The sequence below is a fragment of the Neofelis nebulosa genome, chromosome 17 (assembly GCF_028018385.1).
Source record: "Neofelis nebulosa isolate mNeoNeb1 chromosome 17, mNeoNeb1.pri, whole genome shotgun sequence".
Classification (NCBI taxonomy): domain Eukaryota; kingdom Metazoa; phylum Chordata; class Mammalia; order Carnivora; family Felidae; genus Neofelis; species Neofelis nebulosa.
In genome coordinates this window covers 12,731,425-12,803,122 of record NC_080798.1, presented here as the reverse complement: position 1 = coordinate 12,803,122, position 71,698 = coordinate 12,731,425, and the positions used below count along the sequence as shown (strand labels likewise).

Below are 71,698 nucleotides of genomic sequence, written 5' to 3'. Positions count from 1 at the left end.
TGGGTCATGTTTGGATTGACCATGTTACTTTTCAAAACTGGGACATGTAGAGTATCTACTATTTCGATGCATGAGGAAAATAAGGAAAACAAAATATAGGAATCTGCATTTAAGGAGCTTACAATCTTGGGATGAGCACTGGGTGTTGTATGGAAACCAATCTGACAATAAATTATATTTAATAAAAAAAAAAGGAGCTTACAGTCTAATTGCAAGATAAGTAAAAAACTTGTGAAAAGCTAATTAACAGTATTAGGCAGAAAAAATATTACAGCCACATGCTCTTTAAGGATTAAAGAGGGTCACAATATTCAAAGATATAATGTCAGAGAATGACCTAGATTGTAAGGAGGTCATGAAGTAGCAATGGAATGACATTAGCACTTAAATCTAAGTCACAATCTTCCTGACTCACCAATCAGATGTGGACTCCAGAGTCCATTCAAAGATTAGCGTTTCCTTACCTGGTTGTAGATAATGTAATTGGGGCATTCTCTGTCTCCTACTTGTGTGTTACCCATAGATACTGCATTTTTCCTCTTATCTCATGTTTGATCTGGGTTTTTTAGTTGTGTTGTTGTTACATTTTGCATTTGTTTGTTGAGGATGTGTTAAGCAATTCAGAATAAAAGAAACCAGGGGTCCTTAAAAAAAAAAAAAGATTAAAGAGGGTCAGATTACCATAGGGTAGGACAGTCAGGGAAGACTTTGTCCTTTAGTGGTGAGATCAGACTTTGCCTGGTCCTTGAAATGGTGGTATTTGGATAGAAGTTTATATACAATTCCAGGTGAAGGAAACTGGGAGGGGAAAAAAAGGCGGGGGGAGGAAGGTAATGGTAAAGAGATAGGGATTAGGATATTTTATTTGAGGAACAGTAAGCAAATTACGGTTTGATAAGGTTGGAGGGCATATATGGTTACCAGGGGATTATTCTGTATGCATTATGTCTTTATATGTATTTAGCTCTGTTTGTTTTGTAGTTTTCTCATCTATTTGTTATGTATTTAACTCTGGAGTAGAAGAATGCCCTGCAGTTGCAAGTGGGTGTCATTTGATGGACAACAGGGGAAATCTGTGCCCCTGGGATCAGGAAATATATGCTAAAGACTTTCTGAAACCCTGAAGCTCTTCCCATAAATAGAGGTTTGCTTGTAAAATGGGAAATCTACCCATAATAAATGAACATAATAAAAGCCAGTTTAGGCCTGTTCTTGAGTTTGGACCTACAAAGAGAACATCTTTGTTGAACAAGGTTTATGTGTACAAATACATTTTTTGTCATATTAGAATACTGTGTAATTGGCAGGAATTCTGTTTTCTGCAAGGAAATTAATACTCCTTAAATAAATGTTTAAACATTTTTTTAAAAAGAAATATACTAGGTAATATGGAGAATGGTAAAAGGTGGGATCAGAAAAGTGACGGGGGCAGATCATGAAGGAGATTATAAGCTATACAGGCCATGCTTAAGAGTTTGTCGTTTGGCTTTCATTGTGTGAAAGCCTTTTTTTGAATAGTTACTTCATTCTGTTAACTGTTGTACAGCTGGGCTGTGGGAACTGAGTATTTTGTACTGATATCGCGATCCTGACTTCCGTCAAACTCAGCCATCTCTGATTTCCCATCCTGCGGGCCCATTTTTGTCATCCATTATCTACAATGCTTTCTGGAAGCTGATGTCAAAGTTCAAATACTGGAATCTGCATTTACCCTACCAATTTAAAGTGTAAAGAAATTTAAGAAAATAAACACAGGCTTACAAAATCATCGAATGTACTAGAGAAAAGAGATCTAGACAGGACTTTCAGGAAGTAAAAGATGGCCAAACTGGAAATTGTATTTCTGCAGTCGATTGCTGTCACAGACAGGAGGGGGGGATGTCATGAGGGTACCACCGGAACTGTCATGTTCAAGATCCAACACCATAGCTAAATCTGGGCATTAGAAACCTTTGCCACTGACACCTCATCGGACTTTTAACATTTTAGTAGCTAATAATTGGGGATATAACCTTCTGTAAATAAGATCATTATCTCCACAACCTTGCCTGACAGAGCAATCAGCAGGAAAATAGCATCTGTCTCACTTCTATCTTCCAAACATCAGCCAAGTGTTAAGAGAACTTAAATTTTATTTGGATTTAAAGAAAAATTTAAGAGAATTTTTAAAACCTAGTCCACTCCCACTAACCTAGCCAAAAAGGAACTGGGAGTTTATATTTTTTAGCATTACAGCTTCCTCAGTTCAGGAAGGCACACTGAGAACACAGTGGATTGATCCTGAGGGTCAATTTACCACATCCATCAACATAATCGAGAAAAGATTAATCTAGAAACCAAAGCATGAACATTACAAAGTCTGTTAATATAATTCACCGTATCAATTCTGAAAGTAAAAATTCAGATGTTACTCTCTCTAGAGTCTTTTTTTAAATTCCAGTATAGTTAAACGTACAATGGTATATTAGTTTCATGTGTACAATATAGTGATTCAATAAATCCATACAACTCAGTGCTCATTATGGTAAGTGTACTCTTAATCTCTCTCATTTATTTCACCCAGCCCCCCACTCCCCTCCCCTCTGGCAACCATCAGTTTGTTTTCTATAGCTGAGTGTGTTTTTTGGTTTGCTTTTTTTCTTTGTGTTGTTTCTTAAATTTCCCAGGCGAGTGAGATCATATGGTATCCGTCTTTCTCTGACTGACTTATTTCACTTGACATCCATCCACGTCATTGGAAATGGCAAGGTTCCACGGTTTTTACGGCTAAGTAATATTTCAATGTATATAGATACCACCTCTTCTTTATCCATTTATCTATCCATGGAAACTTGGGTTGCTTCTGTAATTTGGCTATTGTAAGTAATTAATAAACATAGTGGTGTATATGTCTTGTTGAAATGGTGTTTTAATATTCCTTTTTAAATGTTTATTCATTTCTGAGAGAGAGAAAGAGAGAGAGAGAGAGAGAGTGAGCAGGGGAGGCCAGGGAGTGAGGGAGACACAGAACTCAAAGCAGGCTCCAGGCTTTGCGTTGTCAGCACAGAGCCCAACGCGGGGCTCAAACTCACGAACTGAGAGAACATGACCTGAACCGAAGTTGGACGCTTCACCGACTGAGCCACCCAGGTGCCGCAATATCTTTGGATAAATACCCAGTAGTGGAATACTGGATTGTATGACATTTCTATTTTTAATTTTTTGAGGAATCTCCATACTGGTTTCCACAGTGGTTGCACCAGTTTGCATTCCCACCAACATTGTACGAAAGTTCCTTTTTCTCTACATCCTCACCCGCACTTGTTTCTTGTATTTTTTATTTTAGCTATTCTGAGAGGTGTGAGGTGATATCTCCTTGTGGTTTTGATTTGCATTCTCTGATGATTAGTGATGTTGAGCATCTTTTCATGTTTCTTTTGACCATCTGTATGTCTGCTTTGGAGAAATGTCTGTTCATGTCTTCTGCCCACATTTTAATTGGATTATTTGTTCTTTTGGTATTGAGTTGTATAAGTTCTTTTTTTCCTTTCACCGATTTTTAAAAATTTTTAAATTTATTTATTTAAATTCAAGTTAGTTAACATACAGTGTAGTATTTTTTTAATGTTTATTTATTATTGAGAGAGAGCGAGAGAGCACAAACAGGGGAGGGGCAGAGAAGGGGGAGACACAGAATCTGAAGCAGGCTCCAGGCTCTGAGCTGTTAGCACAGAGCCCGACGTGGGGCTCGAACTCACAACCTGTGAGATCATGACCTGAGCCAAAGTTGGACATTAACCGACTGAGCCACCCAGGCACCCCAACATACAGTGTAGTATTGATTTCAGGAGTAGAGCCCAGTGATTCGTCACTTACATATAACACCCAGTGCTCATCCCAACAAGTACCCTCCTTAATGCCCATCACCCATTTAGCTCATCCCCCCCCCCACCTCCTCTCTAGCCACCCTGTTTGTTTTCTGTATTTAAGCATCTCATGGTTTTCCTCCATCTCTGTTTTTATCTTATTTTTCCTTCTCTTCCCCATGTTCATCTGCTGTGTTTTTTAAAATCCATGTGAGTGAAATCATATGATATTTGGCTTTCTCTAACTTATTTCGCTTAGCCTAATACCCTCCAGTTCATCCACATTGTTGCAAATGGCAAGATTTCATTCTTTTTGATCACCAAGTAGTATACCATTGTTATTGTATAATTATATTATATTTATTATATATATATATAACATAGATATTATTGTATAACATGTTATTGTATAATTATATTATATATTATATAAATGTGTGTGTATATATGATATATTATAACATGTTATTGTATAATTATATATTATATAATTATATACTATATATGTGTATGTGTGTATATATATATATGTATATACACAATTTGAAGCCTCTTATTTGGTAGGGAGGCCTACCACTCATGCATCCTGTGTTCTGACTCTTCAGAGGGCTGCCCATTTCTGTCTAGCTTCATCCACAGCACTTACAGAACCAGCATAGCTTGAATACCTGAGGGCTGCTGAGAACAACAAAAAAAAAAACAGGTGGGGAACAGCTTGCTGCAGTCAGTATGCTTTGGTTTGATCAGGAGAAAGAGCATAACCTGAGGCTTCTCCCTTGGAAGGGAGGGAGAAAGGTGGAGCATGCACCCAGCTCCATGCCATCCAGAAGGCTGTCTGAGGGACAGGTATCTGTTTTACCTGACTAGGGCACAGATGGGGAGTCAGCATACTTGGGGTGCCTCCTGGCCATTGAGAACAAGGGAGAGAGGAAAGCTTGTTGCTATAGAATGAGACAACTTGCAGTCCCACAAACCTATACCAGAGGTAGTAAGAGATTACATACTTCTATAAAAGAAACCGGCAAACCTAACTGAGAAATTGTACACACAGGCCCAGAGAAGTTGCACCCCTCCTAAAAAAGGTCTCAGAGTCTTCCAGAATCTCTTACCAGGCTTATTGGTAAGGGTCTTCTCCTAAATGAAGCCAGTCCATAAAGACGGGAGAAAGTGGTTGTCTTTTGAAATGCATGGATCTTAACACAAAGTTATGATACATATAAAGAAATAAGCATGGCCTAAACACAGGAGCAAAATAACCCCCCAGAAGTTGGTCCTAAAGAAATGCAGTTATATGACTAACTTAAAAATAATTCAAAATAACCATCATAAAGATGCTTTACATGCTCAAGAAAATGATGCATGAACAAAATAGGAACATCAACAAAGAGACAGAAATTATTAAAAAAAGAATCAAAAAGAAATTTTAGGACAAAAGAATAACTGAGCTGAAAAATTGACTAGAAGGGTTCAACAGCTGACTTGATCAAGCAGAATAATCAATGAATTCAAAGATAGATCAATTAAAATTATACACTCAGAGAAATAAAAAGAAAAATGAAAAAAAAAAGTGAAGAAAGCCTAAGGACTTATGGAATGACATAAAGTGGACCAATATATACATTATGGGAGTCCCAGAGAAGAAAGGAAAGAGAAGGGGGCAGAAAGCTTATTTAAAGAAATAATGGCTAAAAACTTCCCAAGTTGGGGAAAAGAAATGGATATTAGAATCAAGAAGCTCTGTAGACTTCAACTAGGATGAATCCAAAGAAATCCACAGAGACACTTTATGGTTGAGTCTTGAACAACGTGGGAATTGGGGGCACTGACTCCATCTTTTCAACATGCAGTCAAAAGAAATTCCATGTATAACTTTTGACTTCCTTTAACCTTAATAGCCTACTGTTGACCAGAAGCATTACTGATAACATAAATAGTGACTAACATATATGTTGTATGTTATCTGTATTATATACTGTATTCTTACAATGAAGTAAACTAGAGAAAAGAAAATGTTATTAGGAAAATTATAAGGAAGAGAAAATACATGTACAGTACTGTACTGCATTTGTAAAAAAAAAAAATCTGTGTGTAAGTTGACCTGTACAGTTCAAGCCCATGTTGTTCAAGAGTCGACTATATAATCAAATTGTCAAAAGTCAAAGACAAAGAGTATTTTGAAAACAGCAAGAGACAAGCAGCTTGTCATGTATATGGGAAACCCCATAAGGCTCTCAGCAGATGCCTTGCAGGCCAGAAGGGAGTGGGATAATATATTCAAAATGCTGAAAGAAAAAAAAAATGCCAACCAAGAACTTCTATATCTGGCAAAACCATCCTTCACAAATGAAGGAGATGCAGAGACTTTCCCAGAAAAGCAAAAGCTGAGGGAGTTTATCACCACTAGACCTGCCTTACAAGGAATGCTGAAGAGAGTCCTTCAAGTTGAAATGAAAGGATGCTAAATAGTAACATAAAAGCATACGAGGGGTTCCTGGTTTGGCTCAGCTGGTGGAGCATGCAACTCTCGATCTCTACATCATGAGTTCAAGCCCCACGTTGGGCATAGATTACTTAAAAAAAAAAAAAAAAAAAAGCATATGAGGGGTGCCTGGCTGGCTCAGTTGGAAGAACTTGCAACTCTTGATTTCAGGGTCCTGAGTTCGAGCCCCACATTGGGTGTAGAGATTGCTTAATAAATAAAACTTTAAAAAAGCGTATGAAAGTATAAAGCTCACTGGTAAGTTCACAAATACAGCATACTATAAAACTGTGATGGTGGTGCAGAAATCACTGTATGGTTTAGAAGTTAAAAGAAGTGGGGCGCCTGGGTGGCGCAGTCGGTTGAGCGTCCGACTTCAGCCAGGTCACGATCTCGCGGTCCGTGAGTTCGAGCCCCGCGTCAGGCTCTGGCCTGATGGCTCCGAGCCTGGAGCCTGTTTCCGATTCTGTGTCTCCCTCTCTCTCTGCCCCTCCCCCGTTCATGCTCTGTCTCTCTCTGTCCCAAAAATAAATTAAAAACGTTGAAAAAAAAATTTAGAAGTTAAAAGAAGTATAAAAAAGCTGCAACTATTAAAATATATTAATGGATGCACAATATAAAAAGACACAATGTATGACATCAATAACAAGGTGAGGGGAGAAAGGTGAAAGTGTTGAGTATTTCTTTGCAAGTGAAATTAGGCAGTTGTTAGTTTAATACAGATAGCTATTTAAAACATTTTTTAAGTGTTTATTTATTTTGGGGAGACAGAGACAGCACAAGCGGGGGAGAGGCAGAGCGAGAGGGAGACACAGAATCTGAAGCAGGCTCCAGGCTCTGAGCTGTCAGCACAGAGCCCAACGCGGGGCTCAAACTCACAAACCGTGAGATCATGACCTGAGCCAAAGTCAGATGTTCAACCAACTGAGCCACCCAGGTGCCCCAGACAAAATAGATTTTAAGTCAACAAATGAAGGCCATAAAATATAAGGTGAAAAACACCTGAAAGCCTACTACCTTGTGATAATAATTATTATTTTTTAGCTATCTTTTAACACACATATGTAAATAACAGTGGTGTAGGTATGCCTTTTACACTTTTAACTGGAATTTCTTTTTACACCGGTTATCTATTAGCTTCTATTCTGTACATACCTTCACAAGTTCCCACAGTCCCCTTGTGTAGAACATGTTAAAAATCGGGTGTAGGGGCGCCTGGGTGGCGCAGTCGGTTAAGTGTCCGACTTCAGCCAGGTCACGATCTCGCGGTCCGTGAGTTCGAGCCCCGCGTCGGGCTCTGGGCTGATGGCTCGGAGCCTGGAGCCTGTTTCCGATTCTGTGTCTCCCTCTCTCTCTGCCCCTCCCCCGTTCATGCTCTGTCTCTCTGTCCCAAAAATAAATAATAAAAAAAAAAAAAAAAAAAAAAAGTTGAAAAAAAAAAAAATCGGGTGTAGGGGCGCCTGGGTGGCGCAGTCGGTTAAGCGTCCGACTTCAGCCAGGTCACGATCTCGCGGTCCGTGAGTTCGAGCCCCGCGTCAGGCTCTGGGCCGATGGCTCGGAGCCTGGAGCCTGTTTCCGATTCTGTGTCTCCCTCTCTCTCTGCCCCTCCCCCGTTCATGCTCTGTCTCTCTCTGTCCCAAAAATAAATAAAAAACGTTGAAAAAAAAAAATCGGGTGTACATATCCCCCTCCCAACACACACAGTTGCATTCAATTCCTATACCAAAAAAGTTTTAAGATTTCATCACGAATAAACAAATACTTACAACTAATGAGGAATACATCAAAATAACAGTATACAATTTTGTAATAGAATCCAGTTTAAGAAATACAATACATAAAATAATTGTGCTTTGTTTTCTTGTAAGAACAACTCAGCAAAATAAAATTCCAGTTTATTGTTGGAAAACACTGTTTCACACACACTTCAAACAGGACAAACAATAAATAAACAGCAACTTCATAGACAAAAAAGGGGGAAAAAGAAATTTTATCTTGGCCCTTTTTCATTAACATTTTTAAAGTTTATTTATTTTGAGAGAGAGAGAGAGAGAGAGAGAGAGAGAGAGAGAGAGAGAGAGACTACCAAGCAGGCGCAGGGAAGCATCTCACCAACTGTAAGATCATGACCTGAACCAAAATCAAGGGCGGGAGGCTTGACCCACTGAGCCTCTCCGGCGCTGGTAAGTTTTGATTCTTTTCTCCTCCCTTGTTGCAGATTCCCGCTGTGGTTCTGGGGGGCTGGCAGAGCAAGAGGTCATCTGGGGGTGGCGCTCCCCACGATGGGACTCTCCACTCAAAGATGACCCTCTTTACATTTTGAGACTGGACGTGGGGGATGAAGAGGTCCTGGTGGCATTTTTTGTCGTTGTTTATCAAGTTTAACTTTCCCTTTTTCACTGTCTAGTCATCGTCATCGATCTTCCGCTTCTTGGTGTCGACATCAGCAACCTCACCATCTTCCGCTGCCCGTGTGTCCGTAGCTGCCTCGGCCTCATCAACTTCCTCTCCATCCTCTTTCCTCACCTCGGCCCTCCACCTCCTTTCCCTCCTCCCCTTCTTTGTCTTCCTCATCTACCTCATTGTCGGCCTCCTGCTCCTGATTTTCCTCATTAGTGTTCCCATCAGCAGGTGCAGCTCTTCCCTTCTCCACCTCCTCCACAACTTCCTTCTTCTTCTGTAAGTCCTTGGTGGTGATATCGGAGCTGGGGTCCGTGGCCGTGCCTGAAATGATGGGGCATGCCAGTGGCCCCATGCAGCAGATTCAAAAGCAAGCGAGAGCTGGAGGACCATTATGGAGCAGGCGTGCGCCCGAGGTGGGAGAGCGGGTTACCCGAACAATGCAAAGATGGCTTTTCAGAGCAGCCCATGGGGCCATGAAATAGCTTTGAATCCCTTTAAAAACTACCTTTTCATCTTTCCTCCTCTCTGAACTTACCACATTCCTGAATTTTATTCACCATGCCCTTGTTTTCCATTATCTTCCACTTAAGCACAAAATATCATTGTTTTGCTTCCTTTTTAAAATTTTATGAATGAAACATCCTGCAGGTATATTTCTATGGCTCAATGCTCATGTTATGATAGATTCAGTAACTTTCACTGCTATGTACTATTCCGATGTAAAGGTACTCCAGACCTAATTGTTCACCCTACTTTTGATGGGTGTGTTTCATTTCTAGATTTGTTACTGCAATGTTAATGAGAGCAATGCTACTGTGTTTGATGACAGGGAAAGCATTTTAAGAATTTGTGGCTGTGATTAAGGCACTTAGGGGGAAGCAAAAGACGGACTTTTGAATTTTTTTTTTCAACATTTATTTATTTTTGGGACAGAGAGAGACAGAGCATGAACGGGGGAGGGGCAGAGAGAGAGGGAGACACAGAATCGGAAACAGGCTCCAGGCTCTGAGCCATCAGCCCAGAGCCTGACGCGGGGCTCGAACTCACGGACTGCGAGATCGTGACCTGGCTGAAGTCGGACGCCCAACCGACTGCGCCACCCAGGCGCCCCAAAGACGGACTTTTGGAAGAGAAACAACAACAACAAAAAAGGTCAAACAAACATTTTTCTCCCCAGGAACATTGAGGAGTTTCTTCTGAAATTGTGTTAGGAAAGGAATTTTATCTTCTTCCCTAACAGTATAACCATTAGCTCTTTATCTTTGTTTCTATCTACTATTTGATATCTGAAGGAAAAGTGTCAGAAATGTCAAAGAAATACAAATATTTGGGTTCAAAATTGCCAACTACAACAGAGGAATCAGGCACTGTTTAGGAAGTGGTTTTTGTATACTCAGGATATAACAAAATGTAATTACCACTTTTTGAAATAAGACAAGTAGTGTTCTGATGGACTAATTATGTAGTCTCAAACAGGTTCCTTGCCTTGCATGACCTATAAACTAGTACATCTGATTCCCTAATTCTGGGCTCTGTTCTAATCTACCTGCGTTCACAAGCAGGAAATTATTTCCTTAGTCTAGGGCTTTCAAAGTTATCTGGTTAAGTACCCTTAACATCACAGAAGAATGGAAACCTACAGCAGCCACTCTATGACCGGATATGACTTTGATTTCTTCTTGTTTTTAAAACATTATGCCAATTTGCATTCTTTCCCATAAAGCATCATTGATTCATTATAAAATACCTAAATTATTTGGCGGATAAATTGTAAATATTTTTCTGCATCTTAAATTTGATGCTCCAAGAAGATGTAATTGTACCACTCTTATAGATAATGAAACTGTGGAAATAATGAAACTCACTATCCTAACAGTTACAATTTTCCAGGTACATATAGTGATTGGCAGTCAGATCATCAAACTAACACATACTAAGCCACACAACACTGCACTGTTTTTCGATCCCAGCTGGACAGTGATCCACTTTCATAATCACCATAGTATGCAAACGAAAAGCCTATTAAAAAAACCTCACAAATACTAAATTGTCCTCGGTTACTGACATTAACACACAATGTCCCAGATCTCATCTCTCAGTCCTACAGGGACCTTTGCACATGGTCACAGTATCAATTCACGACCACGTATTGTTGCTTTTCTCTTGAAAAAATATATAATCTCTAACAGAAACCACCTTACACGTAAGGAAACAAGGATTCACACCAGCAGAAACTATCCCATGAATATAAACAACTCCACACGAGGTCCTAGTCACCGAATTGGACCCACAAACTCAGAGCCACACGTATCCATCTGTTCAACCCGCCAGACCCTACTCGAGTCCCTCGTAAACCAGGTAAGCCCGTGGCCTCGCTCAGGGTTATTCCCATGGACCTTACTTGCGATGTTGCCGCCCATTGAAGCCTAAGTCCCTGGTCATATCCCCCCACGCCCCTCTCCGCCGACGCTCCCCTTCCAATCTCTAACACTCTCAGAATGCATTCCTCAGCCTTCCTTGAAAACCATTTAATTCTCCCTCAGTCACATCGAAGATTATTGAGATGTGACGTTCGCCTAGCCGGGACCTACTCGCTGCAGCAAAAACTAGAAGTTCGGGTTGACTTTGGAAGAAGCGCCTTTGCCAGGCGTAGCCGAGTAGCACGCTGGGAGCATTCTAAGGGTCCTGGGTCCCAGCTTCTGAGGATTTGCCCGCCGTGGACTACATTTCCCAAAAGTCTCCGGGCACAGGTCTTCTTCCGGGCGGGGTGAGGCTGCCCGCGGAGAGCTCTTTGGATGGCCCGGTTCTCGCCCTCCGAGGACTTGCCGTCTCTTATTTCCCATAAGCCTGTGGGTCCGTTTCCGGTGTCCTGAAGGTTCTCGGGCTCCGCGCCGTGAGTTGCTCGCGTCGGGGGAAGTAGTCAGCGCCGGGTCAGAAGCCGCAGCCAGTGTGGGGGTGACTTCGGGAAGCGCCCGAGGTGAGGAGGCCCGGTTAGCGGACTGGGTGTGTCGCGTTCGGAGCCTCCAGCCTGTGTGTCCGCTAGCGGCTGAGCAGGATGGTGCGTGGCAGGGCCGGGGTGTGCCTCCGTGATGGTGTATGCGATTGGGAATGTGTGCCCGGGTGATGGGGTGCGTGGCCTTGTGGTTTTGCTTTGGCTGTGTGCTCTGGGGTCCCTCTAGACTTTCTTTGGGCCTGCCAAAGTTAAATGCCCGCAAGAAAAGGGGTCCTACCCTAAGCCCTAGAGGGAACGTTTCACGCCAAGAAGGCATAGGGCTAGTCTTGGGATGAGAATCGTACATCCGGAAGTGTCCTCGTGACATGCTTCTAGGAAGACGTGATGGGGGAGGCCCCAGAGGTAAGGTTCGTAGAAGGGGCGCGCGTCTCGGAGCTCCTTGGGAGCCAGCTACATGTTTCAGAGCAGCCAGACCTTCGTGCCCAGCAGTTGCTGTCAACTCAGGGACAGATTGCAACCTTCCTTCCTTTCAATTCCGTTGGGTTTTGTGTGGCTGAAGGTGAATACGGCTCTAGGCGGTGTTTCGGTTTTCCTTTTTTGTTTTTTTGTTTTAGTTAGGTCTGTGCTCCAAGAAATGCTGGTGTCTCACGAGTCTTTCGGTGTCCCCCTCCCTCACCCCCACCCCCACCCCCACTCCCACTGCTGCCGGGTTTCTAAGAAGGATCCTGAGGAGGAGGGAAGAATTGTTGCATATTTTGAAGTCAAGGATCAGGGTGAGTTTGTGTTTCTTTCTTATTCACACAGTTACTTTCGTTTTTAGATCATGAGAATATTTGCTTTCTTGGCCTGAAATATCACTAGTAGTGACTATCCTGGGTTTTCTTCCTGATGAATGACCTACCCTGCTCATGCATCCCTCTTCTTAGTCGCCCCTTATTGACCTTACTCTCGATTAATAGCCAGCTATTCAAGTTTGAACAAGTGACCAGATGCTCAAATGATCTAGTAGAGGAAATCTTAACCTGAGGTTTTGTCCCATTTATAATTGCCAGATGATCACAGATCTCTTGAATTTTTTTTTAATTTTTTTTTTAACGTTTATTTATTTTTGAGACAGAGACACAGCATGAATGGGGGAGGGGCAGGGAGAGAGGGAGACACAGAATCGGAAGCAGGCTCCAGGCTCGGAGCCATCAGCCCAGAGCCCGATGCGGGGCTCGAACTCGCGGACCGCGAGATCATGACCTGAGCTGAAGTCGGAGGCTTAACCGACTGAGCCACCCAGGCGCCCCGAGACCGAATTTTTATAAATATTTGTAAATTTCTTTTTTTAGTGGGCAAAAATGTCTATAATTTCATGAGATTGTCGAATGTACGTGACCCAAAAAAGGTCCAGCTCCATTGGTCCGGGATTAGGATTTAATAGCTGGGAAGGAGATTTTACAAGATTAGTGTCCAGTGATATGGAAACAGTTAAGTAAATTGCAGTTGTCTCCTGTAATGGAATAATGTGTACTTGATAAAAATTATGTTTATAAAGAATCAGAAGGAAAATGTAAGTAATAAAATATGAAGTAATAGTTATAAACAAAAGTCCGCAAGAATATTGTGAGTTCTATATGAATCCCATTCAGTAAGAGTTATGGGAGACATTATTCTCAAAAAAAATTTTTTTTTTTTTTAAAATTTTTTTTCAACGTTTTTTATTTATTTTTGGGACAGAGAGAGACAGAGCATGAACGGGGGAGGGGCAGAGCGAGAGGGAGACACAGAATCGGAAACAGGCTCCAGGCTCCGAGCCATCAGCCCAGAGCCTGACGCGGGGCTCGAACTCACAGACCGCGAGATCGTGACCTGGCTGAAGTCGGACGCTTAACCGACTGCGCCACCCAGGCGCCCCTCAAAAAATTTTTTTAATGTTTATTTTATTTTTGAGACACAGAGCACGAGTGGGGGAGGGGCAGAGAGAGAGGGAGACACTGATTCCGAAGCAGACTGCAGGCTCCGAGCTGACAGCTCAGAGCCCTACACGGGGCTCGAACCCACAAACTGCGAGATCAGGACCTGAGCTGAAGTCGGATGCTTAACCAACTGAGCCACCCAGGCGCCCCTGAAAGACATTTTTCAAGGATTGTCTCCAAAATGTTTTAATTGACCGCAGTGAACAGGTGGAGGGGTGTAGCCACACTTGTTGAGCATCTGTTCTGTACCAAATATTATTCTATTTATGTGCATATATTTCCTTCCTGAGACTTTGAAGGTGACTTAACGTAATTGGTGTGTTGGTTTCAGGGGAACCTTGATAGTGAAAGTGTCTCAGTGTAGGGGTCAGCTCCAGCTCCAGCACGTTCAACAGCTGGTCAGTGTACTTTGGTTCTGGCCCACTGATCTTCAGGGTTGGCTCTGTTTTTTGCATTTTTCTTAATGACTGAAATATGCCCCTTCCCTATCATTCAGTTTTTTACATTTGGAAATATCTTTATATTTCTGGTTATGGAATTAATGCAGGTTTGTTGCAAAAAAAATTCAACAATCCAGGGAACATAGAGAAGGAAGTTAGAATTACATCCTCTAGAGGTAATCATTCTTTAAAAAAATTTTTTTAACGTTTTATTTATTTTTGAGAGAGAGAGCGTAATCAAGGAAAGGACAGAGAGAGAGAGGGAGACACAGAATCCGAAGCAGGCTCCAGGCTCTGAGCTGTCAGCACAGAGCCCGATGCGGGGCTCAAACTAACAAACCGTAAGATCATGCCCTAGCCGATGTCGGACGCTTAACTGACTGAGCCACCCAGGCACCCCTAGAGTTAATCATTCTTAATATTTTGGTGCATTTCTGTTAAAAATTTTTTTTTCCTTGGAGCCTATGTGTCTGGTTTTGTTTCTGCTGAATAAGATAACAGTAATTGGTGATACAACTGAATTGAAGACTCTCTAGCTTTTATTTTGATGGAGAAATCCAACCCACGTGTGGGTTTTGTTTTACTCTTGAATGTGCAGGAAGAAGAGAGAAGTGTTAGTGATTTCTTCTTTATTTAAAAACCTGAAGTATTCACAACTTTTAGGAATGTAAACACCATTTAAAAGTTAATTACAAGAGCCTCAAAGACAGACTTTCAGAATTAGATTATTTTAAAGGTTATTTCCACAGAAAATAGTGATAATTTGCAGTGTCTTTGTTCTGTCTTATAAAAACCTATTTTACAAATAATATTTCCAAGGACAGATATTAATAACAGAAGGTAGAGGGGCGCCTGGGTGGCGCAGTCGGTTAAGCGTCCGACTTCAGCCAGGTCACGATCTCGCGGTCTGTGAGTTCGAGCCCCGCGTCAGGCTCTGGGCTGATGGCTCGGAGCCTGGAGCCTGTTTCCAATTCTGTGTCTCCCTCTCTCTCTGCCCCTCCCCCGTTCATGCTCTGTCTCTGTCTGTCCCAAAAATAAATAAAAAAAAAAAAAAAAAAAAACAAAAAAAAAACAGAAGGTAGAATAAGAAGGTTATAGTTATGGACATTTAATAAACCACCAATTTGCACAGAACAAGATCACACCTCTGGTTAATGTTCTCCTCTTGACATCTAATTGGGTTGTATTTTCTGAGCCAGCTTTATGATGTTGAGTCCTGTCTCTATCTGCAGCTTCTGGGAGTGGGGGATATCTCCTCTGTGTCTTTCTGAGAACCTGTTGTGCTTATGTTGTTATTTAGGAAGAATAGTGGGCTTAAGGCTGGACTGTGAAACTTTAGTTTACTTTGTAAGAAAACACACCTGAGAAGCATGGATTTTATTATGAAAATATGGAAAGGGTCATTAACTTTTCTTATTATAACAGAATAAGGGACAGTAATCTCCATTTTCAGTAATAATGGCTAAAACTTAGGTTAAGTAATTACCGTACACTAGTTTTTTTTGTTTGTTTGTTTCTTTTTTTAACATTTATTTATTTTTGAGATAGAGAGAGACAGCTCGAGTGGGGGAGGGACAAAGAAAGAAGGAGACACAGAATCCGAAGCAGGCTTCAGGCTCTGAGCTGTCAGCACAGAGCCCGAAGTGGGGCTCAAACTCATGGACTGTGAGATCATGACCTCAGCTGAAGTCGGACGCTGTATTTATTACCTGAGCCACCTAGGCACCCCACTATTTTTTTTTTTTTTTTGTAATTTAAGAAATCTCTACACTCCGCATGGGGCTCAGACTCACGGCCCTGAAATCAAGAGCCTTATGCTCCTCCGAACGAGCCAGCCAGATTCCCCTATCGTACACCAGTATTATATGTGGATTTTCTTACTTAATCTTCAGTGCAGCCCTCTGTAGCAGACAGTGTTCCTATCCTTCTCTTATTCTTTTATTGACGAGGAAATAGAAGTGTTGAGAAATTGGTCACTGTCGAGCCCAGATTCACATCCTGAAAGTCGACACCAGAGCCTTTATCTTAATTTCAGATAGACTTCCCACATTGTGTATCCTTTACAAAACTGCCTGTATCACCAAGAAATTGATTATGTGTGTCTTTCTTCAATTAATATGGTCTAATACCACCAAACTAATGAGGGCACAGCAGGCCACAGTTGAGCAAACCTTTTGCTTACTGTTAGGTAGTTTCTAATTCTTGGTTATCTCATAAATGATTTTTGGTTGAATATTCTTGTGTATACATCTGTACTTCTCTAGCTATTTAAGGACATGTTTCCATAAGGGAATTTTGGGTTAAAATTTGTCCCAAATCTAAGACCCTGAGATAGGACTTGGGTAGTGATACAGTAACTGAAAGACATGGTTGTTGCCTTTAAGACAAGGAAGACTAAATTTACATCGGAATGAAGTTAAGGCTGCCAGCAACAAAGGCCAAGAAACAACTCAGGTAACCTGTCTTGGAAACTCATAGGAAGGTAATTACAGGCAATACTGTTGGGTCACGACTGGTTTTGCAGAGGCAAATAGAATTTGTCCTGCGTGTTGGATACCCTGTAGTTTGTATCCTACGAATGTTAGTTGCTAAGTGAGACCAGTAGGATCAGTTCAGCAATTATCAGGAAAGTATCCTGTCTAAAAAGACAAGTTTAGATATAAAATCAACCCATGTGTCAGAAGACATGAAGAGAAGCAGGATTGAGATCTCATCAATATATCCATGACATTTCTTGGGGGAATTTCAGCCACTTTTTTTCTAGGCAAAACGGGAGTGTATGTAGAAATTATATGGTTAGTATAATGCATGGCCATGGCTACAACAGTTATGCAGAATACTTAAACAAAAAGAACATTATGACCACAATAAAAAGAAAACCCTTATTGTATATAGATGTATAACTTTCTAAACACTTTTTTTTCCTAAACACTTTTTTCATCTGTGGACATGTGATTGTCAGTCTTTTCTATATTGTTATACACATACAATTTATAAATATAATCATACTATACATCCTGCAAGCTGTATTTTCTATTGACAGTATATTTTGATTATTTTCCCCGACTTAGCCTAGTTTCTCGTATTCTGTTGCGTGTATGTTCTGAACGCGTTAAGAGGTCAGCTTTTTGGGCTCAGGCAGTTGTACATCCTGTCCACCCTTGTGTCTTGACCAACCTTCTTGAGCCCCGAGCCCATGAAAGATGTTCTCACTTGGACTGTGTTCCTCTTTCTCAGCTCGGAGAGGCAGAAGGGTGGGAGGGAGATCTGGTCTGGGAAGGACCGGTGGTCCAGCCTGAGTCTCATATCAGCATCCCCAGTATCAGGCACTGCCAGAAACCTTCCTACTGAAGGGCCTTCGGGTTTGAGGGGAGAGTTTAGATTTCAAAGATGGTGTGGGAGTGTGGGGGGTAGGAGGAGGAATGGCAGAGGTAGAAGTTTATATTAGCTTAAGTCAGGATGGGATCACTTCACATCTGGTCTAAAGCTTTTTTTTCCCCTCCCCAGCTCTGACTTTTCTGGATTCTGTGCTTCACCAATAGAGGAACCCCATGGATTATTAATTAGTTCTTGCAATTCTAGAACCATGACTGATGTAAGTTGGTTATTTCTCTCTCCTTGAAATACTGTGATTTTTAGGTCCTATGAATCTTTTCCTTAATTATCTGAATGCTTTCTGCATAACAGAACCCCGCTCCTGAACCTGCCTCTCAGTTCCCCCTATTCCAGTAAAGGATAGGGCCAAGTAGCCCAGTGTCCTTCATGTGTGCCTTTCCATTCAGTGTTGTCATGGTCATTGAACACATTCAACATCTGTGTGCTCGGTCTTCTATCAAGAGCAGCGAAAGGATGCAATCTTTTGAGGGAAATACTTGAGCTTCTGTCAAAGAATAACTTGAAGAAATGTAGTTAACAGCACACTTTTACTTATATGCAAGGAAAACCAGCAGTAGACTGCTATCATCTATTAAAACACCAACGATTTATTTACAAGGGAAGGAAAAACGGGAGAATGAAGACTGTAGACATTTTGAAAACAAGTTATTCCTTTTTCAGGTTAAGGTGCTGATTGGCTGGCATCTAGGAAAGAAGCCAGTCAGGATACAATGCCCTTAGACAGCTGGATGGTCACCCAAGAGAACAATTTCAGTTGCTTGTGCCTTCTCTGGAAGAGCTTTGGTGTTTACCTAGGACATATCCATGGTAGGCTGTCTTGGGTGGTGCCCTTCGTTATCACTTCTGTCTTTGGTCCACTAGGGCTGTGCCATTTCCCTTATCAGAATTCCTTATTCCCATCTCAGGGCTGTGGTGTGATGAGTCAGTGATGAGGGTCCCATTTGGTCATACAGGCAAACTTGGAACTTCTTCATGGACCTGAGTCTCCCAGAGAGATAAGATTCTTGGGCTCAGCCTCAGTCTCTGTGAGGCTTTGCAAGGCTTTTTGGATGCAGGGGCTTGTGAGTGGGTCTTTCCAGGGAAAGTGTGGTTCCCCAATCAATGAACACCAGTGTCAGAGTCCATTTGGTTATTGACCAGGATGCACAGATCTTGGTGACACCTGTGTCATATACGATGTGCTCTATTGGCAGTCTCCTGCTTGGGAATGAGGAGGGTGTCAGGTGAGGTGTGGTTGATGGTAACAAGGAAGAAGGTGACAGATTTCTAAATACTGGATGATAGTAGATTTCTAGAATTGAGAAAGTCTTTAGAAGTTTTGTTCAACCTAAATGTATAAATATAATGGAGATATTAATTTCATATACCTATATGATGAACTGAATGCAGCTAATAAAAACATGTATTTGTAAGATGTGTAAGAAAAAAATGCTTACATTGTAATCTAATGGAATGGTTTACTTGAGGCTTAATGATAATCTGTAATTTAATGGAAGTCATTTTTCTGAAATAGAGATTTTATAGTGCATTTGGGAAAAAAATTTTCTTATTTGTGTTTTCTGTTCCTTAAAGCCTGAAAGGGAAAAGATGGTGTAGCAGTTTACGTTTATAAAGAATTTACGAGACAGGCACATAGCAGGTTGTATGTATGTTTACATACTCATAAACAACCTCCCCCCCAACACCACTTTTATTTAATAGAAGAGAAACTGGGATTATTTTATATATTACCAGACAAGTCTAGATAGCTTAGTTACCGATCTCACAACATCCAAGAAATTTTTCCTGCTGTAACAGGATTCTTCTAGAATGTGTAACACTCTGCTTTAGTTGTACTAATTTCTTTACTTTTCTCTACCTATATGTATCACAGGCCTCCAGCCTACTTGATTGTTACATTTTCCTCTTCTTGCGGTTTATCCTTCGTAATCCTTTTTCCCCCTCTTAGAAATATTTTCTTAAGTTCTTAAATTTCTTTAATTTCCCAAGTAATGTATGGGTTTTTGGTTTTAGGGCTTGGTGACTTTCAGGGATGTGGCCATCGACTTCTCTCAGGAGGAGTGGGAGTGCCTGGACCCTGCTCAGAGGGACTTGTACGTGGATGTGATGTTGGAGAACTATAGTAACTTGGTCTCATTGGGTAAGGTCATCTGCCTGAAATACTTGAGAATCTTCTCTGCAGCATTGGCTTTCCCTGTGGGAATTATAGGGCTGTCTTTGAAGAAACCCGGTCAATTTCTTCTCCCTGTTCTCAAAGGGACAACTTAATATTTGTTGGACTAGAAATGGGTTCAGCAAGCTCCTTGATCGTCCCATACCTTCACACCTTCCTCTGGCTTTTCCTGTAGTGGCCTCTCTTCTTTACAAGGAGCGGGATTTGCATTATGGGGCATTCAGTTCGTAACCATTGTTTCATACTGTGTTTAACTTGAACGTGTCTAACGATTATCTGTGTGCTTGCTCCTCAGAATGTGATTGTTAATGTTTGAGGAACCATAGGAAGACCAGAACAGAGTTAGTGAAGGAGAGGATACCAAGAAGTTAGTGAAGGAGATAGGCAGGGCCCAGACGGCAGGCGGTTTTGTTGGTTTGGGGGAGGAATGTGGATTGTTTTCTGAGTGATCAGAAGCCTTTATTTGGTTTACTGGGGTTTTAGCTTTTTTTTTTTTTTTTTAAGTTCATTTATTTTTTTTTGAAAGAGAGTATGTGAGCAAGCGGGGGAAGGGCAAAGAGAGGGAGGGGAGAGGGAGAATCTCAAGTAGGGGTTTGAGACGTGCGGCTTGATCTCACTGAAGGGAAATCAAGAGTTGGATGCTCAACCAACTGAGCTACCCAGGTGCCCCGGGGTTAGGTTTTTTATTGTTGAATATTACACACATACCTAACATCAGCTGCTTCTACCAGCTTGTCTTTTTTTTTTTTTCCCCCCAAATTAATATTTAAATTCTAGTTAGTTAACGTATAGTGTCATAGTGGTTTCAGGAATAGAATTTAGTGATTCAGCCCTTACATACATAAGTGAATGAATGAATGCATGAAGTATTCAAAAAAGAAATACAGTTGCCAGGTCCTATCCCAGACATGCAGAACAGGGTCTACGTTTACACAAGATCCCCGGGTGATTTTTGTCCACATCAAAGAAGCACTGCTCTTTGTTAGTTTTTGACCCGCATGCAGAGAGTGCAGCTAGAAACAGGGTCCTGATGTACTCCGACTTTCAAAAGAGCCCCTTCACGTTATGCGGTGGAGGATTGAATAAACAATTCATTTCACACTAAGCGAACACATTCCTTTCAACACTTTGGAAGCTGAAAGTTGCGATCTGTGAACCTTGTATTTTACAAAGTTAAACTCTACACCGAATTCAATCCTAAAGATGTCTCCTGAAACTTCTTTTCCTGTTAGCAAAATAACAATAGTAACTCTGACAACATTAACACTTAACACTGTGCTAACCATACGCCAGACTGTGTTGTTTTCTCTTTTTTAAGTTTATTTATTTTGAGAGAGAGAGAGCACATGTGCATGTGAGAGCTCGGGAGGGACAGATAGAGAGGGAGAGAATCCCGAGGAGGCTCCATGCTGTCAGTGCAGAGCCTGACGTGGGGCTCGATCCCCACAAACTGTTGAGATCATGACCTGAGCCAAAATCAAGAGTCAGCTGCTCGACCGACTGAGCCACCCAGGCGCCCCAAACCAGGCTGTGTTCTAAGCAGAGCAAGTACATTAGCTTAATTAACTTTCACAACTTCCCCATGAGGCAAGTATTGTTTTTATCCCCTTTTAATGGATGAGAATACAGAGACACATATAGTGTAAGTGACTTCCCGGGGTCACACAGCTGGTGGGAGAAGGTTGCAGCAATTGAGCCTGCAAGGAAGTCTGGCTCATGAGCCTGTATTCTTGACCCTCGAATATGCATTTAAAAAATATCCTTTGTGGTGAAATGGGAAATATTCATTAAACTCTTCTGCTGTATACCCAAGTGTGGTACGCGCCTTGAGGAAAACCAGTTGTGCAGGTGTTTGAATTGTGAGTTAAACTGGCTGTTCTTTTCATGGGACACCACTTTGTTTTTGAAAGAATGCCTAACAGATGAACTATTATACTATTATTGAGACTTAGGTAGTTAGAAAAATGTTCTCACAAGGGAGCCCGCCACTTCAAAGACAAGTAACGGTATTTTTTGCCAGTGATAGAATTCAGACTTTGAAGTAAAACTTAGAATTGTGTGAAACTTACATCTACCATTTTGAGCTTTTACAACTTCCCAATACATAAACATTTTTCTGATGAGATAGAAGGTAATATTAACACATGATTTTGTAAATATTATGTAATGAGATATGTGAACATTTCGAAGATCTGCATAACTCCACGAGCCACCATTTTTCACATGACCAGTGCACAATATTACAAAATTATGCCCGGATAAAAGATCATTCAAAGTGCAGTGGATTTTAAGGTAACTTCATATGAAAAGTTCATGGGTATATTTGCATATTTCACCTTGCAACTAACCTTTATGAAACTATCCCTTCTCAAGTTTTACTGTAGCATCAAATAGTAACATACCCACAGTATCAATAACAGTTGCATATATGTGGGAGGCTAGATTTCCTTCGTATACTTCAGTCACAATAGCATATTGCCATAGAGTGAATGCAGAAGCAGATATGAGAATCCAGTTGACTTCTGTTAAGCCATATATTAAAGAGAGTCACAAAAAATTAAGATAATACTTATTTTTTTGTTTTAGAAAATACAACTTTTATAAATTTATTGTATTGACAGAGAATGATTCGTTATTTTCAAGTGAATTAATATCTTTAATTTTTCCATTTTAATTTCTAATATGGTAAATATTGGAAAATCTAACTTGCACAACAAACAAAAGCTCTTTTGAGCCCTCAGTGATTTTTTTTAACATTTATTTATTTTTAAGTGTTTTTATTTTATTTTTTTTGAGGTGGGGGGAGCAAATGTGTGAGGCAGAGGGGGAGAGAGAGAGAGAGAGAGAGGGAGGGAGAAAATCCCATGCAGGCTCTGCACTGTCAGTACAGTGCCAGAAGTGGGGCTCATTCTCACCTGATGCAGAACTCAAACTCACGAACTGTGAGATCATGACCTGAGTGGAAGTCGGATGCTTAACCGACTGAGGCATTCAGGTGCCCCGGTTTTTTTTTTTTAACATTTAAAAAGTAGTTAAATCTCTTTTCATTTACTAATATTGTTAAGCCTTCCTTACCAAGTAATTGTAATATAAGCTCTTGCATGGCAGTTCAGAGTGGTTGAACTAAATTCGAGTTTACTGAACTATCTATTGATGCTAAGCTACACAAAAGTGCATTGCATTTAGTTTATATTTGGCCATCTCAAGGTAGTTGTAAGATTAGATTGGCCAGTTTAAATTATGTGACTTCCTTTTGGATGTACACACAGTTCTTACACCCAAATGTTCATGTATACAAAGAAATAAAACATCGTTAAGTAAAGCAGCAATAGTTACTACGGTTTATCTATGACCAGTTAAACATCATTAAAATTACTTCCCACAGACATAACCCACAGTACTCCTCTACCCTTTAATAAGTCACCTAAGATGTCATAAAATCACCATTACACAAAAATACCAACCTTGTATATTTTGTATTGCAAATACACTTATGCATGAGCAAGCAAAGAATTCACCAATAATTAAAGAGTATAAGGGGTTCTGAGACCAAGTTTGAGGACTACTGCACCAGATGATGAGTCTTTCACTATATGGGCTTTGTGAGGCCTCAGATGAATGCCTCTTTCCACTCAGTCTGGGTTGGTACTCCCAAGTACCTTGTGGAGAGTCACTGTATGGATGCATAAATTAATATTTTAGTTACAGGTTCATGGCTCCCTTACTTGCTAAACCATGAGCTACAAATTCCAGCTGCCTTAGCAGTCCTGAACTCAGACACCAGTATCCTTTGCCCAGTGAAAACCACTGCTGTATATTTGGACTTCATTTTCCTGTACCTTATTTTGGAGGATGCAGCCAGGCAGAAAGGGTGAATATAAAGTTCTCCTAAGAATTGTCTCTAAAAGTTTTTCAGCCCTGTGTCTGGTACACTGTTTTTTTAATTTTTTTAAACGTTTATTTATTTTTGAGAGACAGAGCACGAGGAGGGGGCGGGGCAGAGAGAGAGGGAGACAGGGAATCTGAAGCAGGCTCCAGGCCCCGAGCTGTCAGCACAGAGCCCGACGTGGGGCTTGAACCCACGAACCGTGAGATCGTGACCCGAGCCGAAGTCAGTTGCTTAACCGACGGAGCCACCCAGGCGCCCCATCTAGTATACTGCTTTATAGCTTTAGAGCTGTTTATAGTGTGAGAGTAAGTCTAATGCCAGATTTTTCTTCATGGCTGGGGCTGGAAATCTCTCATCTTCATTTTGAAGAATACTTTGTGCTTTATATAGAACTTTAGGTTGAAAGCTTTCTTTCTTTCAGCCATTAAAGATATCATTCCATTGTCTTGTAGCTTCCATTGTTACAGATGTGAAGTCAGCCTCAATTCTTATAGTTGTTCTCTAACTTTAATGTCCCCCCTTTGCCTCCTTTTATTATTTTTCCTTTATTTTCAGTTTTCAACTGTTTGATTATGATGCTCCCAGTTGTTGCTTTTCTTTGTATTTATTCTCCTTGCAGTTTGCTAAAAAGTAGATTGCTTATTTATACATTTCATACATTTTAAGAATATGGCAATAAGAATCTTCTCAAGTACTTATTTGGCTCCTTCTGGAACTGCTGTTGTCTGAAGTTGGATTGTTTAATATTGTTGCACAGGTCTGACTCTATTTTTTTTTTCCCCATCCTTTTTCTCTTTGCATTTCAGTTTGGGTTTTTTAGTTGTAGAATTTTCCATTTTATAATTTTAGAGTTTGTGTTTCTTTGCTGAAATTTCCCATCTGTTCTCTATCTTTTCTTCCAGAATCTGTAAAATATAATTCAATGGCCTTGCCTGCTGATTCTAATATCTATGTCAGCTGTTCTTTGTCTCTTTTGTGTTTTTTTGGGGGGCTGGGGGTGTGATTTTAGGTCACACTGTCCCTGTTCCTCACCTACCGCATAAATTTTCATTGTGTGCCAGACATTTTGAAGAACAGTAAAGAATAGATCCCTGCCTGTGTCTCAAATCAGCTATTTAGGGGGAGGGGCTGATAACTCAGATCCCCCCAGGCTTAGAGCTGAGCTGGGACTGGGTCATAGCTTTCATTAGTTTCAGTTTATTTCTGGTTTCAAATTAGATTGAAAAATTGTTCTTTGCTCTAAACTTCCTGCATGACCACTGATGTGCTTATCTCTCTAATTGTATCAGGATTTGAGCCAAGTGGAGGTTCTATTACAGTTCTGGTTGGTTTTGTTTCACACGTTTCACCTCCAGTAGAGCCTTGGAACTTAGTAGTTTTGTCTGCTTTTATCCCAACACCAATCCCTCAGAAAAATTCCTGTGGAGTATTATGTAGCTTAGTGTTTCGTTTTTTTAAGTGTAGCTGACATACAATATTAGTTTCAGGTGTGCTTGATTTTCTAGATTCCAGTTGATGATGCCAACCCGCCATAGTTGTGAAAAAGTTCAGCCGAACCACCCCTGTGCACATAAGGGCTTGCTGGATGGAAAGGCATTTTGTGTAAGGGGTCATCCACACAGGAAGATAAGGAACTTGTTAAAATGATCTTTGAGGAATCCTCCAGAAAACTGTCAGATCAGAACATTAAGAACATAAGAGCTGAAAAGTCAAAACTGAGATTGTTGTTCCAACAGGGTAGACACTTGATGCTTAGGAGTGAGCTCAAGAAGTCTTATAATCCAGTTCTTTTATGGGTATTCTTTCTTTCTTTCGTTTTTTTTTTTAATGGGTATTATTTCTAATTTGCCTTGTATTTCTATTGAGGGTTTTTAAAATTTTTTTCTGGTAAACGAAATAAAATATGTGGTTTTCTTGTTTTCTTTCAGATTTGGAGTCAACATATGCAACCAAAAATAAAATTTCAGAAAAAGACATTTTTGAAATACATTTTTCCCAATGGGAGAGGACGGAAAGAAGTAAAACTCTTGGCCTTGAGGCATTCATTTTCAAAAATAATTCTAAGTGCAAAAGCAAATTGGAGGGGCTACAGGGACATCAAGAGGCATACTTTAGTCAAATGATAATTAGCTATGAAAAAATGCCCACTTACAGAAAAAGCAAATCTTTTAGTGCACATCAAAGAATTCATAATAGAGAGAAACGCTATATTTGTAAGGAATGTGGGAAGGCTTGCAGTCATGGGTCAAAACTTGTTCAACATGAGAGAACTCATACGACTGAAAAACACTTTGAATGTAGTGAATGTGGGAAGGACTTTTTTAGTGCCTATCAACTTACTGTGCATCAGAGATTTCATACTGGTGAGAAACCCTACGAATGTAAGGAATGTGGGAAGACCTTTAGTTGGGGATCTAGTCTTGTTAAACATGAAAGAATCCATACTGGTGAGAAACCCTATGAATGTAAAGAATGTGGGAAGGCTTTCAGTCGTGGCTACCACCTCACTCAACATCAGAAAATTCATATTGGTGTGAAATCTTACAAATGTAAGGAATGTGGGAAGGCCTTTTTTTGGGGCTCAAGCCTTGCTAAACATGAGATAATTCATACAGGTGAGAAACCTTATAAATGTAAAGAATGTGGGAAGGCCTTCAGTCGTGGTTATCAACTTACTCAGCATCAGAAAATTCATACTGGCAAGAAGCCTTATGAATGTAAAGTATGTGGAAAGGCTTTTTGTTGGGGCTATCAACTTACTCGACATCAGGTATTTCATACTGGCAAGAAACCCTATGAATGTAAGGAATGTGGGAAGACCTTTAATTGTGGCTCAAGTCTTATTCAACATGAGAGAATCCATACTGGCGAGAAACCTTATGGATGTAAAGAATGTGGGAAGGCCTTCAGTCGTGGCTATCACCTCACTCAACATCAGAAAATCCATACTGGTGAAAAACCTTTTGAATGTAAGGAATGTGGGAAGGCTTTTAGTTGGGGTTCAAGCCTTGTTAAACATGAGAGAATCCATACTGGTGAGAAGTCCTATGAATGTAAAGAATGTGGGAAGGCCTTTGGTAGTAGCTATCAACTTACTCGACATCAGATATTTCATACTGGTGAGAAGCCCTATGAATGTAAGGAATGTGGGAAGACCTTTAATTGCGGCTCGAGTCTTGTTCAACATGAGAGAATCCATACTGGCGAGAAACCTTATGAATGTAAAGAATGTGGGAAGGCTTTCAGTCGTGGCTATCATCTTACGCAACATCAGAAAATCCATACTGGTGAGAAACCTTTTAAGTGTAAGGAATGTGGGAAGGCCTTTAGTTGGGCTTCAAGCCTTGTTAAACATGAGAGAATCCATACTGGTGAGAAGTCCTATGAATGTAAGCAATGTGGGAAGGCCTTTGGTAGTGGCTATCAACTTACTGTTCATCAGAGATTTCATGCTGGTGAGAACGCTTATCAATGTAAGGAATTTGGGAAGACCTTTGTTAATGGCTCAAACCTGGTTCAACATGAGAGAACTCATAGTAATGATAAACCTTATGAATATAAAGAATGTGGGGAAGCCTTTATATGGACAACTTAAATGAGACAATTGATACTGATGAAACTTCATGATTGAAGAGATGTGAACACATTTTTTATGTGTACGAACAATACAAGGAGAATCTTACTCTTGAGAAAACTTATAAATGCAGCGAATGTGTAAAACCTTTACCTGTGTGTGGACAGTTTACTTGATATATCAGAAAATTCATACTAGTGAGAAATGCTTTGAATATAAGGAATATGAAAAGGCCTTTAGGATTTTGTACAATCTTATTGAACATCAATTTATACTGATGTGAAACCATTCAAATGTAAGGAACGTGTGAAGATCTTTATTCTTGGCACAAAGTCTGGTAAACATTGGAGAATTCATACTTGTTAGAAACACTTTAAGGAATGTAGGAGGAACCTAATCGTAACTCAGTTTTTGCTCTGCACATTAGAGAACTCATACTGCTGTGAAATATTATGAATGTAAGGAATGTGGGGAGACTTAGAGATGTGATAAGTATCTCAGGGTACATCATAGACTTCATCCAAGTGAGAAACCCTTTAAATTGGGATGTAGGAAGGCCCTTAGAGAAGTACTACTAAAACTTGTCTAGAGCCTACTGCCAGTCCACAAAATTGTTACTTGTCCATCATGAGATGAATGCAGACAGCGAGAGTAAATGTTTGGAAACTTTTATAGCAATTTGTTACTGCCATAAAATTATATTTTATAAAAGTATCAACCACTTTATGAATGATTAGAAATGAAGAAGTTTGCCCTTTTCCAGAAATGACGTGAGAGACAACATTCACAGTTTCAAGAACATGACACAAGTCACAAGACGATTTAATTAGAATAAGAAACCCCTCACTGTCACCTCTCTGATTAGAATGGCAGAATATTCACGCTATAGGATGATTTGGCTAATGTGAGACACAACTTCCTTATGCTTATAAAAGCATAGAGAATTTACAATAAACATGTTCGTTTAATGAAGGTATAGAAACGTTCTAACACTACCTGGTCCTTTTTTTTTTTTTTTTTTAAGTTTATTTTATTTTTTTTTTTAATTTTTTTTTCAACATTTTTTATTTATTTTTGGGACAGAGAGAGACAGAGCATGAACGGGGGAGGGGCAGAGAGAGGGAGACACAGAATCGGAAACAGGCTCCAGGCTCCGAGCCATCAGCCCAGAGCCTGATGCGGGGCTCGAACTCACGGACCGCGAGATCGTGACCTGGCTGAAGTCGGACGCTTAACTGACTGCGCCACCCAGGCGCCCCTAAGTTTATTTTATTTTTGAGAGAGAGAGCAGAGCACAAGTGGGGGAGGGAGAGAGAGGGAGACACAGAATCCGAAGCAGGCTCCAGGCTCTGAGCTGTCAGCACAGAGCCCGATGCGGGGCTCAAACTCAGGAACTATGAGATCATGACCTGAGCCGAAGTCTGCACTCAAACGACTGAGCCACCCAGGTACCCCTATCCAATCTTTATAAAACTTAAGTGAATTCCTCCTAGAGAATAACCCTATTAATGTTGCAAATGTAGGAAATCCCTCCCTCATGGCACAAACCATACTCCGTGTCCTCACAATTCCACTTCCTTACTACCTTTGGGATGTCGGGCAAAATGCTCCTCCCCTCTGGGCATCATCTTTAAAATGCTAGTGATAGTAACTCTGTCCTGTTGCAGAGATTGGGTGGATTTAGTATGCATCTGATCTTTGGAAGAATATCTGGTATGTAGCGTATGCTCAATACAAACTTGCTATTGTTCTTATTATCCTCATCATTAGTATTACTACAGTGAATTCTTAGGAAGAGAATGCTCATTGGTGTAATGAATTTAGAAAAGCTTTCATAACCACTCATCCATCTAAATTTCAGATAGTCCATTATGGATACAATTTAGAAAAACAACTCGAAAGGGTTTTTATTCAGTTTATCCCTTAAGCTGCATAAAAAATGAAGGCTGAAAAGAAATGTGGCTTTAGAAAGCGTTAAGATGTTGGGAATGTACCTCTTGAAGCTCAGAGGGTGTAAAGCAATTTGCCTGTAACGAATCCCAACAGAGAGGTAGCCAGTAGTCAAAATTCTCTGTTCACATTTCAAGATAAATTACAAATTAAAAAGAAACAAAAAGTTGTGCATTTGGGAATTCTTTCCCCAGATATTGTTAGGACAAATTTCAGACACTCTGAAAAACTTAAAGAATAGTATAATATCCATATATTCTATTTAGAATCAATAATTGTCAACATTTGGTCATATTTGTTTTCTCTGAATTTATACGTACATATATGTATGTATACTCACGTCATTTGACTTAAGATGTAGAAATTATGACACTTCCTTCCTGGACATATTAGCTTGCATCTTTTAAGAATAAGAACAGTCTTGGGGTGCCTGGGTGGCTGGTCAGTTAAGTGTCCAACTCTTGATTTTGGCTCAGGTCATGATCTCATGGTTGTGAGATTGAGCCCCGTGTCATGCTCCATGTTGAGTGTGGAGCTTGTTTGAGATTTTCTCCCTCTTCCTCTGCCCCTCCACTGCTCGTGCTTCCTCTCAAAAAAGATTTTTAAAGAATAAGCACAGCCTTTAAGACCATGGTCATACAGGAAAATTATCAATAATTCTGTAATATTCTTTTATATTAACTTTATATGTCCCAGTACTCCCAAGCTACCCTATTGCTTTGTATTTTCTTTTTATTTTATTTTTTATTTTTATTTTTAAACATTCATCTTTGAGAGACAGAGGGAGACAGAGCATGAGTGGGGAAGGGACAGAGAGAGGGAGACACAGAATCTGAAGCAGGCTCCAGGCCCTGAGCTGTCAGCACAGAGCCTGACACGGGACTCGAACTCACGAACTGTGAGATCATGACCTGAGCTGAAGTCGGGACGCTCAACCAACTGAGTCACCCAGGTGCCCCTGCTTTGTATTTTCTAATGAGCATCTCGTCTATATTCATGCATTGCATTTGGTTTTCATGTCTCTAGATTTTAATCTTGAACAGACTTAAAAAATTTTTTTTAACATTTATTTTTGAGAGAGAGGGAGACACAGAATCCGAAGCAGGCTCCAGGCTCCACGCTGTCAGCACAGAACCTGACACAGGGCTCAAACTCACAAATCGTGAGATCATGACCTGAGCTGAAGTCGGATGCCTAACCGACTGGACCATTCAGGCACCCCCTTGAACAGACTTTTTGAAAATTAAGGAAAGCTGGTTTGTAGAATCCCATGCATTCTAGATTTGTTTCTTCCCTCGTGGTGAAATTTAAGTGTGCCTCTGTCCTTTGTACCTCTGATAAAGTCAAGTTAGAGCCAGAAGCTTAAACATTTTTGGCCAAATACATCATAGGTGGTGATAGGTACTTCATGTTGCAACACACCAGAGACACTTGCCAAAACTAAGTTTGCTCATTTGATTCCGATGGTGACTGCTAGAGCTCCCCATCATAAAGGTCCATTATACAACTACTTGGCCAACTACTTTTGAAAATGTAGTCCTATCATATGTATATATAAGTTCTGAATTAAAGAGAACATTGAAACAATTATAGGTTGTTCGAAAAGTGATGATGAAATTGCGTATCAGAACTTGTAGAATGTGCCTGAAGCTCTGTTCCTTGGAAAATGCCTTTTAAAGTGTCTTGGAGAAAACCAAGATGCATCTGGCCAAATGGAGGGCCAGACCTATGCCTCGTTTTCCCCAGTATCTACATGGTCCCTGTCACACTGAACTAAGAAGCTATCAAAATAACAAACCCTAAGCCAATATACAGAAACCATTTATACCACTAAAATTGTCCCAGAACTTCTGAAGTTATGTGTCAAAAATTACCAGTACTGAATAGTGCTTGAGAAATCGTGGGAATCCCTGGTTAAAAAAGCTGATGAAGTAGCACTTACTAAATCTCTCAAGGAAAAATCAAACGCACCGTATCAATTTATTGGAAAACTAAAGAGTATTCTAGTGAATGAAGTTGTTCAACTTCCTTTAAGTTGGTGTATCTCAAACTTTGCCATGGAAATACAGATTCCCATTATGTATTTCCATCTTAGGGATATGAAACTATTGGGAAATGCTGCCGTAACTAGAGGCCCTAAAGTTGGGCATTTCAGTCACCAAACCTGCCTGGGAGCTATGAGGGAATGGGCAGTCAGCATGATGCTCTCCAACAATTGCCTTCTAATGTTTTCTCTTACTCGTGAGTAAAAATCTTTGTTGTAGCTAAGTCGAAATGGCTCCTGAGTCTTACCAAATGTCATTTCATCATCCCTTCCTGCAACGTATAGTATTTAATTTGTTAACATGATAATTTATATTGACAGATTCTCTTGAATCTTTTTCCCATTCCCAGATAAACCCAGGTTAATTGTGTGTATATTTTGATGTATTTTATTTGATATATTTATTTTACTTTGATATATATTTTGTATGTATTTTGGTGCACTGCTGGATTTCGTTTGCTCCCACTTAGAATATTGAGATTTTATGAGTGAGACTACATAATAGTGTTATTTTTAAGGTATACACGCGCGCGCACACACACACACACACACACACACACACTTGTATTGCAATTACCTGTTCTTTAAAACTGTATTGGGGTGTTTTGAATTGGAGATCTTTAATCACATTTCTAGTTCTATCTGTTGATTTTTCTTGTCTTTGAATTCTGCTTTGGACACAACAAATTCAGAGTGCCCAGCATAGTTCCTTTAAGGAGACTTTTCAGCCATGTAGTACCGGTCACGATCCACATAAACGAGCATTCCAACATGGCCCCTCATTGAAAACCCTTCATTATGTGTTCTTGGGAATACTATGTTGGGAAGTCAGAGCTCCTCATCAGACTATTATGATCATACTTGTACATGTCTTTCTCCATATACTGGAAGTGGAGTTGTTTGGGTTTGGTCAGGGATATGCTTGTGTTCAACTTTAATTCTTCTAAATACATTCCCAAACAAGTGTACCAACTGGCACTCCCACCAACAGTTGTATGAATGTTCTGCTTTCTCTGTATCCTTGACAACATTTGGCATCAGTTTAAAACAATGTTTGCTACTCTGGTAAGTATCATGGTTTGCGTTTCCTTTTTTTTTTTTTTTTTCTGATTATTTATTAGCTGTTTGGATATTCTTGCAATTTCTCTACTCCTTGCTCCTGACATTGGATGCATTAGGTGTATCTGGTTTCACAAAGCATCTGTAAGACATGTAGAGCAGGATGTAACACCTGGGCAGTGATAGGCAGTGACTCTGTGTGTGTGTGTGTGTGTGTGTGTGTGTGTGTGTGTGTGTGTTCATCCCCCAGCAGACATGAGCTGGGTGATGGCTGTGGTGGAATCAGTTTTATCTTTCCCTCTCTAGCTCCCAATATGGGCCATGACCCTTAGTTATTTGATGTAGTTAGGATATACTCAGCAAAAATCAGAATACCAAACTAGCTGAAGCAATGAGGAAGTATACTGAGTCAAATAACAGGCTCTTGGGAGGAGAGGAGTTTCCAGAGATTTTTGATTCATCAGCAAAAGGAAGTATTCAGAGACGCAGATTCTCTTCTGTTTTTTACTATGCATTCCTCAGTGTTGACTAGGGTACCATGATGGCTGACAGACATTTTAGACATTATATACAGGCATGACAATATTCAGGGCAAAGAGTATGAGAGATCATTTTTTGTGACTTTTAGGAGCAAGGAACATTTCCCATTAGCCAACAGTGTATGTCTGCTTTTATCCTAATTGTTAAATTGGGTCACAGGTAATTTCTGAAATAATCACTGGTATTACTTTAAGTTAATCACAGACTCTTGAAGGTTTTATTTAAATAAATAGGTCAGGCTCAAAGATTTCATTATCTTTTTTTTTTTTTTTTTTTTTGAGAGAGAGCGAGCGAGCGAGCACAAGCAGGGGAGGGGGCAGAGGGAGAGAGAGAATCTTAAGCAGGTTCCACGCTAGCCCGACACGGGGCTCAATCCCATGACCCTGTTATGACCTGAGCTGAAATCAAGAGTCAGACACTCAACTCACTGAGCCACTCAGGTGCCCCTTCGTTATCTTTTTATGCATGTATGAAGAAAGAACCAGTGATCCTTTATTTTAACAATAACAAAAAATTTTACATGTACACATGTCACAAAACAGATGACAATTTAAAATTAAATGTGTATATTAAGACCACCAAACATAATCACAGACTAATCAGAGGTTTGCGTTTATTTCGCAAAGACAACAAAAATTCTGAAGTAGTCAATATTATTAGAACATTTACTAGTACTTTTCCATCATCTGATTTTTTGTGTGTGTGCAGCTATGAGGGACAGGGGAAATATTAATGGTTTAACCTTGTAAAGTGTTTTTTTTGTTGTTGTTGTTGTTCCCAGAGTCAGAGAAGCCTACTCTTTTAACTCCTGGAATTCTGTTAGTTTCAAGGATGAGAAGGTCAAGGTTGGCAATGTGGAAATGAAGTCAAAGGTGTAAGTAGAATTGGGGGGAATGTATTTGCTACGTTTATTTTTTTTTTAATTTTTTTTTGACGTTTATTTATTTTTGAGACAGAGAGAGACAGAGCATGAAGGGGGGAGGGGCAGAGAGAGAGGGAGACACAGAATCGGAAGCAGGCTCCAGGCTCTGAGCCGTCAGCCCAGAGCCCGACGCGGGGCTCGAACTCACGGACCGTGAGATCGTGACCTGAACTGAAGTGGGTCGCTCAACCGGCTGAGCCACCCAGGCGCCCCTTCATAGGGTCTCTCTTTTTTTTTTTTTTTTTTTTTCAGTATATGAGGTTTATTGTCAAATTGGTTTCCATACAACACCCAGTGCTCATCCCAAAAGGTGCCTTCCTCAATACCCATCACCCTCCCTCCCACCCCCCATCAACCCTCAGTTTGTTCTCAGTTTTTAAGAGTCTCTTATGCTTTGGCTCTCTTCCACTCTAACCTCTTTTTTTTTTTTTTTCTTCCCCTCCCCCATGGGTTTCTGTTAAGTTTCTCAGGATCCACATAAGAGTGAAACCATGTGGTATCTGTCTTTCTCTGTATGGCTTATTTCACTTAGCATCACACTCTCCAGTTCCATCCACGTTGCTACAAAGGGTCATATTTCGTTCTTTCTCATTGCCACGTAGTACTCCATTGTGTATATAAACCACAATTTCTTTATCCATTCATCGGTTGATAGACATTTAGGCTCTTTCCATAATTTGGCTATTGTTGAGAGTGCTGCTATAAACATTGGGGTACAAGTGCCCCTATGCATCAGTACTCCTGTATTCATGGGGTCTCTTCTTGATCACAACTACTGAGCTCTGAGGTTGTAGCATGAAAAGAAGCCATAGATGATATATAAATGATTGGGTGTGGCTATGGTCCAATGACATTTGACATGACATTGAATCTTAAAATTTTCAACTTCCACAAAGGACTGTCCTTTTATTTCTTCCAACACTTAAAAATAGAAAAACACCAAGGGGCGCCTGGGTGGCTCAGTCGGTTAAGCGTCTGGCTTTGGCTCAGGTCATGATCTCACAGTTCCTGAGTTCAAGCCCCGCATCAGGCTCTGTGCTGACAGCTTAGAGCCTGGAGCCTGCTTCGGATTCTGTGTCTCCTTCTCTCTCTGCTCCTCCCCCACTCATGCTCTGTCTCTCTCTCCTTCAAAAGTAAATAAAGATATTTTTTTAAAAAATGGAAAAACCCCATAACCTCAAAATGTAAAAACTATTCTTACTCTGGTGATTGGCCAACGCCAAACAAAAAAAGTGGGCCAGATTTGCCCCATAGGTCATAATTTTCTGACTCCTTTTAAAGATGAATAACTGAAAAGTCAACAATCATGCTGTAATGGACATTTTATTTGGCCTTTGGAGATGGACTTAGGAAAATCCAAATATAAATAAACATAAAATTACACATTATGATGAGTGATAATGAAGAACAAGAAGGATTTTTTTTGAGAACCAATGATGGATGATATTGGTTTAAATATGGATATAAGAAAGGCCTGTAAGAGAAATTAATAAACACACTACGGTTTGAAAGATGAGAACACATTCCTATGGCAAAGACCAGGGGGAAGAGAATTCCTGGTACCACAAAGTCCCCAAGAAAAGAAAGTGCTCGAGACTCTGAGAGGAACTGGAGGAGGTTCAGAGATGTGGGAATATCAGTGCTGGGTGTTCACCTCCTCCTCCTCCTCTGTGAAAGCTTAGTTCTGATTTAAATGTTTAAATGTCATTTGGCTGGATCCCCTTTCTTTCTTTCTTTCTTTTTTTAACGTTTATTTACTTTTGAGACAGAGGATGAACAGGGGAGGGTCAGAGAGAGAGAGAGGGAGACACAGAATCCGAAGCAGGCTCCAGGCTCTAAGCTGTCAGCACAGAGCCCGATGCGGGGCTCGAACTCACGAGCCGTGAGATCATGACCTGAGCCGAAGTTGGACGCTTAACTGACTGAGCCACCCAGGCGCCCCTGGATCCCCTTTCTTAAGAGTTCCCTTAGACAGCTTATGTGGGTCACTTACAGTAAATGGCAGAATTGCTGAGCCCTTGTATGCCTGAGATTTCTTTTGCTCTTTTATCAGTCTGGGTTCTCCAGAGAAACAGAACCAATAGGATAGATAGAAAGATAGAAAGAAAGATTAGATAGATGATAGGTAGGTAGATAGATAGATAGATAGATAGATAGATAGATGAAATCTGTAGAGTACTATATATGTATGTCAATCCATCTGTCTATCTATCTATCTATCTATCTATCATCTATTGAACCAATAGGATGGAAAGAGAGAGAGAGGTAGGCAGTCCAAGAAGTCCCAAGATCTGAACTTGACAAATTGGAGACCCAGGAGAGTCAGTGATACATATATCACCATATATAGTGCCAGTTGGAGTTTGAAGGCTAAAGCTGATGACGGTTTAATTTCCAATTGGAGTCTGAGTCAGAAAGCAAGAGCAGACTGATTGATGTCCCAGCTTCAAAACAAACACAGAATTCTTTCTTATTCAGCTTTTTAATTCTTTGCAGGCTTTCCCTGGCTTGGGTGTGGCCTCCTCACACAGGGGAGGGCAATCTGCTTTACTCAGTCCTGATTCAGGTGTTCATCCATACAAGACACCCTCACAGACACACCCAGAAATAGTGTTTAACCAAATACCTGAACACCTATGGCCCAGTCAAACTGGCAGATAAAATTAACCATCACAGCTCTGATATGATAGGGGGATTTTGGCTAAAGCAATAGATGCAATTCGTGTTCACCCTAACGATCATTGTCAGCTTTATTCCAGCGACAACATGCCTACCCCAAGGAGGGGGACTAAGTAAATTATGTTTATGCTTAATGTGTCTGGTGCAGTGCTAAAAGATTCATATAGTTAACCAATTTAAATCTAGCAACAAAACCCTGCATGTATGGTAATGATATTGCCATTATAACAAAGAGGAAAACTAGAGCTTATGAAAGTTAAAAAACTTGTCCAAGGCCCACCAACTTCCAAGAGGGGGGACATGGATTTGAACTGAAATGGTTGTGGCTTAACCACTCTTTATATATAATCTTTAATTATACAAATATTAAAGGAGGAATGATTATCTTCCTAAGGATGAAGAAACTTGAATTTCAAATTTTTATCAACTAGTTAGAATTAGCCAGTGTCTAGTATCATATATACTCTTAAAAATGCTGTTTATGTTACAGATTTATATTTTAGGGCACATCTACAATTATACAAAATTGGGGAGACCTATTTTTCTATGTAACCTGTTTTTTCTTATTTCTTGAAATGTTGTGACTATCAGCCATTATACCTCTACATAATTACTATTATTAACACCTGCCCAGATTCTCATTTTTAGAATACAATATTTTATTTGCCTATTCATAATTGTTTGCTAATATAATTAATCCTATGAAAAATAAAATTTTTTTCACTCTATCCATTACTGCAAAGTGTTCTTTTATTTTTCTGTTGTTTGTTTTTGTTTTTAATGTTTATCTATTTTGAGAGAGAGAGTACATGTGTACATTGTATGAGTAGGGGTGGGGCAAAGAGAGAGGGAGAGAGAGAATCTCAGGAAGGTTCTATGCTATCAGCCTGGAGCCCAAAGCTGGGCTTGATATCACAATCTCACAAACTGTGAGATCATGACCTGGGCTGAAATTAAGAGTTGGATGCTTAACTGACTGAACCACTCAGGTGCCCCTGAAGTATATTCTTTTAAATGGTTGCTGGATTAAAGAACATATTTTATTTTATTTTTATTTTCTTAGAACATACTTATTTTTTAAAAACTTTTTTAGAGAGGGAGAGAGAGAATTCATGATTAGGGGAGAGGGGCAAAGGGAAAGAGAGAATTTTAAGCAGGCTCCATGCTCAGCATGGAGCCCAATGCAGGGCTTGATCCCATGACCTTGGTGTCATGACCTGAGCTGAAATCAAGAGTCAGACTCTTAACCAACTGAGCCACCCAGGTGCCCCTAGGGCATATTTATTTAGGAAAGTTGTATATGGATTATTTTACACCAAATTAACTTGGAATTGATAGCACATAAAAATTATGGTACAATGGATATTATTTTTATAAAAGTTTGCCAGTTTTTAGGCTAATACGTAATATTTAGTAACGTTTCTACTCATGTCATAAATTTAGATATATTTTCATGTACACATTTGTTTTATTAAATCTCCATTTATATCCTTAGCTCATTCTTTTTCATATCAGAGTGTTCATCTCTGTATTGCTGTACATAAGCTGCTTACTGAGGTGCCTGGCTGACTCAGGCATGTGACTCTTAATCTCAGGATTGTGAGTTTGCACCCCACATTGGGTATAGAGATTACTTAAAAATAAAATCTTTAGGGGTGCCTGGGTGGCTCAGTTAAGCATCTGACTTTGGCTCAGGTCATGATCTCACAGTGCGTGAGCTCAAGCCCGACGTCGGGCTCTGTGCTGACAGCTCAGAGCCTGGAGCCTGCTTCAGATTCTGTATCTCCCTCTCTCTCTGCCCCTCCCCTGCTCACACTCTCTCTCTCTGTTGGATTATATGGTAATTCTATAATCTCTGTTGGATTATATGGTAATTCTATATTTAAAATTTTGAGGAATCATCATAGTTTTCCACAACAACTGCACCGTTTTACATTCCTGCCAGCAATGCACAAATGTTGCTGTTTTTTAACGTCTTCATCAACCCTTGTTATTTTTTTTTCTTTTTAAAACATTTTTTTAATGTTTGTTTATTTTTGAGAGAGAGAGAGAGAGAGACAGAGTGCGAGCGGGGAGGGGCAGAGAGAGACAGAATCCAAGGCAGGCTCCAGGCTCTGAGCTCTCAGCACAGAGCCCAATGTGGGGCTGGAACTCACCAATCACAAGATCATGACCCAAGCCGAACTGACTGAGCCACCCAGGCACTCCTCTTTTTCTTTTTTTAAATAGTCATCCTGCTCAGTGTGAAGTGGTATCTATTTGTGGTTTCGATTTGCATTTCTTTAATGATTAATAATATTGATCATCTTTTCATGTGCTTTTTGGCCATTTGCATATCTTCTTGGGAGATACATATATTCATTTGCCCTTTTTAAATTGGGTTGTTGTTTTTTTGTAGAGTTGTAGTAATTCTTTATATATTCTGGATATTAATCTGCCAGATAGATAACCTGAAGCATTTCCTTTGTTTCTGAGGGCCGCGTTTTCACTACATTTATAGTAACTGTTGATATACAAAGGTTTTTTTTAATCTTGGTGAAGTCCAACACATCTGTTTTTTCTTTCCTGTGCTTTTAGTGTTATATCCAAGAAATCACTGTCAAATCCAATTTCATGAAGATTTCCTCCTATGTTTTCTTCTAAGAATTCTACCAGCTCTTAGTTTTGATCCATTTTGGGTTATTTTTTGTATATGGTGTGAGACAAGGGTCCAGCTTTATTCTTCTGCATGAGGGTATGCAGTTTTCCCAGCATCATTTGTTGAAGAGACTGTTCTTTCCCCATCGAATGGTCTTGGCCTCCTTGTCAAAATCAGTTGACAGTATAGTGTATGGGTTTATTTATGGTCTCTCAATTCTATTCTATTCATGTGTATGTCTATCACTTATGTCAGTAACAGTTTTGATGATAGCTTTGTAGTAAGTTTTGAAATCAGGATGTGTGAGTTCTCTAACTTGGCCAATCTTTAAACATGCCATATACATTTTATTCAGTGCTTGTTAAGTACATGGCTTTTATAATATGCTCATAAGATCAACATATTGATCATGCAATTTCTATCTGTTTGAACTTTTTACTGAGAGATGTGTTAAAATCTCCCACTATGTGTATGGGTTTGTCTGTTACTCCTTGTAGCTTCTAGCATTTTTTTTTTGTCTCCAGGTCCATTCATTTTGTAACATCCCAAGTAGCCCCAGCATTATTGCCTTTTCAGTTAACTGTTTCATTTTTGCCCCAGTGCAGATTTAATATTCTCAGATACTCAGCTCTATAACATTTATAGAATATCTATCAGCATTTGAGATAATTTTTCTATTTTACTGAGCATTTCCTGATATTTTGTAGGATTTTTCAAGTTATCTAGTCTGCTCCAAATAGAAGTCTTCATATTATTTCATGAAGTCCTGCCAGATTCTGTTTGTTTTCAGTGCCTACCTACCTCTGCCCCCTTTACTCTTATTTCATAGCTCTTAGTTGTATGGCATTATAAGTGTCATTTTATTGGTCTTCCTTTCTTTTTTTTCAACGTTTTTTTTTTTTTTTTTTTTTGGGACAGAGAGAGACAGAGCATGAACGGGGGAGGGGCAGAGAGAGAGGGAGACACAGAATTGGAAACAGGCTCCAGGCTCCGAGCCATCAGCCCAGAGCCTGACGCGGGGCTCGAACTCACGGACCGCGAGATCGTGACCTGGCTGAAGTCGGACGCTTAACCGACTGCGCCACCCAGGCGCCCCTATTGGTCTTCCTTTCTAACTCAACAGGCAGATCTTTGAAGGGACATACATTTCAGATTCATCTCCATGTCCTCAGTAGAAGAGCTATCTCTAGGTTAAAAGAAGGTTCTTGGGGCGCCTGGGTGGCGCAGTCGGTTAAGCGTCCGACTTCAGCCAGGTCACGATCTCGTGGTCTGTGAGTTCGAGCCCCGCGTCAGGCTCTGGGCTGATGGCTCGGAGCCTGGAGCCTGTTTCCGATTCTGTGTCTCCCTCTCTCTCTCTGCCCCTCCCCCGTTCATGCTCTGTCTCTCTCTGTCCCCAAAATAAATAAAAAACGTTGAAAAAAAAAATTTAAAAAAAAAAAAAATAAAAGAAGGTTCTTGGTCCCAAAATCCTGACAGGAAATGAAATCACAAAGTGTCAGAGGTCATGATTGGAACTAATGCAAATTTAGTAAATAGTAGGCTCATGGAAGAAGTACTTAAAATATTTGTTTCTGGGCTAGGTGAGAGAAGGGCCAATCACATGTCTGAAGGGGATAATTTGGGTCTAAGAGTTCACAGGAGTATTTACTTATCCCAAGCTTTAGGGCAAAAACCTTCATCCTTACAGTGCCAAGGACTTAAGTCATGTATTTGGTTCTGTCAGGAATTAAGGTCAGGAAAGGTTAAGGACAAACAGCCGAGCCTAGACCTCAATCCTCAGACTCTTCTTTGGGTCTAGTTTCAATTCTACCCTTTGTAAGGAAAATTGTAACCCCTTTCTGCAAATTTTGAATGAATCAGGATATGGCATCTAATAGGCTAGAGTTCTGTCTCCACTCTTGAAAGAACCTAGGGTTCCCGAGGTTGGAGGTAGCAGTCCAGATTTGTGAAGTGTGAGTTGCAGAATGGAATTACTGTAAGTTGCCTAATTAGGCGTGATAAGTCAGCACCGTTCATTCATGGATTGTAGCTCCTCTTTCTCCACCTGCTTCAAAGCAGTTTTCTGTTTCAACTTCCCAAAGATAGACATGGGGGACTAATCAGTTTAAAAGCCAAGGATAGCAGGCTTTGATAATTCCAGTATCTTCTGCTAATGCTCACTGCTTATGTTTCCCAAGCTTAGAAGCATTTATTTTACTTAAGTTCCTATTTTACAGTGTTCTATAAATTATCTTAGCTCCTCTTCCCCAAGGAAGGTCTCAAATAACAGCCACTAATGCCTTTTCCTCCAAAGTTCATGTAGTCTTCCAAAATGTCATTTAGCACTATTTGAATTGTTAAAAAAGCAGAAAAGCATGTCCCTAAGGAGGGAAATATCAGTGTCTCACCCTTGCAGGTATTGAATCTTTGATGAGGTGGGAATAAACACTTACATGGGAATATTTATGTAAATTATTTGCTCTGTTTTTGGTTGAGGTGAGATAGGAACATGTGATAGCTGTTTTTAGTATACAACAACCTGGGTGAATCAGTAGAGATTATGTTCGGCTGCAAGACAGAGACAGAACGACTGGCTCAAACAGGAAAATTTTTCTGTCACCTAGAATTCTGGAGGTGGCAGTCTAAGCCTGGCTTTGTGGCTCTGCTCCAAAGTCCTCCAAACCATTTTATCCAAATCCAGGCAGCAGAATGGAGACACGGAGTAAGGAAGAAAGGGAGATAGCCAGGCGTGTTTAAGGAAGATTTCCCCAAACTGCCACACAATCTCAATGGTCTCCACTTGGCCATAACAGAAGATCCATAATAAGGCGGGGGAATCATCATTCTGAGTTATGCACATAAGCAAATAAAGAAGTGGTCATTCTTTTATTATGGAAGAAAGTGGATGAATATAGGAGATAATTAGCACACTTGGCCCTAATTCAAATATGAACCATGGAAACCATCTTCTTGGATACCAGTATTGAACAAAAACGCTAAGGAGTAAATAATTGAGGGGTGCCTGAGTGACTCAATCGGTTAAATGCCCAACTTCGGCTCAGGCCATGATCTCATGGTTTGTGGGTTTGAGCCCCGCATTGGGCTCTGTGCTGACAGCTCAGAGCCTAGAATCTGCTTTGGATTCTGCGTCTCCCTCTCTCTGCCCCTCTCCCACTTGTCCTCTGTGTGTCTCCCTCTCTCAAAAATAAACATTAAAAAAAATTTTTTTTTTAAATAATTGAAATGGGAGTTTACAGGTACACTTACAGTGTTTAAGTTTTTCTGGGGGCGCCTGGGTGGCTCAGTTGGTTGAGCATCCAACTTCGGCTCAGGTCACGATCTCACGGTTTGTGAATTCGAGCCCCGCACCGGGCTCTGTGCTGACAGCTCAGAGCCTGGAGCCTGCTTCGGATTCTGTCTCCTTCTCTCTATGCCCCTCCCCACTTGTGCTCTGTCTCTCTGTCTCTCAAAAATAAACAAATGTAAAAAAAAAATTTTTTTTTAAAGTCTTTCTGGAATTTTTGGTCTCTTACATCCCATTACGTCCTGCTAATTCTACTTAATATATGAAAAATTTTTGACTTTTTTTCCTACCATCACAGCTGTAGTGAATCTTCCTTATATGCAGCCTGGATTATTGCAGTCCCTAGTAATATTGGACAGATACTTTGTATTCAGTTTTTCCTGATGCTCCTCTCATTCCTGTCCTATATCCAATACATACTCTATGGCCACCCAATTGAACTTTCTAAGACACAAGGCTAGTTGTAACTGAGAAATTGATTTAAACTTTCTCTAATTGTAGTTAATTTAAATATACAAACAAAAGCAGTGTAGGGGCAACTGGCTGGCTCAAAGAGTGTGCAACTCTTGATCTCTGGGTCATAAGGTCAAGCCCCACGTTGGGTGTAGAGATTACTTAAATGAATGAATAAATAAAACTTTTTTAAAAAGCAGTGTTGACATATTTTGCCATTACTGACAACTTTATTGTTTTGGAAGGACTACATTTCACTTCAACCACTGCATAGATCTTATTTTTGTATTATAATGTACATGTCCTGTGTAGATGTTGTTTCTAGTGTTACACGTAATCACATCACTGATGTAGCTGATGTCAAGCCATCGATGGGTTTGTTTGGGTATTTTATGAAGACAACGTGAGTTGCAGTGATATGAAGGAAATAATAATTGGCAATTAAATATAAATACTTATTACTTTAATCATAATTAAATTATTCCAGGTTAAATAAATACGTACGAATTTTAAAAGTTAAAATGAAAGCATACTAATGGCCTGTAGTCAAATGGAAGCCAGTACTCCGGCCAGAGTAGTAAAAAATAAGAGGCTGGAAGAAGTGCTATGAATTTCACCATAAATGCCAATTGCAATTTGCTGTGAACAGAGCAAACAAAAAATTTTTGAAAATTTTTTGGAAAAAAAATTGATGAAAATTTTCCTTTCAATAACCAAAAAGAAATCGATAAAATCACTTACCTGAAAGCAGCATTAAATGGGCAACCGAAATATTTAAATAACTTTGAAACATAATCTGAGCTTATAACTGTGTGTAGCTATAAAATGGCTTTGTGTCTTACACACAAAATATCAATTTTCAGATGGAAATATAGAAAGATAAATTATTTTAGTTATGGACTTTTGTTAGGATATGAAGACTAAACATATTTTATAAAAAAAGGGGCACCTGAGTGGCTCAGTTGGTTAAGCATCAACTTCTGCTTAGGTCATGATCTCACAGTTCGTAGGTTTGAGCCCCATGTTGGGCTCTGTGCTGACAGCCCAGAGCCTGGAGCCTGCTTCGGATTCTGTGTGTCCCCCTCTTTGCCCCTCCCTGGCTCACGCTCTGTCTCTCTCTCAATAATAAATAAAAACATTTAAAAAAATTTTAAGTAAAAAAAAATTTTTTTAATTAAGCCACCAGTCAACTGCTCATAAAAGATCTTTCTAACAATATTAAAGATTAATTCAAAATTAGTAAAGCTACATATATTCTTTAGTTTTTAGGTGAGTTGTACAATATGAAATATTGCCAAATTAACACTCTGGGTACATTTTGTTTCAAAGACTTCCAAATCAAATAGAAATGTTGTCAATTTTCAGCCTACAAAATTAGATTCATACCATAGATAATTAAAAATCTTCTATATATGTCAAAAAAAGAATTTCCTCTAGATATGAAAAAAAAAAATTCTGTTACAACAGGTGGTGCTCCAGCCATGCTGTTAAAATGTGGATTCCTTGGAATTTTAAGGTAAGAGCCTAATGTCTCCCTAATTGACTTGCTTCCCAGTATGAAAAGTATGATGGCTTGGTATATACATGTAAATGTTATGAATCATTGTCACTTATGGAGCTGTTGAAAGAAACAGAAAACAATGAATTTATTTATCTTATGTTTTTTGCCAGTGCTCATTGGTTGAATGGTGGAAGAGTTATACAAAGATTTACGGTACTTTCAACTCTGAGGCTTTCTTAAAAAAAAAAAAAAAAAAAACTTGGGGCGCCTGGGTGGCTCAGTCGGTTAAGCCTCCGACTTCAGCTCAGGTCACAATCTCGCGGTCCGCGAGTTCGAGCCCCGCGTCCGGCTCTGGGCTGATGGCTCAGAGCCTGGAGCCTGCTTCCGATTCTGTGTCTCCCTCTCTCTCTGCCCCTCCCCCGTTCATGCTCTGTCTCTTTCTGTCTCAAAAATAAATAGAAACGTTAAAAAAAAAAAAACTTGGTGGGGTGCCTGGGTGGCTTAGTCAGTTAAGTGTCTGACTTTGGCTCAGGTCATGATCTTGTGGTTTGTGACTTTGAGCCCCTCGTCGGGCTCTGTGCTCTCTCAGTCTCTCTCTCTCTCTGCCCCTTCCCCACTTGTGCTCTTTCTCTCTCTCAAAAATAAATATTTAAAAAAATTTAAAAATACTTGGCAAATATTTCATAATCAAGACCCCCAAAATGACAGTGTGATCTGCTTTCTCACAAGTATCACACTGCATTTGAACAAACAAAATCTGAAATTCCAAGGAAAGGAAAAACTGTTTTTATGACTTAGCTAAAAGGGTAGGAATATTTCCTGAAAATGACACTTTTCATAAGTTAATACTAATTTTACTAATTTTCCTATCATGAATCGATATATGAAAGATTTTCTTCAGAATCAAAAGTATTGTCAAAATATGCAATTAAGAAACAGGAAATCTTAGTAAGGAAATAGAAGCTATAAAAAAAGCACTAAATGAGGACTATAGGACTAAAAAGTGCAACATCTCAAATTTAAGACTTGATAGATAAGCTTAACAGCATAATTGAAATGATGGGAAAAAGAATCAGTGAATTTGAAGATAGAGTAATAGAAATTATCCAATCTGAAAAACAGAAAAACAGTTGAAGACAACAGAACAAGTGACCTGTGGAATAATATCAAAAGATTTAACATGAGTACTTGGAATCCCAGAAGGAGAGGCAAAGGCAGAAAAAAAAATCTGAATATGGATAAAAGTTTCTGGAATTTGGGGAAAGGCATACAGATTTCAGAGGCTCAGAGAACTCCAAACAGGATTAACATAAAACCATACCTAGACCAGCATAGTCAAACAGATGAAAAACAGAGATAATGACAAAATCTTGAAAACATGCAAAGAGAAATGACACAGAAGGAAAAGAATTCAAATGACTTCTCATCATAATCTATGGAGGCCAGAAGTCAGCGTTACAATATCTTTTTCAAAATACACAATAAAACCCATAAGTCTATTTTAAGAAAAATACTCCCTTCAAGAACAAAGGCATTCAGTAAAAGAAACTGAAAATTCATCACCGGCAGATGTGCACTCCAAGAAATGCTAAAGTTCTTTAAGGTGAAGGAAAATGATACCACATGGAAATTCAGACCATTGGGAATTGGTAACTGGAAATAATGAAGAGCACGGGGAAAAGTAAATATATGGATAAATATAAAATATGAGGAGTTTTGGGGGGGGTCTTAATTTCTTTAAAATAATAACCAATTTAAATTTCAAGTGGAATGCCAATGTGACTTTCCGTGGATTATTAATTGCAAAGAAAAAATGTACCAGTACAACGGAGAGAAATGGTGATCAATACATGAACCAAGAGACCAAACATAGTTTCACTGGTATGCCAACTGATATTGTATAATATTAAGTACACTATTACCTATGAAGTTGTCTTGTAAAAAATGTGTAATCTGAAACCTAATCAAGCCTCTAGACATAACCTTCAGTTCAAAATAAATACAAAGGAAAGAGGAAAAGTTAAGCCCACCTTGAGAAAAAGGACAAATATGGAATTAACAATATTATGTAGGTTACTTCTTCTGAGTCTTCAAAAAAGGTAAGGAGGTGGAGAGTAAATTCTTGACCAATTCTTATCAGACTCAATAAGCCAGTCATATAACATATATGAGCTTAGTTTGGTTTTTGACTTTTTAAAAATCCAGCACTTTTAGAAGATGTTCATTAAACAATCAGAGAAATTTGTAAATGGGCTGAATATTGTAAAACAATATAGGGTTATTGTTAATGTCTTTTTAGGTAACAGTGGGTTAATGGTCATCTAGATTATCCTTAATTCTAAGAATTGTATGTTGACTTTTTAGAGGTGAAGTGGTATCTAAAACATTCACTGAAAAACACAGCAAAATGATATATGTAAAATACATTCAATATGCAATAAGAATGATATATGGTATTTGTGCATCTGTATATATACATGTTCATACATATTGAGAGAAATATTAGATATTGAATTTAGGTGGAGGGCAAAAAAACATCATTGTAACACTGCTGTACCTTTTATGTAAGTTTGGAAACTTTCAAAAACTTGAGGAAAACTTTTCCAAGTCAACGTATGTCTTTGGCTACCAAATTATTAGTTTTTAATTTATTTCAATTGTAGGGAATGTGGATTGTATGTTATCTGTATTACAGAATTTATTGTAAGAAAAGTTTCTGCAAACTACTTTCTAATTTTTCAACAGCTAAATTCTCAATATTCAATAAAGGCCCAGGGTTTTTTCTTATTAACCTTCAAGGGGTTGAGCTTTGAATAAAAAAGGGTCTTGTTTAATATAGTCTATGGGATTTTGTCCAGAATGAATTATCTGAAAAAAATATGCTTATAGAGCCCTCCTTCCACATGAATTTATATACAGTAATACTAGTGATTATCATTTAAAAATCACAATACTTAGTAAACAAACACTATGTGCCAGATGCCTTTCTAAGCATTTATATTTTTATGTTAAATAACTTAATCTTTACCATAACATCATTAGGTGGTGGAATAGTGATAATGGTAAAGGATGTGCCATGGCTAAAAGGCTTTCTGACTCTCACTACATCAAGAGTTTCTCACCCCTATGAAATCTTTGATGTTGGGTAAGTTGATAGCATTGAGTAAAGGCCTTTCCACAGTCCTTACATTTGTGTGGTCTCACACCAGTATGAATTCTCTGATGCTGAGTCAGACGATCAGTACGATTAAAGGCCTTACCACATTCTTTACACTCATAGGGTTTTTCACCAGTATGAATTCTCTTATGTTGAGAAAGACCTGAGATAGAACGAAAGGCCTTTTTACATTCTTTACATACATATGGTTTCAAACCAGTATGAACTGTCTGATGATAAATCAGTTGAGAATTAAGTCTAAAGGTTTTTCCACATTCCTTACATTCGTATGGTTTCTCCCCTGCATGAATTGACTGATGTGTTTTAAGGTCTCCAACACGACTGAAGGCTTTCCCACATTGTTTACATTTATGTGGTTTCAAATTAGTATGAATTATCTGATGTTGAATAAGGTATGAATGAAGCTTAAATGTCTTCCCACATTCTTTGCATTCATGTGGCTTCTCACCAGTATGAATTCTTTGATGTTGTGTAAGTTGAGAGCCTCTACAGAAGGCCTTCCCACATTCCTTACAATCATAGAGCTTCTCACTACTATGAATTCTCTTATGTTTAAGAAGGCTTGAGCCCCTACTAAAGGCCTTTCCACAGTCCTTACATTCATGAGGCTTCTCGCCAGTATGACTTCTCTGATGTTCAATAAGTAGATAGCTGCGAACAAAGGCCTTTCCACATTGTTTACATTTATATGGTTTCTCACCAGAATGAATTTTCTTATGTTGATAAAGACTTGAGCGATGACCAAAAGCCTTCCCACATTCCTTGCATATATAGGGTTTCACACCATGATGCATTTTCTGATGTAGGCACATATGTCGGTACAATCTAAAAGTTTCCCCACATTCATTACATTCATAGGGTTTCAAACCAATATGAATTTTCTGATGTTCAGTAACGTGAGAATAACGTCTAAAAGACTTCCCACATTGCTTACATTCATAAGGTTTTACACCAGTATGAATTATCTGATGTTGAATAAGCTGTGAATAAAACCTAAAGGCCTTCTCACATCCATTACATCCATAGGGTTTCAAATCAGTGTGCATTTTTTTATGTCTAATAAAATGCTGGAGAACTATAAAGGCCTTTCCACATTCTTTACATTCATATGGTCTCACACCATTATGGTCTCTCAAATGTTCAGTAAAGTGTGATTTTTTTCTAAAGCCCCTCCTACATTCCTTACATTCATAGGATTTCTCTCTAGAGTGAATTCTCTGATGTAGAGGAAGAGATCTATGTTTTATAAATGTCATTTGACTAAAACATCCCATGTTGGGTGCCTGTTCTCTCCCAAATTCAATTCTGCACTGTGGGTCATTTCTGAAAATAAACCTCATTAGGTTGAAGGTTTTACTTCTTTTCATTGTCTCCCGATGGTATGAATTTACTTCATAACTGCTTTTTTCTGAAGATAACTTGTTGGTCTCAGTTGTAAAATCAAAGTCTGAAAGAAAATGAGAAAATAAATGCTATTTTCCTGTACTGGGGGTGAGGAGGGGCCTTCTAGAGTAAAAATAGGGATAAATTGAGAAGTATACTTACTGGAAGTAAAAGGGTTATAAAATCCTAAAATCGTGTCATTAAATTTTTAAGAGGCAAGAAGGCCTCAGGAAATTATAAAAGTTCATACGAGAATTTTAAGGTTTGTGAGAAGGCAAAGAGAAAAAGTCAGTAGTTCTCATATTTAGTGTGGGTCAAAATTACAGAGAGAGCTTTTTATATATAGTGCCTTTTAGAGATCCACTGAGACTGAATCAGATTCTGTAGGAGTAGGTTCTGGTTATCTACACTTCTAACATTATCTATCAGAGGCTCTATGTAATTTTTTCGGTGGGTTGTCTTTATCTTAGCATGAAACCTAAATACACAATCATGAATAAAAAGGATGTCTTATGGGGCGCCTGGGTGGCGCAGTCGGTTAAGCGTCCGACTTCAGCCAGGTCACGATCTCGCGGTCCGTGAGTTCGAGCCCCGCGTCAGGCTCTGGGCTGATGGCTCGGAGCCTGGAGCCTGTTTCCGATTCTGTGTCTCCCTCTCTCTCTGCCCCTCCCCCGTTCATGCTCTGTCTCTCTCTGTCCCAAAAATAAAAAAAAAACCAAAAAACAAAAAAAAAAAACGTTGAAAAAAAAAAAAAAAAGGATGTCTTATTTACACAAATTCATTTCAAGCCCTTGGCATCTTCGTTCCCCATATACTATCCCAATGCATCTCTTCAGCTACTAAGATGTCCCATGACCTTTCCCATTCCATGGGGCTCCACCTTTCAGAAATCCTCTCACCTCACTCCTTTAAATTACTATCTTCAGGTGTTGCAGGTTAGAAATCACTCCTTCAGAAAGGCTGCCTCCGCTAACTCTAAGTAAATTCATATCCTTTATCCTGTACTCCAACACCTAACTTTTTGTCTTCAAAATACTTTTCTCTATTACATACTTATTTTCTCATTTGTTTTACTACTTAGTTTCTTACTCTAAAACTCAAAAATTCTTGCAACTATTACTGCAAAACAAGTCCTTACTTGTAGAATAAAGTACTGAATTTTAAAAAATAACTTGGATGAAAATAAAGGTAAATAAGGATGAAAATCAAGGTCACTGGGGAAGACAGCCAAGCAAAATAACCATTTAGTTTCTGAAAATGATGCAACAGTTATCAACTATCTCTCGCTGATCCTAATCTCTCATGCCTTATTATAGTAAAGTATGCTTTCCTCTATCATTTACCTTACGGGTGAGAAAAATGTACATCCAAACTAGCTTAGTCAAAAATATAAATGGAAAGAGGTGATACCTGATCGTTCTCCACCTGCTTATCCCCTTAAATTGACGTACATTGTTCCATCCTTCCTGTGCCGAGTCATGATTGTTTTTCTGCTTTATCTCAATCAAGATAATCAGATGGTGTATTACCTTCGTCAGTAGAACTTTAACATTGTTTATCCATCCCACTGATGCTAACTGTGTTTTGTTTCTCTAATGACTTTCCCAAATCCTCCCTTCCATTCCTTTATAGGCAAGGCAAATTGTCCTTGAATTTCACAGAAATGCATTTCAGGAATTGCAACAGTTAATACTGTTTTTAAATGCTTATGAACATCTGAGAAATTAAACTTGAGGATGTTGGGGAAAAATAAAGTAACTAAATACCATGGGAACAGACCCTGGGAAACCAAATGCCTGGGACTCTGCAACAAAGAATACGTTGAATGTAGGCTAAAAATGGGCTGTCTGGATGGTGGAGCAGCCTGAAAGACTCTCATGTGCTAAATGGGTCGAGTATGAGGTGAAGACAAGTGGGATTCTTCTATGAATGAAGTACAATATGTTCACAAAGTTGAAGTAAAGCAAACAATATTCTCTGAATCAATGAAAAATGATTAGCAATCTCAAAAAGCCAAAGCCCTTTCTCTGGATAAATAAAAACCAACAACTACTGTTAGAGAATGATAACATACAAACTGAAACCACAGAACATCTTGAAAAGAATGATAGTAAAAATACAACACATCAGAATCTATGGCCTTCAACTGTATTGCTGCAAACACATGGACCAAAAGGCATACATCTAATGAAAAATTAAAGAATTAAAATGAATAAATTAAATATGAAATCCAAAATTAGGAAAAGACAAAAATTAGAAAAAGAACGATAAAATATATTGAAGGAAAGCAGAAAAAGAAAATCAATAAAAACAAATTTTAAATAAAAGTGTACAATCAACACATACGAACAAACCACTAGCCTACCTATTCAAGGAACAAAAGATAGGAGGACAATCCAAACGCAATGACAACAGGCAGTCAGTCGTCAATAAAGAAATAGAGAATGTTTAAGAAATCCTTAAAGACAACTATGCAAATAAATTTGAGATGTACATGATGACGTTTTTTTCTGAAAATATTATTTATAAAAACTGACCCCGGTGAGATTTACTGACTTGGTCCTAACAAATAGAATATGAAAAGGAAACAAAAATAATAACTTTTCAGTGAAGAAAACTGACAGACACCACTTTATACAAGTTTTTAAGGTTAACAGCACACTGATAAATCATATCGATATCATGTACTCCCATTATACAATGAGAAGGGTACTTCTCTGGTATTCTTCCCCCAAATCCATAATCTCAGTTTGATCATAAGAAAACAAACAGCCCAAAATTTGGAGGCACTCTACTAAATACCTGACCAAACTGTATCTTCAAAAGTATCAAGGTCAAGAAAGAGAAGGAAAAACTGAGAAACTGTCACATTTGGAGGAAACTAAGGACACTTGATGACTAAAAGTAATGTGGTATCCTGGATTGGATCCTGAAACAGAAAAAAAGACATTAGCGCAAAAACTGGTGAAATCTACATAAAATATTTAGTTTATAGTAATTGTAAAATGTTAATTTGGTAGTTTTCACAAATGTACCATGGTTATGTAAGATGTTCTCATCATTATGGGAATGGTATACTAGAACTCTTTGTACCACATTTATAACTCTTCTGTGAATCTAAAATTATTTCAAAATAAAACGTAAGACAATAACAGAAATAGACCCCAGAAGAGATGGAAAATCTAAACAAACCAATTTCCATAGAAGAAATAATTTTAAAAATGTGTATTTATGCCCACAAAAAGTGATTACAATTAGCTTCCCTGTTGGCCAGGTTTCAGTCTCTGTAAACTATTTCCCACTAATGTGAACTAGGGTACCTTGGAGAAATAGCTAATTCCTGGTCCAGGGCAGGGAAGATATAAGGTGAGTCTAAAACCTCTTGTATTAAAGTGCAAAGAAGCTCTCAAAGACAGAGTGAATAATTTGTGATTTTGGTCATGTAACATTAAGAGGGATCAAATTTACCCTCCTACCTTAAATAACTAGAAAACCCAACAAAACAGATGAAACAATATCTTTCAAATATTGGAAAACAGCACCAGACAGAAATCTCCTGAGAGAAGGGAAACAAATGAAGTGTGCCCCACAAGTACCACATCTGACTGCCTAAAGAGAATTTCCAGAACAAAGCACAAGGAGGGGAAACTAAAACAGTGCAGCTATATCCCTGAGTTGAGAAGACAGAGTAGAGAATGAAGGGAAAGAAAGAGATGCAGAATTTGCAAGCTGGAGTACTAGAAAGGAGGAAGAGAGATCTCTAGAGATCTGCAGAGGAATCTCCTTGAAACTGGATGAGTATGAATCTGGACATCTGTGAGGAAACAAATAACAAAGAATGTACTACCAGATAGAAGTAGGCAGAACATCCCCTGGAAGTCAGAAAGGGCTTGGGAAATTCCTGTTTCCACCAACCAGAATGGAAAGACCCCATAACACATGAGGCCTCAAACAGAGTCCACAGAAGGATACGGGCTCAGTGGGGTGGGGGTGAGGGTGGGGCAAATTATCCCTAGACTGAAAGCTGTTCTGGACCCACCCTAACAAAACTTAAAAGCAAACCACAAAAGGATCAACAGATTCCAAATTACATAACTGTATCCCAGACCAAAGCCCAAAAATGTGTAAAAGAATATTAGAAATCCAGCATCCCAACACAGTCAACTTCACAATGTCTGGCATCTAATAAAAAATGATCAGGCATGCAAATAGCAGGAAAATGTGACCCTTACTAGGAGAAAAATGAATCAAAAGAAACAGACCAAGGAATGATGCAGATAATATAATTAGTAGGCAAGGATACTGGAAAAAGCTATTGTAAGTATATCCCATATTTTAAAAAGATGGCTACTCTTCTCATCTTTTAATGTTCTTTTTTTTTTGTTTGTTTCAAGTTTTTATTTAAATGCTAGCTAGTCAACATACAGTGAAATATTACAGGAACAGAAAGTGATGCATCAATTACCTACAACACCCAGTGCTTATCACAGCCAGTGCCCTCCTTAATACCCATCACCCATTGAGCCCATCCCCCACCTCCCTCCTCCCCTCAACCCTGTTTGTTCTCTGTCGTTAAGAGTCTATTTTATGGTTTGTCCCTCTCTCCATAGCTTATTCTTTGTTAGACTCAACATGCAAAAGCATTTATGGGGAATATTTTCCCAAAATTCTTACATGTTCAAACTGTTGCACCTATACTTTAATGACAGATGATTTAGGCCTGAATCTTCTAATTTTGGGGGAGACTCTTGATGACTGATTCAGTTCCTTTAGTGCTTATGAGACTTTTCAGGTTTTTTTCTTGAGTGGAAATTTTTGTAGATTAAAATTTTCTAATCATTTATTTCATTTGATTTTTCGTTTCTTTTTGGCAGGATGATTTTCAAAATACTGTATTTCACGGCTTCAAGGTTTGTAATGAGGTGGCTTTTTTCCTTACACAGATTTTTTTTTTCTGGATTCATGTTGAGAGAGAAGCAAATTGATTTGACTTGCTCTTTTGTGTTTGGCTTTCATTTCATTACTTTCTACTTTCTTTTACTATTTCCTTTCTTCTACTTTCTTTTTTTTTTTTTTTTAATTTTTTTTTTTCAACATTTTTTATTTATTTTTGGGACAGAGAGAGACAGAGCATGAACGGGGGAGGGGCAGAGAGAGAGGGAGACACAGAATCGGAAACAGGCTCCAGGCTCCGAGCCATCAGCCCAGAGCCTGACGCGGGGCTCGAACTCACGGACCGTGAGATCGTGACCTGGCTGAAGTCGGACGCTTAACCGACTGCGCCACCCAGGCGCCCCTCTTCTACTTTCTTTAAGTCTGTTATGCTCTTTTCCTGGCATGTCAAGCGGATGATTCTTATTAATTCTCAACAATTCTTCTGGAATCAAAAAAATCCATTCAGAGGGGCACTTGGGTGACTCAGTCGGTTGAACGTCTGACTCTCGATTTTGGTTCAGGTCATGATCTCACAGCTGTGAGATTGAACCCTGCATCAGCCTCTATGATTGGGATTCTCTCTCTCTCTGCTCCTCCCCTGCTCCCTCTCTCTCTCATATAAATAAACATTAAAAAGAATTTTTTTTTTAAGATCGTTTGGGAGAAGCAGCTTAAAATCGAAACAGATAAGCAATAAGAGCCATGAAGAAGTGATGATTTGGTCCTGAGGATCCACTACTCTTCCCCTGCAGAAACTCATTGATTCCGAGTGCAGCTAGCAGTAAAGTGATAAAAAAGAGGTAGCTGACCATTACCCAAACTGAAAACTAGCACTGACCCAGCTCATTCCCTGATTGTATTATAGTGATCAGCTTGCCATCCTATCACTTAATAGAGGAAAATGTAAATACTCTGGTGGAAGATCCCATCATATGGAAACTGTTCAGTTCTTGTGAACACGATGTCCAGCATACAATCACAATTCCAGGTGACTTAAAGAGGAATTACCAGATGACGAAAAATGAGAGAAAAAAAGAAAGAGAATCATACCCAAGGATAGTACAAAAAATGAAGGCCTTCAAGAATTCCATAATAACTTTGATTAAAATGTTTAAGAAAACAGATGAGAAAACAGTAATGAAAAGAAAGTAAATAAAAGAATGAAGAATTTCAACAGATAATTAGATGCCATAAAAGACCACCAAATTGAATTTCTAGAACTGAAAAAGACCACATCTGATATGAAAAATCCATCTTTAAGAGCAGACTCATCATAGCAGAATATGGGATAAATGAGCTGAAATACACGTCAACAAAAAATAATAGAGAGAAAGGGAAATGAATACATGATACAACTGTGCGATACACTCAAAATATCTAACATCACCATAACTGGCATCCCAGGAGAAATAACGGTCAAGCATTTTCCAAAAACTGAACAAAGACTTTCACTTCTCAGTAGAATCTATAAAAGCATTGCAAACCAACTTTTCTCCTGCTGTAAATGCAAAAATAATACTAAGCAGATAATACTCTTGATTCATTCTACACTGTAGAAATTACCATGGTTCTTTTGTAGCAAAGAGAAAACCAGGACCCTATGTTATCTGTTCTCCATGTAGGTGGACCAGCAATTAAAGTGGAATATTTGTAGATATTCTGGACATACACCTAATATGAAATTTGTTTCCTTTGCATTGGTTATGCAGGAAAAAGTCCAATAATTCAAACCTTTATTGATTTAGAAAAAGAAGGAATTGTAGGATGGGGCGGAGGGAGGTAAATGAAAGACAGAAAAGATTCAGCTGCTGAAGAGAGATGCCCATTTCCACCTAATAAAGGTCAAACTAGGCCTTGGAGAATATGAATATGGAGACATTTATCTGGTTTCTCGCTATAGACCATAAAATACACAGTGGAGAAAGCAGCTATTCCAGACAGCAGATTCTACATCACTTCAGGCAGATGTCCTTACCCAGTGAGACCAAGTTAGTATAATTCTCCAACATCACATCTCTGTACAAATCCCTCTGATCAGAATTTAGGCATTCCCACTCCTCCTGAGAAAAGTCTATGGCAACATCACTGAATGTCAATGGCACCTGAAATGACAAACCCACGTATTATTTGTAACAGTAAAGAAAAAATGTTCAAGATGGAATGACTGAATTGCAGTAAGGGGGCAATACAGAAAAACAAGTAAGCTGAGTTACAAGGTCATGACACGATCAGACGAAGATAAATAAATCAGCTTCTGAAGTAGAGTGCCAACACAGTCTTGAAGAATCCTGTTGGAGTACAACAAATTTCTTTAAAAATAGAGGAAAACTTTAAATGTACGAAAATGAATTAAGTAACCAAGACTTTCCCAATTAAACGAAACAGTATATATAAGCACATTACCTACTATGTACCTAAATCAGGCACTATTAGTAAATGCATGTTCTGACATTTTTTCTCCTCGGTGTATATGTAAGGAGCATTGTTCACTTTCTTCCCCAAAATGAATTAAAAAATCTATCCCAGGGGCGCCTGGGTGGCGCAGTCGGTTGAGCGTCCGACTTCAGCCAGGTCACGATCTCGCGGTCCGTGAGTTCGAGCCCCGCGTCGGGCTCTGGGCTGATGGCTCGGAGCCTGGAGCCTGTTTCCGATTCTGTGTCTCCCTCTCTCTCTGCCCCTCCCCCGTTCATGCTCTGTCTCTCTCTGTCCCAAAAATAAATAAAAAACGTTGGAAAAAAAATTAAAAAAAAAAATCTATCCCAGCAAAAATGGAGTAACAGGGATTGGATTTACCTTCCCATGTGAAATAACCAAAAACATGGACAAAATGTATGAGACAATAGTTTTCAAAACAGAAAATATTAGGTAGTGATCCTTGAGAGATAAGTAACAAATGAAGTGAACTCTATGATTGCCCTAGCTTACTGCTAGGAGACAGTATTCTACATAATTATTAGAATGGCTAAAATTTAATAGACTGTGTTAGGTGTTGCCAGGGATGTGGAAAGAAATGGAACTCTCAAATACTGATGGTGGGAATGTAAATGGTACAATCACTTTGAAAAACGGCTTATTTCTTTTAAAAAATTTTTTTTAATGTTTACTTATTTTTGAGAGAGAGACAGCACAAGTGGGGGAGGGACATAGAGAGAGGGAGACACAGAATCTGAAGCAGTCAGCACAGAGCCTGATGCGGGGCTCGAACTCATGGACTGCGAGATCATGACCTGAGTCGAAGTCAGACACTTAACTGACTGAGCCACCCAGGTGTCCCAGTTTATTTCTTAAAAAGTTAAACATCCACGTTACCCAGTCATTCCACTCCTGGTGTTCACCCAAGATAAATGAAAGCATATGTCCACACAAAGATTTTGGCATGAAGCATTTTGGCATAGCAGCTTTACTTGTAGTAGTCAAAAAGTGGAAAGAACTTAGGGGCACCTGTGTGGCTCAGTCGGTTAAGCCTCCGACTTCAGCTCAGGTCACGATCTCACGGTTTGTGGGTTCAGGCCCCGCATCGGGCTCTGGGCTGACAGCTCAGAGCCTGGAGACTGCTTTGGATTCGGTGTCTCCCACTCTCTCTGCTCCTCCCCTGCTCACGCTCTGTCTCTCTCTCTCAAAAGTAAAATAAAAAAAAAAATTTGTTTTTAAGTGGAAAGAACTCAAATATCCATCAACAGAAGAATGGATGGAAAATTTTGGTATATCCTGAGACGAGAATACTAATCAGTAATTAAATGGAATATACTACTGGAATGGAATATATACTGGAATAAGATATGCAACAATATGGATGAATCTCAACATAAATATGCTGAATGAAATAAGCTAATGAAAGAGCACATGATGTAGGATTGCATTTATATAAAATTCTAGAAAAATGCAAACTAACCTATAGTGACAGAAAGGAAGACAGCAGTTGCCTGGACACAAAGGGCAAGGTTGGGAGCAGGTAAGGAGGGGGCGATTATAAAGGGACATGAGAAAAATTTTTATTATCTTGATAATGGTAAGAGTTTCACAGGTATATACATAGGTCAAAACTCATTAAATTCCACACTTTAGATATGAGCAATTTATTGTAAATTAAATTTCAATAAAGCTACTCTAAAGAGACAAAATACACTCAATTATATGTCAGTTATACTTCAAAAAGCTGATAAAGTTTCTATCTTCGGAAATAGTTTCTATAAAATTAAGTAATTTTATCAAGATGTAATATATGTCAGGTTGTGTATCATAAGCATCTCCTTTATTTTCACAAGTTAAAGTTTTCATTTAGTCCCTCTTAAAGACATCAGATACAATTTTTCTTAAAGTCTTAAGGTGTTATTAATGTTATTAAAATAATATTAAATGTAAAGTATTATGCTATTATGATATTTAGGGTGGACCCAAATCCTAAGCTTTTCCCCACTGTTCAGTATCATCTAGGACATGTTTCTAGATGATCTTCCTTTCTACAATCCCTTACTGAATTCCTGTTCCTGAGTTAGAACACACTAATATAGGATGATCAGACCAACATTGATTGACTCAAGACGAGCTATTTATCTTCCAATACAAAATGGACCTTACTACCTTATTCAGTTCTCAGTGATTCCTTAGCCAGGGCCCTGATGTCTCTGTCTGTCTGTCTGTCTGTCTGTCTTGTCTTGTCTGTCTGTCTCTCGGCACCAATACCATTTCTACCCAAACTGAAAAGCTTTTCAAAGCTGAGGTTTCATCTCACACCTGACCCTGAGAACATTCATAACCCAGTTCTCCCTTACCTCCCTGGAAAACTATGGAGAAAGCGTACCCTCCTGTGATCAAATAGGACCATCACTTCTATCTCATGAAACCACAAACCTGATAAGGGAAGCTCAAATACTTCCTTCCAGGTACTTTACTCTTTCACTCCTTTAACAATGCTCTCGAGAGAAGACTGAACGCATAGAAGATAAATGAATTATTTGATGAATAACTGAAAATCAGTTCTAAAAAAACAAGGAGCAAATGAGGAGGACATCATCCTTCTCTGTAAGGGGAGAAACCATGAAATAGGGTCAGAGATACAACTTTCCTAGATAGGGGGCTTGGGGATAAAGAATGAAAGTTTTATATGAGCTAAAAGTCACAGTATTTCAGGATAGAGACACCTACCTGGGCCATGGTTTTCAAACCACCTGTCTTCCTCAGGTTTCCTCTATCAGGGAAGCTGAGTTCAGAGAAGCCAGAGCTGAGAGAGGAAAAAGAGGCCTTGAGACCTTGTGTATCTCGGAACTCCAAAAATTATTTAAGGTAGGAGAACCTTTCTTTTTTCTTCTTTATTTCTGCTTCCCACTGTTCTTTCCCACTCTCCACCCTCCCAAACACATTAACACACATCAGGGGATATGAGAAGTCCAGAGAAACCCAAGCCCTTCCCCATACCTACAGATACAAGCCACACAAGAGTGGATACAGAACAGGGGCACTCTTGCACCAAAGCTCGATCCAGACACCCACAGTGCCCTATTTTTCATTCTTACCAAGCCAACTGAACCCTGCCTGGGTTGTTCAGTGATACTGAATAGATCCTCCCCCATCCAGGCCTATGTTCCAGGGTAAAGACCAAGTCATACAACACAAACTGCAACAACCTTTATCCTTCATGGACCTGGACATAAAATCTTTTGCACCAAAGACAGAAAACAGTAGAGACAAACCTGGAAACCTTGACCACTGTAAAACTGCCTGCCCATGTGAAGTCTTTCCCCTAAGCCAAAATTTTGACTTCTAAGATCCTCTGAGTTAACCAACCTGGATTTCCCTATCAGGATCTACTTTGCTGGCATGAGTCCTTGCCTGTGCCCGCAGCTCCCAACCCACCCAGTACCCACAAGAGAGGAGTGAATTCCTGCTTACTGAAACCACACAGCAACATACAGATTTTTGCAACCTTACGTGATAGGTAGTGTATACACATTAACATTTAATTAAAGACTTTTCCCTATATCACGAACAATAAGTAGAAGTGATATGTTTTGAATTTAATTTCTATAATTATAGGGCCAGCTTTTTCCCCCAACTATTGCCTTTGAAGCCCAGATTTTTTGTTCCCTTGTGTGAAACCTAAGAATAGGTAATTAAAACTTCACCTATCAAAAGATTTACTAAAGAGATGTTTTTTAAGCAGTAAGGTACTAACATTTACAGGTATTCAATTGTTGGATTTCAAAGGTTGATGATGTACCACATACAGTAAGGTTGTGGGGAAAAGAACATTTTTTTTTTTTTTAATTAGAGAGAGAGCGAGAGCGAGAGAGAGAACACGCAAGCACAGGAGAGGAGCAGAGGAAGAGAGAGAGAATCCCAAGCAGGGATTCTCTGTTCAGTGAGGAGCCTGATATAGCACTCAATCCCATGACAGTGGGATCATAACCTGAGCCGAAATCAAGAGTCAGATGCTCAACAGCCACCCAGGTGCCCTAAGAGCATTCTTATGGTGTCCTGTGGACTTCTGAAAACCTAGTGCAGTTGAGACATGTAAGTAGAATTTTCCATAAGAATTTAGCCATGAAAGGCCATTTGTGAGTTTCCATCCAAAGGAAATAACTGTAAAATTTGCCTAGAGATGTATAAAGGCATATTATAGATACTAGTTAAAATTAAAAGAAAAAACTGGAGAGAAATCTAAAGGTACTAAATTTAAAGGTACTTAGATAGATGGTTAATTAAATAAATTATAGTGCATTCATGCAATGGAAAGTGAAGCAGACTTTGAAAATGACTGTACAGACCATTGGTTCTCAACAGGGGAACATTTAGCAATGTCTGAAGACATATTTGGTTGTCAAAATATGGAAAGGGCTGCTATTGTTTCTAGTGAGTAGAGAACCAGAGGTGCTGTGAAACATCCTGTAATGTACAGGAAAGCCCCCTCCTCCCCACAACAAAGAATTATCTAGCTGAAAATATCAACAGCATTAAGACTGAGAAACCCTTGGGGCACCTGGATGGCTTAGTCGGTTAAGCATCTGACTTAGGCTCAGGTCATGATCTTGTGGTCCGTAAGTTCAAGCCCTGCGTCGGGCTCTGTGCTGACAGCTCAGAGCCTGGAGCCTGTTTTAGATTCTGTGTCTCCCTCTCTCTCTGCCCCTCCCCTGCTCATGCTCTGTCCCCCTCTGTCTCAAAAATAAATAAACAGTAAAAAAAAAATTTAATGAGAAACCCTTAAGTAAACTCATTAAAGGAAGATAACCTAATCCAGAATCTGTATATTATCCACAATGCCAGCATACAATAAAAATTATTAAACATGCAAAGAAACAGGAGAAGGCTACTGATAATCAACAGAAAAAAATCTCACTATAAACAGATCCAGAGATTATCTACATAGTGAAGCTAATAGACAAGGACTTAAAAACATTATATTAAGATGCTCAAAAAAATAAAGAAAAATATGGGCAAAATGGGATGCAAAATGGGTTCAATTGGTAGATCACATGACTACTGATATCAGGGTTGTGAATTCAAGCTCCATGTTGAGTGTAGAGCTTACTTAAAAAAAGTGGGGGAGGGGAGTTCACCTGGCTGGCTCAGTCAGACTGCAAAATGAAGCATATCAATAGAGATTTAGAATCTTAAGAGATTCACATGAACATTTTATAAGAATAGAATACTGAAAATTAAGAATGTATTGAATTGTCAATGTAAAGTCAAATTAACAATAATCTTACGCAGAGAGAATAAAGGAAAGAACAGAGCAGAACATAAGAGAAATACAAGAGATAGTCAAGACATGAGATTGAACACCTAAAAAACTAACACAGGAAATTTACTTGAAGAAGCAATGGACAAAAACATCACAAATCTCGTGAAATGCTTTGATGTATGAATCAAAAAACTCATCAAACCTAACCAGATGAAATGCGCAAATCCATACCTAGGCACAGCATGGCCAAACAACTGAAAAACAAAGTTTAAAAACATATCTTAATAGTATGTTGTTACAGGATATCAGTCATAAGAACACAACAAGAGAAAGAGTTCATTTCTCAACAGAAATTATAGTAGCCTAAGAATGGAATCAGATCTTTAAAGCGTTGAAAGAAAAATATGACAACTGTGAATTTTATACCCGAAGAAAATATTGTTCAGAAATGAAAGTGAGGGGCGCCTAGGTGGATCAGTCAATTAAGCATCTAACTCTTGATTCTGGCTCAGATCATGATCTCATGGTTCGTGGGATGGAGCCCTGCATGGGGCTCTGCGCTCACAGCGTGGAGCCTGCTTGGGATTTTTCTCTCTCCCTCTCTTCTGCCCCTTCCCCCTTGCTTGCTCTCTCTCTCTCAAAATAAATAGATAAACAGTTAAAAAAGAAATGAAAGTGAAAGAAAGACCTTTTCTAACAAAAGCTTGGAGAATTTCTTATTAACAGACCCACAATACAAGAAATACTAAAGGACAGCAATCGGGCTAAAGGCAAGCAATCCCGGATGGAAGTGGGGATGTACAAAAAGTTAGGACAGTATATATATGAATAATATGACTAAACAGATGGACTGTTTTATTTTTTTTTTTAATTTTTTTTCAACGTTTTTTATTTATTTTTGGGACAGAGAGAGACAGAGCATGAACGGGGGAGGGGCAGAGAGAGAGAGGGAGACACAGAATCGGAAACAGGCTCCAGGCTCCGAGCCATCAGCCCAGAGCCTGACGCGGGGCTCGAACTCACGGACCGCAAGATCGTGACCTGGCTGAAGTCGGACGCTTAACCGACTGCGCCACCCAGGCGCCCCCAGATGGACTGTTTTTTTTTTTTTTTTTTTGTTTTTTAATTTTTTATTTTTGGGACAGAGAGAGACAGAGCATGAACGGGGGAGGGGCAGAGAGAGAGGGAGACACAGAATGGGAAACAGGCTCCAGGCTCCGAGCCATCAGCCCAGAGCCTGACGCGGGGCTCAAACTCACGGACCGCGAGATCGTGACCTGGCTGAAGTCGGACGCTTAACCGACTGCGCCACCCAGGCGCCCCGAGATGGACTGTTTTAAAGCAACAAAAAATAATAACACTTGTGGGGCTTGTGATGAAGAAGAAATGACAGTAACACACATAAATGGAGTTAAACTTAAAATGGTCTCACATTATTTGGTATGTAGTAAAAGCCCTAATCTAAAGGAGACTATATTAAAGATGCAGTCAAAAATAGCTCAGTTAAAGAATTATAGAATTATACAAAGAATTAAAGAATTATACAAAGATGTACAACCAGAAAAACCTAACAGAGAGATAAAATGAAATAATAAAAAATACTTGATTAATTGAAAATAAGACAGGAAATGAGAATGAATAGGACAAACAAAATATATCCCAAGATTACAGACTTAAATCAAACTCTATCAGTAATTATAGTGAAATATAAATGTACTAAACATTGCATTTAAAAGCTAAGATTGTCAGATTAGATTGAAAAGAACAACAGGATCAATTATGCTGCTTGTAAGAGATACATTTGAAACATAAAGACACAGACATATTAAAGATAAAAGAGTGGAAAAATGTATTAGACATTAATTAGAAGAATGCTGATGTTAGTATATTAATAACAGATACAATGGGCTTCAATGCAAGCAGCATTATAAGTGACATGTTGTACAATTCAACAAGAACAAAATGGGAGTCTTACATTTCTTATGTACCTAATAACACAGCTTTAAAATATATAAAGCGAGGGGCACCTGGGTGGCTCAGTCGGTAAGTGTTCAACTCTTTGTTTCAGCTCAGGTCATGATCTCACAGTTTGTGAGTTCGAGCCCCACATTGGGCTCTGTGCTGACAGTGCAGAGCCTGCCTGTGGTTCTCTCTCTGCCCCTCCCTTGCTCGCTCACTCTCTCAAAATAAATAAATAAACTTAAAAGATTAAAATAAATAAAATATGTATAGGAAAGCCAACAGAATTAAAGGATAGTTTAAGATTTTAATACCCTTTCAAAAGTTTGAGATTTTAATACCCTCCATTGGTAACCAATGACAGGAAGAGAAAAAAAATAAACAAGGCCGTAAAACTTTGAACAGGAGTAATCAAATTGACCTAATTGAACATTGTACTCCCAAACTATAGACTATATACACATTCTTTTCAAATGCTCACAGTGTATTTATCAGAATATTCTGGGCCATAAAACAAGCATCTATAAATTTCAAATGATTAATATCAAAAAAGAATGCATATATTCTGAAGCCTCTGGAATTAACTTAGAACTTAAAAACAGGTATTTCTCAAATGTTTCCAAATATAAAAAGTTCACTTCTAAATAAATACAGGTCAAAAAACAAATCATAATGGAAACCAGACCTGAATGACCCTGAGAGTATGATATAACACAACTTGTCAGATGCAACCAAACCAATACTTACAAAGATATTTTTTACCTTAAAAATATTTTTTTTAATGTTTATTTATTTTTAAGAGAGAGAGAGAGAGAGAGACAGAGCGTGAATGGGGGAGGGGCAGGGAGAGGGAGACACAGAATCCAAAGCAGGCTCCAGGCTCTGGGTTGTCAGCATAAAGCCTGATGCGAGGTTTCGAGCCCACGAACCATGAGATCGTGACCTAAGTGAGCTGAGGTCAGACATTTAACTGACTGAGCCATCCAGACGCCCAACATTTTTTACCTATAGTTTTTTTTTTAATAAATGCTGCAGATAAATGCCACTCATTGTTTAATCTCCATCATAGTTGTTAGATGTACTACAGATATGTTGACAAAGCAAGTAAATTAGTAGTGAAATTACGATGGAAACCCTGTGTCAAATTATGTCAATGCTAATAAATCTGGAATTTAATTTCTCCCAGTGGACAGCGTGAGCATTTGTAATAATTGTCCACTTAGCTTATTCTTTCTTTACACTCTTTGACCCCCTTCAGCTAAACATAAATGTATGTATTATCAAAGTATAAAGGTTAAAAATCAATGATCTACCTTTGGAAGCTAGAAAAAGAAAAGCAAATTTAGAAACCAGTGACATAAAAAACCCACATATACAACAGAGAAAAATGAATAAACCCAAAAACTATTTCATTGAAGAGATAATATTGATAAGCCTCTAGCTATACTGGTCTAGAATATAAATGCCAATATCAGGAATATGAAAGGAGGTATCACTACATATATTATAGACATTAAATTGACGACAGAATTTCATGAACAACTTTTATGCCAATAAACTTGAAAATGTAGATGACATTTTAAAATTCCTTGAAATAAATTTAACTGAACTGATATAGGAAATGGAAATTCTGAATATTGTTGTATTTACTAAAGAAAGAAAATCTTTGGGACACCTGGCTGGCTCAGTCAGTCAAGCGTCTGACTTTGGCTCAGGTCATGATCTCACTGGGTTCATGAGTTTGAGCCCCGTGTTGGGCTCTGTACTGACAGCTCAGAGCCTGGAGCCTGCTTCGGATTCTGTGTCTCCCTCTCTCTCTGTCCCTCCCCAGAGAGAGTCTCTCTCTCTCTCTCTCTCTCTCTCTCTCTCTCTCTCTCTCTCTCTCAGAAATAAACAAACATTAAAAAAAAAAAAGAAATAAAACCTTTATTAAGGAACTTCCCATAAAATGTCAGGCCCAGAGGCTTCAGTGGCAAATTCTCCCAAACACTGAAGGAATTAAAAATACTAGTAAAACTCAGTATCTTCTAGAAAACAGAAAAAAAAAATGGACCATATCATGAGGCATAACTGTAGTATCAAAACCTGACAGGGATATTAATCGCAAGAAATGAAAATTACAGCATATCTCTCTCATGAACATAGATGGAAGCATATTAAACCAAATATTAGGAAGCATAGTAAACCAAATAGTACCAGTGATAATAGATGATGAGAAGGATTTAATGTAGAAATACAAAGGTCATTTAATTTTCAAAAAATCAATGTAACCTTCCAAACTTAAAAAATAAAGGAGGAAGCCATTCATACATTTTGTCAGATGGAGAATCTTTGATAATATTCAACCACAGTTCACGATAAAAATTCTCGGCAAACTAGGAAAAGAAGGGAACTTCTTTAATTTGATAAAGGGAATCTACAGAATAAAACTACAGCTACCATTATAGGAGAGGTGAAATATGGGTCGCTGGCCTTCTGAGTTCAGAAACAAGGTAAGGTTGCCCATTCTTACCAGTTCCATTAAATTTTATACTATAAGACCTATCCAGTACCGTAAAGAAAAAAAAAGTGAAATGAAAGGTAAGATTGGAAAAAAAAAAAAGTAAAGCCATCTTTATTTGCAGATAACATGATTTTGAACACTGAAAAAAAAATTCAGTTCTACAAACTATTAGGATAAATGAATTCATTAGCAAGATTGTTGAATACAAGGTCAAAGTATAAAACAATTAATTGTATTAAAGCAAAGTTACTGGAAAATGAAATTTCAAAATCCCAACAGTTTATGAAAAACACTAAAAAATACAACACTTTGGAAAAACCTAACAAAAGAGGTACAAGACTTTTAGACTGAAAACAACAAAACATTAAGACATTAACAATTAAACAAATGGAAACATATTCTATGTTCAAGAATTGCAAGACTCAATTTTAACTTTTAATTCTCTCTAAATTGATCTAATGATTCAATGCAACTCCAACAATATCAGCAGGATATTTTTTTAAAGAAAATTAACAGCCAATTTGACAAGTTATATTAAAAAAAAAAAGACAGAAAATGAACAAACTTGTTCTACATTTATATGGAAATGCAAAGAACCCAGAATAGTCCAGGCAATTCTGAAGAACAAAGTTGTCAAAACCACATTACTAGATATCAAGACATGACAGAAAGCTACTGTAATTAAAACAGTGATAGTGACACAGGATTGACAAACAGACCAATAGAACAGATTCCAGACAGAGACTTGCACATATATAGTCACATTTTTCAAAAAAGTTTGATTGCAATATAAATCAGAAAGGATAGTCTTTTTCAACAAATGGTGCCTGAGCAATTGAGTGTGTGCAAAAAAATGATTTTGACCCTGATTCTACTACATAGAGATATAAATTCAAGATGGACCATACGCCTAAGTTTGAAAACTGAAACAATAACCCTTCTGGAAGAATAGGAAAATATCTTCAAGATTATGGATGTGCAAAATTTCCCCCGTTTTTAGTTTAATTTCTATTTTTACTTATTTTAGACTTAGCGAAAAGTTCCAATAGTACAGAGAGTTCTTTTTACCCCTCACCCCAATGTTAACGTCTTACATAGGACAGTAATCAAAACCGGGAGATTAACAGTGGGACAATACTAGAAATGGCACATCTTATTCAAATATCACCAGTTTTTCACACTATTGCCCTTTTCTTTTCCAGGATCCTATACGTGATCCCACATTGCATTTAGCTACTATTTGTCCTTAGTCTCTTCCAATCTCCATGGTCTCCTCACGGTAATAGTTTTCAACTGCTGCCATAACAAACCACCACAAGTTTAGCTTACAACAACACATATTTGTCATCTCACAATTTCTGTGGACCCAGAGTTTGCACAGTGTTTAGCAGGATGCTCTTCTTAGGCTGATCTCATAAACTGCAAACAAGGTGTTGGCTGGGCTGTGTTCTCATTCAGAGGTTCACCTGGGGAAGAACCCACTTCAGAGTTCATTCGGATTGTTGGCCGAATTCATTTCTTTGCAGCTATACGACTGAGGGCCCCAGCTTTTTGCTGGCTGTCACCTGGTGGACACCCTCAGGTCCTAGAGGCCACCTGCAGTTTCTGGCAATATGGGCTTCTCCCGCATGGCCGCTTACTACATCAAGCCCTCAAGGAGAGTCTAGCTCTAGTCTGCTATAACGGAGTCTTCCACGACACGATATAACCACAACAGTGACATACCATGACTTTGACCATAATGTAACTTTATCACAGGAGTGACATCCCCTCACAGTTGCCATTTTCTCTTGGTTGAAAGCAAGTCAGACGCTCAGCTTGTACTCCCGGGGTGGGGATTATGCAATGGCACAGACACCAGCAGGCAGGAATTGAGCGGTCACCATAGAGTCTGTCTACCGCACCTATCTTCATGACCTTGCCATCTTGGGGGGGATACCAATCATTTTGTCAAATGTCCCCCCACTTGGTTTTTCTAATATTTTCATGATTGGAGTGAGGTCACGTATTTTTGGCAGTACCACAATGATGTTGTGTCCTTCTCTTCACACCATGAGAAAGGGCCCATGATGCCAATGCCTTATTACTGGTGAGGTTAACTTTGAACACTTGATTAGACTGCTTTCTGCTGGGTTTCCCCACTGTAAAGTTACTATCTTTCCCTTTGTAGTCAATAGGCAGCGTGGGGAATATTTTGACACTACAAATCCTTTCTCTCCTCAAATTTTCACCCACTAGTTTCAGCATCTATCAGTTGATTGTGTCTGAAACAACTATTTCTGTGGTGTTTGCCTAATTGCCATTTTCTATCTCCCTCTTCCCTTCTACACTCAACACCTGGAATTCTACCATAAGGAAGAGTTGTCCCTTCTTCCCCAGGAAAAGATGTTTTAAACAGAACAAAGATGTTGGGGCGCCTGGGTGGCTCAGTCGGTTAAGCGTCCGACTTAGGCTCAGGTCACGATCTCACGGTCCGTGAGTTCGAGCCCCGCGTCGGGCTCTGTGCTGACTGCTCAGAGCCTGGAGCCTGTTTCAGATTCTGTGTCTCCCTCTCTCTCTCTGACCCTACCCCGTTCATGCTCTGTCTCTCTCTGTCTCAAAAATAAATAAATGTTAAAAAAAAATTAAAAAAAAAAACAACAACAAAGATGCAATAACCGTAAAGAAAAAGACTGGTTAAAATTAAGAACTTCTCTTCATTATAAGATATCATTAATAAAGTGAGTAAGAAGCTCTAGGCTAATGAAAGATATTTTTTCTTTTTCTGTCTCTGTACACCACACACACACACACACACACACAGGCATGCATATGCTTACATACACACACAAAGGACTTGTATTCAATATGTATAAATAATTCCTACAAATCAACAGGAAAATGGCAAAAAAACAGACCAAAAAATGGACAAAAGATTTGAATACTTAATAAGAGTATATCAAAATGGACAGTATCATATGAAAAGATATTACATAACCACTTATCAGAAAATGCTAATTAAAATCACAATGAGATACTACTGTGCATCTATCAGAATGGACTAAAATGAAAACGATTAACAATATCAAGTGACGGCCAGTTTGAAAAGTAACTATACTTTGCAGTGGAGAGTAAATGAAGTCAATCACTTCTGCCCATAAGCACATACCCAGGAAAACCGAGAACAGATGTCCAGATGAAGCCTTGTACAAGAGTGTTCATAGAAGGTTTATTCCTAACAGTCAAATGCGGAAAACGACCCATTGTCACAAGAAAGAATAAACAAAGTGTGGTATGGTGACACAAGGGAGTTGGCATAATGTGATCATATTGTGACAGGGCTGCTAGAGACAGAATGGTGTCTCTTCCTGTGAACTCCTAAAGCAGATCACCTGAATTTCTCCTAGTGGCCTCTCACATAGTCTATCTTATTCCTACTTTGATTTCATTTCCTTACTGGATGACAAGTAATTTGAGGATAGCAACTATATCTTTTTGTCATTGTATTCCAACGAGTACAAGCATATGGATATATTGCAAATATCTGGTATGTGACTCAAATTTCAAAACTAGAAATTTATCCTTAGGGAATGACTGTAAAAGGACATAAAGATCTATGCATAATGATGTTCACTATAGACTAATTTAGTTGATCAAAAATTAGAAACATAATAGCTAATGGTAGGCAACAGATTAAATTATGGGGAGAAGGGCTTGGGGGTCCTGAGAAGGATGATTCACCTGCATGACCTCACACACAATTCACAGATAATGTCACTGGTAGGCAGGACATTTCAGAAGAAGGAAAAGAAAGGGTCTCATAACTTTACAATTAAAGTGCATTTTACGAATAATGAGGCTATACAAACTCACCTGAACTTTAACTTTTAGATGTGTAACAAAAATTCTTTTTGTTCTCAGTATCTTTTTTTTTTTTTTTTTTAAGAGACTGGCAGCCCTGGGAAAAGAGAAAGCAATCATGAGACATCAGGATTTTCTTGGATAGCACAGTAACTTCTAACACCAGTCCCCCACACACAACCAGACTGGGAGTAGAAAGGCTACTAGAGCAGTGTTGACCTTCCCAGTATGAGAGAGGCCAGGATCACTGACGTCTCGGGTGGAATCTATCTCCAATTCACAGCATGTTCCTGGGGCCGGAGTTCTGGAAACGCTATGGTTAGGAAACATGTAGGTGACCTCTAGGAGCTTCCAGGGGGGATCCTACTCCTACTCCTGGGGCTTCATCAGGTCTTCCCAAAAGCCTGCCTTGGGGTCACATCGAGCTTCCAAAAAAAAAAAAAAAAAAAAAAATCTCATCTCAAGATCAAGTCTGTGTGACCTTGCTATAATTCTCCATTCTTCCATTCTAAGGCCCCGAATCTGGCTTCCCTCTTTTATCTGCGGCCGTCCCCAAGTGGCTGTGAGGACACAGGGCGGAGGATCCGCGGAGCCTAGAGCCGCGCGTTCCAATGACAACCCACACGGCCACACAACCGTCGGTCACCCATAAGCCATGAAGTTAAATAAGCACAAATCAAGTATCTGTCACTGGCATACAAACGCAGACGACGTCACGGAGACACGCTGTCACAACACACACACACACACACACACACACACACACACACACACACGCGCGCGCGCGCACGCACGCATGCATCTCGGGGGCACACAAATCTCTGCTGCTCGCGCAGACACAGGCCTGAGACTCCTGACTCTACACGCCCTGTCATCTCCCGGATTGTTCTCTTCTGGAGAGCCTCTCATCCCCTCCGCGGGTTGCGTCCCGCTCTGGTCAGACTGCGGAAGCCTCCGCTGATTTTTATCTTTGGATAGGTCTTACTCACCACGTAGGGACCACAGCTGCTTGGACACCGGAAAAGGACTCAGAGGTCGAGGGGGAATGCGAGCCCGGTGGCTTCTGGGAAATGCAGTCCAGCGGGAGCAGCCCAGGCAGCAGGGAGGGGGCGGTGCCGGCGCCTGTGCTCAGAGTGCGCAGGCGCAGGCGTGCGCCTGCGCGCGGCGGAAGAGAAGCGGACCTGTGGAGGGCGGTGATCTCAGGTGGTCCCGCGTGGGTGGAGAAGGCGAGTGGGATGTAAGTCCAGGCTGTAGGACGCGGAGCAAGGGAATGCGGACTCCGGGGCCTCGACCCTGCAGGCGGGAAGTGGAGGTAGCAGGCTCCTGGGTACCGTAGTTCCCTAGGTGCGAGCTCTGTGAGGGGGCCTGGACTTTCGTCCTTCGCGCCCCAAGGGTGGCACCTGCGCCTGCAGTAGAGCCAGGACCACCGCGGGTGTTAAGTATGCGTTTGTTTTAAAGAAACAATGCCTCGGTGTGTGTAGGTGTGTTTGGGTTTTCATTCTCCGTGACACTGGGGAACCCACTGTGCGTCTGTACTGTGTGTGTGTGTGTGTGCGCGCGCGCGCGCGCGCTTGCGTTTCTGTGTGTGATTCAGACCTTGTTACTTTGGATGCGAAAGTGGTTTGTTTTTCAGATTTTAAGGCTGTATAAAATTTATTAAGCCCTGTTCTTCCTTACGCCTACATCTCCGTCCCCAAATTCCTCGTGCCCAGTAAGTTGCCCTTCTATTAACGTCGAGTCTGACGGACTTCTGTCCAAGAGGTGTCCTAGCAGGGCCAACTCATCCATGAGGCAAGGTGGCAAAATGCCTAGGGCCCACAATACTTTTGGAGGCCCACACACACACACACAAAATTCTTTTAAAATCAGAATTTAAAATGAACGTTTAGGTCAAAGCGGCCCTATTTCTTTCCATTTTTAAATACAATACTAAATACTTAAGTATGCATCTCCTATAGGGTATAGCTCCTATAGTGGCTGTACCTGTCCGTTGTGAGTTGGGTTCTCTCAGACTCACTAAGTCATAACATTGTAGATGAA

The 71,698-nt window shown here is 39.4% G+C and overlaps 2 protein-coding genes, 2 long non-coding RNA genes and 1 pseudogene across 25 annotated transcripts; 3 read left to right on the top strand and 2 right to left on the bottom strand.

Annotated features, from left to right (window-relative positions):
* Nucleotides 1-8,409: 8,409 nt before the first annotated feature.
* Nucleotides 8,410-9,079, bottom strand: LOC131500165 (prothymosin alpha-like; annotated as a pseudogene).
* A 2,419-nt stretch (nt 9,080-11,498) lies between these two features.
* ZNF283 (zinc finger protein 283) lies at nt 11,499-27,265 on the top strand. 20 transcript variants are annotated; one of them, XM_058709092.1, is made up of 6 exons: nt 11,581-11,704; nt 12,402-12,453; nt 16,466-16,563; nt 17,589-17,676; nt 19,491-19,617; nt 25,468-27,265. In XM_058709092.1, exons 4-6 carry the CDS (start codon nt 17,668-17,670, stop codon nt 27,132-27,134), a joined length of 1,803 nt encoding a protein of 600 aa, XP_058565075.1. In that variant the 5' UTR covers nt 11,581-11,704; nt 12,402-12,453; nt 16,466-16,563; nt 17,589-17,667; the 3' UTR covers nt 27,135-27,265. The 20 variants fall into 20 exon arrangements, with proteins under 20 accessions (XP_058565069.1, XP_058565075.1, XP_058565070.1 ...); XM_058709095.1 differs by adding an exon at nt 18,138-18,284 and having other exon boundaries at nt 11,587-12,453; XM_058709093.1 differs by having other exon boundaries at nt 11,595-11,704; nt 12,399-12,453.
* A 4,396-nt stretch (nt 27,266-31,661) lies between these two features.
* LOC131500233 (uncharacterized) lies at nt 31,662-46,023 on the top strand. Its single transcript, XR_009256196.1, has 2 exons — nt 31,662-33,580; nt 44,149-46,023. It is a non-coding gene; the product is annotated as an uncharacterized LOC131500233 (long non-coding RNA).
* On the top strand, nt 37,727-42,116 carry LOC131500232 (uncharacterized). Its single transcript, XR_009256195.1, has 3 exons — nt 37,727-39,799; nt 40,035-40,146; nt 40,397-42,116. It is a non-coding gene; the product is annotated as an uncharacterized LOC131500232 (long non-coding RNA).
* Nucleotides 42,884-70,674, bottom strand: ZNF404 (zinc finger protein 404). Of its 3 annotated transcripts, XM_058709104.1 has the most exons (6): nt 70,648-70,674; nt 69,671-69,755; nt 58,824-58,899; nt 55,654-55,780; nt 44,646-48,807; nt 42,884-44,417 (listed from the first exon to the last, which is right to left on the bottom strand). In XM_058709104.1, the coding sequence occupies exons 3-5, from the start codon at nt 58,830-58,832 to the stop codon at nt 47,285-47,287; spliced, it is 1,659 nt and encodes a 552-aa protein (XP_058565087.1). In that variant the 5' UTR covers nt 58,833-58,899; nt 69,671-69,755; nt 70,648-70,674; the 3' UTR covers nt 42,884-44,417; nt 44,646-47,284. The 3 variants fall into 3 exon arrangements, with proteins under 3 accessions (XP_058565087.1, XP_058565085.1, XP_058565088.1); XM_058709102.1 differs by lacking the exons at nt 58,824-58,899; nt 70,648-70,674 and having other exon boundaries at nt 69,671-70,375; XM_058709105.1 differs by lacking the exons at nt 58,824-58,899; nt 69,671-69,755; nt 70,648-70,674 and adding an exon at nt 51,546-51,672 and having other exon boundaries at nt 55,654-55,766.
* Nucleotides 70,675-71,698: the final 1,024 nt, after the last annotated feature.

Excerpts from the sequence above, each read along its gene's own strand:
- ZNF283 (XM_058709081.1), top strand. The coding sequence starts at position 12,135 with ATGTTTCAGAGCAGCCAGACCTTCGTGCCCAGCAGTTGCTGTCAACTC. Across the intron at positions 12,454-25,467 it reads TTTTGAAGTCAAGGATCAGG|ATTTGGAGTCAACATATGCA; the intron begins GTGAGTTTGTGT and ends GTTTTCTTTCAG.
- ZNF404 (XM_058709102.1), bottom strand. The coding sequence starts at position 69,778 with ATGATTGCTTTCTCTTTTCCCAGGGCTGCCAGTCTCTTAAAAAAAAAA. Across the intron at positions 55,781-69,670 it reads ATCTAAAAGTTAAAGTTCAG|GTGCCATTGACATTCAGTGA; the intron begins GTGAGTTTGTAT and ends TTGTCATTTCAG. Across the intron at positions 48,808-55,653 it reads TACTAACTTGGTCTCACTGG|ACTTTGATTTTACAACTGAG; the intron begins GTAAGGACATCT and ends ATTTTCTTTCAG.